The sequence below is a fragment of the Mesitornis unicolor genome, unplaced genomic scaffold (genome assembly GCF_000695765.1).
Source record: "Mesitornis unicolor isolate BGI_N332 unplaced genomic scaffold, ASM69576v1 scaffold17597, whole genome shotgun sequence".
In the NCBI taxonomy this organism is placed as follows: domain Eukaryota; kingdom Metazoa; phylum Chordata; class Aves; order Mesitornithiformes; family Mesitornithidae; genus Mesitornis; species Mesitornis unicolor.
This window is the reverse complement of record NW_010194536.1, coordinates 1-60,235: the sequence shown is the minus strand read 5'-3', so window position 1 is coordinate 60,235 and position 60,235 is coordinate 1. Positions and strand designations below refer to the sequence as shown.

General features: G+C 45.4%; 2 protein-coding genes across 2 annotated transcripts; one reads left to right on the top strand and one right to left on the bottom strand.

The window, feature by feature from the left end:
* Positions 1-7,404: 7,404 nt before the first annotated feature.
* On the top strand, positions 7,405-29,597 carry NUMB (numb homolog (Drosophila); the record flags this gene model as incomplete). Its single annotated transcript, XM_010187852.1, has 9 exons — positions 7,405-7,479; positions 12,803-12,835; positions 17,983-18,057; positions 20,163-20,303; positions 21,787-21,988; positions 23,804-24,106; positions 26,026-26,175; positions 27,031-27,174; positions 28,879-29,597. Coding segments are annotated over 9 exons (1,842 nt in total), but the record flags the coding sequence as incomplete, so codon positions are not given.
* Positions 29,598-34,431: 4,834 nt separating this feature from the next.
* On the bottom strand, positions 34,432-59,266 carry PAPLN (papilin, proteoglycan-like sulfated glycoprotein; the record flags this gene model as incomplete). Its single annotated transcript, XM_010187853.1, has 25 exons — positions 34,432-34,607; positions 35,147-35,322; positions 36,286-36,394; positions 36,983-37,110; positions 37,755-37,892; positions 39,281-39,419; positions 40,330-40,454; positions 41,512-41,649; positions 42,390-43,038; positions 44,300-44,429; positions 45,121-45,238; positions 45,369-45,657; positions 46,174-46,260; positions 46,863-47,019; positions 48,321-48,497; positions 50,193-50,400; positions 52,479-52,544; positions 53,249-53,375; positions 54,438-54,561; positions 55,086-55,258; positions 56,460-56,540; positions 57,318-57,441; positions 57,767-57,897; positions 58,803-58,905; positions 59,206-59,266. Coding segments are annotated over 25 exons (3,934 nt in total), but the record flags the coding sequence as incomplete, so codon positions are not given.
* Between the last annotated feature and the right edge of the window lie 969 nt (positions 59,267-60,235).

The following is a 60,235-nucleotide window of genomic DNA, read 5'->3' as shown; positions in this document are numbered from 1 at the left end:
CTGCTGAATGCTAACCCAGCAGCAAGCAGAGGTACATTTTTTAAAATCCTGCAGCATTTAAGATCACAGGAAAAATGCTTGAAGGCAGCTGATTATAAAAGAATTGTGTTTATAACAGAAGGTGTGAGATTTGCCTCAAATATATCCCTATGCATTTTTGTCACGATTAAAAGGAATGTAATGCAATCCTTACTCTTTAAACTTTTCACACTTGTGTCCAAGCCTTAGTTTTGTTTGAAAACAAGAAGTTTTACATGAAGCTTCTTAGTCAGTTCTAAAACCCTCCTGTCTTTGGTCAAGGTCAAATTCTTAAATTGTGTAGTAAATTGCACGTTATTGTAAAGATACGACTGTTACTGTTTAGAGCCATAAAAACGGCTTGGATGTCCCTGCAGAAATATTTCTTTCAGGTGTCATTTAGGTGTTGGAAATACAAAAGTTTTTATTGGGTTAGAATTTTAATTCTGGGCGTTTTGTTTTTTAAAAGGCGGGGTTTGGCAGCGTCGTAAATGGAAACGGCATTTTTTTTTTGCAGGATTTGAAGGAAAGGCACAATGTGCACCTGTGCAGTGTGTTTATGAAACACTTGATTCTAATTTATTTTCTTCCTTTCAAATAAATATTTTCATTTCTTTAATAATGCTGAATTCCTGGAAAAGTACGAATTGCACATCAGCAGACAATCAAAAACCCAATTCTGACGGTACATACGTGAACCTGTGAAGGGGCTTGGAGAAGTAGTGGGTTTAAGCCTCATCAAGGGAAATTTAGCATAGGCATTAACAACAACAGCTCAGCAAAACAACCTCCCTTTCTAACAGTGAGGCACGTAAGCTGCAGAGGAAAGGCCTGCCCTATTGATCTCCAGTTACAGAAATGTTGTAATACTTCAGGCTGACTTCTCTGATGTAGACGTGGCAGTAGATCCTGCCTTGAGGCAAGTGCTGTCCTACATAACCTCCCCATTTCCTTCTCTGCCTCATTTTAGGGATTGGTGGGAATATGAAGAATATAGTGTTTGTGTATCCTGTGTGGAGCTTTGCTACTTCATCTTCAGTCGTCCTAACTGGAAGTGTTTGTTGTTCCCTCGGCGGTGTTTCTGTTCACGCTGATAAATACAGTCAGTGAAGTGAAATGCACGGTGTGGCTCTCGGGTGGGTGTGATGTGAAGAGACACGGCAAATTCCTGATACAGATACTGCTTTGGTTTCAGAGTTAGATTCTTTTGACCCACTCTATTCAGAGACATTTAGCATTCACAGGCTGTTACAGCTCCTGTTTTGGGAGGTTCAACAGGTCGATGAGACCTTCTGGTGACTTGGGGAAGTGGAAGAAGTTGGACCCTAAGGATATGTGTAGCATCCTAACTAACCTCTAGCTTTGACTAAGCAGAATTAGGCTTTGTTTTCCGATACTTAATCATAGTTTCTGTTGTCTGTGCTTCTACAGCTCTGTCTAAGCAAACACTGTTTCATACTGATAAATTATAAAAGCAGGAACGTGGGTGTGAGAGAGGAGAGAAAGAAAGTATTGAACATTGGGATGTAAATCTCACAAAAGTCAGTGAAAAAGTAGCTCAGCTTTAAGACGTATCCAGGCTTTCTGGATTTAAGCTTATGACTAGTTGCAAGACAACAGTTTGCTGTGAAACTGTGGAGCTCAGGCTTTAATTCGTGAGCAATGCCAATTCCAGAAGCATATCTACACATGCAGATGCCAAGTAGTCAGTCGTACTGTTACCAATAATACCCCAGTTGCAGAGAGAATAGTACTTACACAGAGGAAGAGAGAGGAATGTTGCTGCCTCTAGGAAAAACAGCAGGGAAATGGTGGTGTGCTTCTCTCTGTGGCAGCTCATTCCCTAGCACGGGACACCTTGGCCAAGGCTTACAGTAAGCTCATTTCCTGCGTCCGTCTAGTTTCAAATGTAATCGAACAACCCAATTTGCTCTTGCAAATAAAACAGCACATGTGAACGTCTGCTGATGCGGAGCAGCCTGCAGTGATCTGTGTAGCCGTGTCTGGCTGGAAGAGAGACTGCAACAGCTATTGCCAGGCTTGACCAAACAAAACCGGCTCGAGTGAGGTGTCCAGGTGGAAGGAGTCTGGTGAAGGAGCTCTGTTTTTGCCAGTTTTGTCACTGAACTTTGAAATTCTGAGAACTGAGTTAGCCAAGAATTTGTGAAAGAAGTGCAAACGGAAAAAAGATCAGGGCAGTATTTTTTGTACTAGGACACAGGTAGTAGATATGTTTTGTTTCTGACCTGGTACATCGGCACTTGATGTTTTCTTAGGAGCAATTTCAATGGCATGTATTTGACCACATCTGGAATATTGCATCCAGTTCTGGGCCCTCAGTTCAAGAAGGACAGGAACTGCTGGAGAGAGTCCAGCGTAGGGCTACAAAGATGATGGAGGGAGTGGAGCATCTCCCTTCTGAGGAGCGGCTGAGGGAGCTGGGGCTCTTTAGTTTGCAGAAGAGGAGACTGAGGGGAGACCTCATTCATGTTTATCAATATTTAAAGGGTGAGTGTCACGAGGATGGAGCCAGGCTCTTCTCGGTGACAAACAATGATAGGACAAGGGGTAACGGACACAAACTGGAACACAGGAGGTTCCACTTCAATTGGAGAAGAAACTTCTTCTCAGTGAGGGTGACAGAGCCCTGGCCCAGGCTGCCCAGAGAGGTTGTGGAGTCTCCTTCTCTGCAGACATTCAAAACCCGCCTGGACGCCTTCCTGTGTAACCTCATCTGGGTGTTCCTGCTCCGGCAGGGGGATTGGACTGGATGAGCTTTGGAGGTCCCTTCCGATCCCTAACGGTCTGGGATTCTGTGACAGTAGGACAGCTTGACCAGAACCACTTGATATAGAAACTTAAGTTGTTCATTTCTAGATGAAGTTGGAAAAAGTTTAAAATGCTGAAAAAGAATAAAGCTTCTCAAGCACTTCTCAGTTCTCAGGGTGTTTTGCTACATGGCAGTTGAACTTGTTCCTGTGCTGATTGCTTTCTGTTTGACTTGAGGTTGATACTGAACACCACCATCTGTGAAAGGGAACATAAAGCCTAGAGGGAAAGGATTTTATAGGTGATATAATAATAATAATACTAACAATAGTACTAATAATTTAATATTATTCTTATTATTATTATGAATTTGCTGTATCAAATTTTGCTGTACCTTTTTTTCCTCAAAATGTTAGTTAAAGCAATACTTCTAATAATACTTCCATTTAATAGTGTTCGTATTAAGGGGTTCTCAGACAGCCACTGGAAGTATTTTATGTGGATTAGAGCTTTTGTTTCGTGTTTCTTTGTATGTGGACTCTGCCCACAACGATCTTATCTTTCTGTAAAAGCACTGGTGGTTAATTTATGGTATAATGATTTAATCTCTTACAGAACATCTTATGGCTGAGAAGTGCTGATATCATGACTATCATTCATCGGTTGCTATGGAAATTAAGTAGGAGTGCATTCAATATTAATACAGCATTCCTACTGTGTGCAGTTTCACGATGGAAAAGTACCCTGTTTCTCCAGGAACGCGAGCTGCAGCAGTCCCTGGGACAGGGAGTGCTCTCGGCAAATATGTCCCGAGTTCCCCCTTCCTTTACTGTTCCGCAGAGTCATCAGCCACCGTGGTCCAGCTTCTGCACTTCACATGGACTCTGTGCACCCGGTAACCCTGTGTCCCGGTCCTTGAGTGTGCTTGTGGTAAAGTGCCAGGGTGGTTTTACTGACGCAGGACAAGTTGCTGCCCATGCATTTCACAGTATGTTTCTTCTCCTGAATTCCTTTCAGAGACCCTGAAAGGCTGTGTACAGAAGAGTGGGATTGGTGTATCTGCTTTTTAAAGTGGTTTCCATGCAATCTCTTTCCTGCGATGGGACAACAGAGTTTGGTGATGGTTTATTTTTGTTGATTCTGGTGTTTAACTTCCGTTTCAGGCTGCAAGGAGCAGACTGTGTCTCAGTCGAACTAGCAGCCCCATTAAAAGTCAGATAACTAGTGTAGCACTGGTTAAATACAGGAGCCATGTATATCTACTCTCAGCCTAGTCACAGAATCACAGAATCCTTCTGTTGGAAAAGACCTCTGAGATCATCACGTCCAACCGCTCCTGTCTACCCCCTAAACCATATCCTTAAGTACCTCGTCTACCTGCTCTTTAAACACATCCAGGGATGGTGACTCCACCACCTCCCTGGGCAGCCTGTGCCAGCTTCTGACGACCCTCTCAGTAAAGAACTTCCTCCTTATCTCTAACCTGAACCTCCCTTGGCACAGCTTGGTGCCGTTTCCCCTTGTTCTATCCCCCATCACCTGGGAGAAGAGACCAGCACCCACCTCTCCACAACCTCCCTTGAGGCAGTTGTAGGTGGTGATGAGGTCTCCCCTCAGCCTTCTCTTCTCCAGGCTAAACAAGCCCAGTTCCCTCAGCCGCTCCTCATCAGGCTTGTTCTCCAGAGCCCTCACCATCCTTGTGCCTCTTCTCTGAACACGCTCCAGAATGGGGGGAAGAAAGTTTTTAGAAATAAGCCTGAAGACTTGGAAGGAAACCTGCTGCTTAGGGGAGACTTGGCTTAAAAAAGAAGAGAACCACAGCATTCTGATTATACAGTTGAAAGTTTAGGGTTTTTTTACAAGAAAGAAACTTAAAAATACATTGCTATCTGTAAGGATTAACACATCGCTACCCCACCCCAGAAAAAAACCCAGGAGGAATTTTGAAACTGCCTGTAAAATGTGCAAGGCCACTGGTACTGATGGTGATGAGCTTCTCGCTTCCACAAAAACGATGCAATGGGAAGAACAAGGGGTTTTTTTGGTGAAAGGCTTGAAGTATAAAGTGTAAATGCAAACAAAGCACCTTTTGTCCTCTATGTCATAAAGAAGTATTGTGTGGCAGTGTAATTTCTTTTATAATTCAGAACTGATTGATGCTCAATGAGGTCTGTGGATCGTACCCTTTTGGTGTGGGTAGATGCACTTGATATGTGCGATAATGTCCCCATTCACTGGAGTGGAAATAGTATTGAGAGCTGCAGCTAAACTCGCTGTCTGTAGCAGCAGTGGTGGGGCTGATTGCTGAAATTTGGAGCATGGGATTTGAGTAGAGGTTTGGCAACACAGGGGAAAATGGTTGTCTGTTCTGGAGCGTGACATGAGGCAATATTTACCCTGCTCTGTTTCTCCCTTTTCCAAGCAAAAGGCAGGTTGCCAAGTACAGGGGCTGAATGGTTTGGATCTTCAGTTGGAAACATTTTGCCCGCAGTGGGGTAAATGAGACATGCAGATAGCTCAGAAAATGAAAAAGTTGTCCTCTCTTTGTATGATTCTTTGCTTAATGGACATGCAAACCAGATGACTCATTCCGTGAATATCTCTTTTTCTGTTCTCTATAAACCTCAGCTTTGTTCCTGACCATACCCCTCCCTTTCAAAGAAAAGTCGACAGACTTTTGAAGCTGCTAAACAGAAAACTTCCCCTTGACAAATATGCACAACCACTTAATTTCTGCGTCTCTGGAACTTCCAGAGGAGTCATAGCAGATCCATCTACAATAGCTGCTGGTGTAACTGTGTACTTGCAGACACATAGTAAATACATCTGTAGTTGTTACTATTTGTGTATCTTTAGGATTAAAATTTTTCTAGTTGGTGTGTGTTCTGGGGACGGGGAGATCTTGCGCAAGTGTTCCGCGAGCTCAGCTGAGGGAGTGCAGTTGCTGTTTTGGCAGCTCCAGCAGCACTCAATTGTAAGGCTTCAGCCTCTCAGAGCTCGTTTTGAAAAGGCTCAAAGTGTCAGATCTCTTTTATTTACCTTGTACTTTCTGTGTGGTTTATTTTTCAAGCTGTTCTCTAGCTGTGAGGGCTGGTTTAAATGAAATTCTTGCAGAATTGGTCCATCCAGGTTTATTCTGTTTTAAAAATGCCACGTAGTGGGATTTAATGTTAAAGGCCTCTGTCACTTAAGATCTTTTAGATCTTTCAGCGGTTTAATGATCTGTAGGGTGTTATGTAGAGTCTCCTGTTCTGGAGCATCTTGCCTTGCGTGAGAAAGCCCTCAACTTCCGAATTTCTGTGTCCATTTAGTTGAATCTGTTATGTTATCCTGATGGAGTGCTTCAGCATGGTGCTAAAGAGTGAAATCCCTTTTTTGTCCGTCTAGGTGAGTGTGGTATCCTAACTAGTGAAACAAAGTCCAGGGAATTTTATATACCTCATGGCAGAAGTCCCACTCCAACACAGGATATTGTCAATAGGTGGTCAAACCTAGGTTTGCCACTGCACTAAGTATCGATTCTGCTATTTTAAAACCACTTCTTCACCCTCTAGCCAGTCTAGAATATAAATGCTGAATTGCATACAGTTCTTACAATGCCACATAAATTGGGGGAAGTTTGACCTATACCTCGTTATTACAAAACTTCGGAAGGCTTTCATTTCATAGTTTCTTTGGTTCTCTTCAAGAGTTAAGTGTTTTGAATAAGCACTTGCGAATATATCTGAGAACGTTTCCTTCCCCTATCAAAAAGAGCTACAGCTGGAAAAGGTAGGGAGAAATTGGAAAACTTAAAGGTATGAGTTTGTGCCCCCAGAATGTAAAATGAAACTGTCCACAGCGCCCCGAGCACTGCACTGATGTACTTCATGAATTTGCTTTTTCTACAGGCAAATATTCTTCTGGGTTGTTAATTTAAAAGCTTTGAAACTTGCGGTTTCTGTTCACTGTCGCTTTGGTTTGTTTTTTTCTTTTCAGTAGTGTTTGATAAGATGGATATACAGAAAACTGGTATTTTTTTAAAATCTTTGTGAGAACGATGAATATTTCAGTGTCCATGTAAGAGCCTGATGTTATAATGAAGATAAACTGGTTTGGTTTACGATTTAAAAAGGGATAGGGGAAAAAGAACGAAAAAACCAAACGTATTTTCTGTTTGTAACATTGGAATTTCTTGTATTTGGACATGAACATTCAGATATATTTGGTTATCTTACTATGTAGTTTAATACGGTTTTTGATAGTGAATATATTTATAATCATTGAAAATAAATCATTGGAGTCATGTCTATATTGACTTACGGTTTTCATGCTATGCTAGTGACTAAAGCTCATGCCGAATAAGCAGGAAAATACAGTTCTACTTCTCAATTTCATTGTTTTCATTTTAAGGCAAGTGTGTCTTTCCCTTAAAATTAGTAGATGTATTCTGCTTTTCTACTGCTGCTGGTTCCCCATAGCAATACAAAGTTCCACCTCCAAAAGGCGGCTGGCAGAGTGCTGTTAGCGTCTGTCATCTCAGCGTCACTGAGGTGAATTCAGAGGTTGGATTTTTAAACACAGGGAGTTCAAGGAGCTGCTATTAAGCTGTTCTCCCCCTGCTTTCTTTTCTTGCAGTACTTGGGACACGTCGAAGTGGATGAATCCAGAGGAATGCATATCTGCGAAGATGCTGTGAAGAGACTGAAATCTGTATGTATATTTGTTTCGTGACACAGTTGGCTTTGGGGCTGTGAGTGTTACTGGAAAAGGTCCGTTCAGCAGCAGCGCCCCAGCTCAAGAGTGAACTTTTGACCCACGTTAGAACAGTTGGCCGGTTTGAGAGCCCTGCTGCAGCCAGGGGGACGTGCTAATCTGGAGATGAGAGGGAGAGAGTTACGACTGCTCTTTCTGCTTGCAGAAACTATTTGCAAAACAAATGTGTAAAAATCCTCTGTGACCTTTGAGACTAAGTTGGTACCCATATGGGACTTCAAGCATTGTTTTTTAACAGTTCTTTCTCCCTCTCTCTTTTCCTTTCCCCCTCTCTCTCTCTCTCCCTCTGTTGCCTGCCACTTTAATAGTGACTTAATTCACCCTTATGAGACAAAACATTACTTGATTTAGGCTGCTTTTTTCTAATGCACTGCAACATTGTAGTCATGCATGAAATAATCTGGCTTGCATCTGCTCAAAGTGGCCTGCAGGCTGCCTAATTCTGGTATGTCATGAAGTGGGCTGCTCTCAGTTTGGCTTCTGGGAACGTTTGCTCCCGTCAGTGGCACTCGTTCAAAGCTCTTTGTATTTCTGTGGCTCATTTGAAGAGGTCTTGTCATCTCTTTCCTGCAGTAGTAATACCACAAAATCCGTTGGAAATAGCAGACTCCAGAAAGGCAGTGATCAGTCTGTCAAGGAACTGAGGCTAAAATGGCATTGGAGAGAACAGGAGGAGGAGGGATGGTAAAATCTGAACTCTGAATGGAGATAGGGAACTGCAATCCTTTTCATCACTTTTCATCACTTCTCTTACGTGTCTTAGCTGTATACATTCTTTGGTGATGTCTTTAGGGGAAGAAACTCTTGCATCCTTGCAGCCCAACAAAAAAAATTACTGAAAGTACATCGAACACTTCTACTGCACCTTTGCTGACTGAAGATATCTGCTACTGGACATAACTTTTTTCCTCACCAAATGTGAGACCTCACATGGCTTCAAACTAAACCGGTTCTTCCCTTCTTCCTAGCACACATCAGGGGATTATAGGTTATCTTTTCTTCCTTCTGTTGTGCTGTAAAGTTTCTGAATTGGTTTAGTGCTCTGATTAAAATCAAGTCTTTTCATTCTTTTCTCTCTCAGCTAACGTATAGCAACCTGTTACAGCCGCATCCCATCTGTTCCTATTCAGTCCAACAGCGATCGGCCATTGATTTTATTAAAAAGGGCCACGCAAAATAGAAATGAGGTTTTGTTCTATGGATTTAGCTTACATAGCTAAAAGTCCAAGTACTGAGCACAGAATGAATTGCATCCGTATTTGTTCTATTGGAATACTTTCTGTTAGCACACCAAATAACGCTGCAGTTTCTACTTCATGCAACTTCTTTCATTCTCTTCTCTGGGGAGCTTTGCTGTGAAGGATTTGTTCTCTAGGGGTTTTTTTGTAAACCTTAAGCCAGTTAAGTGTAGCTAAGCTTATAAATAATGAGGCACAGTAAAAGCATAGCACCCGGTTTCTTCTGGAATCTGGATAATTCCAGGATTGTGATTCTTGATCACCTGAATTACTGAGTCAAATGTCAGACTTGGATATCCAACTTTTCCAGTGCTTTCTCGGAAAGTAAATAATTTCATTTCCATTTTCTGTGCTGTGTGTTATTCCAAATTTACCCATTCTCAGAAATTCAGCGTTTTTCTGCAGATAATTTTGGTTTCTTCTGCAGTTTGAAATGTTTGAGGTCTGTTTATAAACTGGACACAAGGATGTGTCTTTTACAATTGCTGTTTGCATTGTCTCCTTTGTCAGTGTTGGAAGTTGAGAAGCAGAGGTGAAATCCTCATTGGGCCCCAAAAGGAAGATTCACATGACTGAAACTACGTTGCGTGCTTTAGTTGCTAGACTCCATGAGAGCCAAGGTTCATTTGGAGCTGCTCTCTGCAATTCCACCCTTTCCCCCATCCCTTGGCTCCCCACCCCTAGCAACTGGGTTTTAAACTGAGGGCATTTCTTCAGGACTCTCCTGTTACTGAAAGCTCTTCTCTGTACACTGTGCTGTCCTAATTAGCAAAAGCCAAACCGCTGATGATGTTTCAACATGCAAGGAATGTGATAAGAAAACAGTTTGTTCTTTTGGTAGTCTCTTGCTTTGACAGTACTTGGTTATTTTGATGGGCTTTCCCTTGGTCTTGAAAGAATTACAAGTTTGAGGTGCAGCGTTCAAACTGAAAGACTGGCTTAAGGGGAATTGAACTTCACTCTTCATATGGTTAAACTACATTGAAATGTATGTGGCCTCTCTTAATCTTTATTGTTTTCCTTGCAGGTAATGTGTAGGTTTTATAAATCCAGTCAATAAATAATAGTTCTGTTCTCTTGGACAGAATTGTTGAAATACTTGTCTCTTGTAGCTTCTACAAATTAAGTTCTGTCTCTCTTCACTTGTCTTAATAGATACTTTTTTTTCCCCCTTTTAATTCTTGTTCTCCGACAGTTGGCAATTCATTCGGGGAGCTGAAATCTGTTCTTTTTTAGGGTCGACACAAGGATTTTTAAAACACTTTGTGGGATTTGTCAAGAAGAATATGAACGATGTTAATCTTGGTTTTAAGCTTAGCTTAATTTCTGCTTTGTTTTTTGAAAGAAAAGATGCAAACGAGTATTTCTGCCCCTTTATTGTGGGAAATAAACTTTCAGGGTTTTTTTTAATTACCGGCTTATTTAATGTGGTGTAATTGGTTTTGAGCCCTGCATCTTACAGAACTGGAAACCAGATGATGGTGAGCATTTTATTCAGGCGTTGTTTAATTGACAACGGAGTGAAAGCCACTTTTAGCTAGAGAATCCCTCATGCATACTGTGTTCTGTTGTTACACTTTTATAGTTCTGAAATGGGACACCAACAGTACCATAATGTGCAGGGCTTAATATTGCTTAGAATGAATGAAGACAAACTTGAGTTATGTCCCAATTTTATCTCTGTTGAAATGGTCCCACAGTCTCACTAAGAGATCAGAAACCCATGTATTCAGCTATTGGGCTATTATTAACATGGGTTTGTATTAGCAATCAAGCTTGCATTTTTCCCTCGGTAGGATATTACCAACATAGCTTGCATTTTTCCCTTAGTAGGGGTATGTTACTGACTGCACATACATTTCGTATCTGGTAGGATTCTTGTATGTGGACTAAGCACTAAATGGTTTCTTCTGAACCACCTCACTGAATTGGAAAATATTTAATGCAAACTAGAAAATCACTTTGTAAGGCCCCTGTAAGTGTATTTGACTGAGGTACAGGAACATCGTGTAAAGGCAAAAGTATACTCTCTCATGTCATGTTTTGATTTTAAATCAGCTTTAGTGTGTAGTTTTGGTTTCTAACTTGCCACTTTTTGTTTTAAATGATGCATTTGTTTTAATATATGTTCTTGTTTTAGCAGGTAAAGAGACATTAATTTAATATTTTAAAACGTGCATTAGTTATCTCTAAACTACATTAACTTAGTGTTGTTTAAAACCCATTTTGCATGATGCCTTTTCCTTTAACCTTTTCTAGTTTATTAAAAAAAACCACCTTGTTTAACAAGCATTTTGCTGAGAGCAAAATTAACCATCACCTAAAAACGAGGTAGCTTCTGGTGAATCTCTTTAACTTTTGCTATCTTTAAAAAGCTGTTATGTAGTGTCATGCAACAGTCACTGCTTAACTTGGCAGCAGCATCCCACCCCTTCTCATTATGTGCACGACACTGGTTAAACCATCGATTCCCCTTCTAGTGTTCAGCATATCCTGTCCAAATATGTAACTGTTCCTGCCTCTGAAAATTGTGAATCTCTTCAGCTGACTGAGCTTAGAGGTGTTCTTCAAACAGCCTCCGAGTTGACAGAAATACGTTATGGGTACTCGGTGAAAAGCTCCATGGAGGGACGCTGGGCAGCGAGGCACACAGCCACCCGAGTCAGGAAATGCAAGGTCGAGATTGACACTCCCTTCTTAGCTTTGTGTTTCCTGGCTTTTGTTGGCCTTGCGTCAGAACCGCAGCTTTGTTTTAAATATAACCTTGTTTGTCAATCACTTTTCTCAAGACACTGCCTCAGGGTATTTGTGGCAATATTTTTAATGTGGCATTGTTTCCGGTGATCGATGTGTTGGAATTGCACGGTGTTAATTCGGGGTCAGAGGCTGTCGCAAAGGCTCTCTCTGTCTCATCTGCAATTCTCCACTTCCTCCTGGTTACTGCTACACCACAGCTTTCTGACAAGCAAAAAGGTTTGCAAAGATAGCAGGAACAGTGATCTGCTCCATGCCAGCTTCCCACAGCAGTGGTGGCTGTGCCGCAGAGCACCAGGCCTGGTGAAGCGTTCACCTGGGAGATAGGTTCAGGCCTTGCAGTTTTCTTTTCCCAGTCTGGTAACAAAATAAAGGCAGTAAACTAAGCTGCATGCAAACATGCTTACAATTGTGCACTGCCTTTTTCTTAACGTGAATTGGGCAGTCAGTGTAATCGCTTCCAGGCTGAAGAAATTTAGGAAGTTTTAGTTCAACTTCGCACTTGCCTGACTCTCTGTCCCTGACTGGGCTGACTTTAAATGGTTCTTGTTCAGCTGATCAATTCAGAGTTGTAGGATGAGTATCTAGTATTTGTATAAATATTGTATAAAGCTTTGGAAAGCTATAGAGAAAATGCAAGATAAATTGATCTCATTTGTGTTGTAGTTGTACCCCAAGGTAAGATGAAATGTTTTGGAGAAGACTGCATAAGATGTGAAGTGTAAGAGTAGCATGTAAACCAAAGAAACACATAAATGGAATAAAGCTAGCAGTGCTTAACCCTGCTTTATACCAGCCATACATACTTCTCCAGCTTACAAAGCATTTGATTTGAGAAAGTGATGAATACAGAGCAAACTTGACTGCAATTCTGAAGTTAGAACTTTACATTTCACAAGAACCCGTACAGTATTTTAACTGTTTAACCACCACGTCTGCTGCCAAGTTTGGTTTATAACCTAACTAAAAGGGACTAAACAAGGGAGAGTGAAAAGAAAGTAACCACTTTGCATGAAATTGGGGCTGAGGTTCTCTTCTTTCCACCAATTTCAGGGCAATAGCTTGTTAGAATTGTGTGCGTGCCCTTCGATCTGCATTTTCATGGGATTATTTTCACATTTGCCTGTCGCACCTTCTCATGGATAACTCTAAAAACCCCTTCCTTTCCCTCCAAACCCTATTCTTGTGTGTGCTTGTTGGTTTGAAACCCTGGGACATTTTAGCTACCTACAGTAATAGCGCTCGACTTGTCCCCCCTGTTCCTCCAGGAAAGGAAGTTCTTCAAAGGCTTCTTTGGAAAAGTAAGTTTAATGCCTCGTTTGTGCTTGCACTATAAGGAGTTACATCCCTGGTATAGCACTGCCATGAAATCAGGGTGTTGAGAGTCCCCTAATCCATTTCAGAGTATTTGCTTCTAAAACAGACTTTGAAATATGTCACTTAAAGAAAGAATATGATTAAAAAACCAACCCGAAACAGAAACTTAAATCCATATGGACCGAATTAGAAATCCAGTGTTCCGAAGTGATTTGGTCTTCCTGATAAAAAAGAAAAGAAGTGAATTTTCTTTTTAAACCATTAAACTTGTCTGGGCCTACATCACCTGGGCTGACATCTATGGAGCAGACGGGGTCTGTTGTGCTTTAGTGTTGGGACAAAGCAGTGTGCCTACACACACCATCTCTTGAACCTTTCTTTTTTGAGCACAGTCCTAATTCAAAGGCATAGGAAGATGAGACCAGGTGTTTCCCTACTATCATTTTCTAATTGCAACACAACTGTATACCTGAAAAATTTACTGTTTCTGTGGTTTTCGTGAGGACATTGTCTTAGATGCAAAGGGAAGCAACTCTGTCCTCATTAAGAATGTGCTGTACCGGTGGCTGGGTGGTTTTGTTTCTGCTCTCTGCATCTCCACAAGGCAGTGTGTGTAGATCTCCAAAAGAGCACTCTCTCTCTCTTTTACCTCCCTTCTGTTCCCTACTTCTGCATTTAAAATCCCTGTAAAACAGTGTAATTTAGTTCTTACATGGAGCTAATCTAAGGTACGGATTCTGAAGTATCTTGCTATAACATGATTCTTGGCTCAAATAGAAACGAACAGGTTGGTAACTTCCATACATACAGAAATCTTTTGGAGCAGATTATTCTCTGGTCACAAATTTGTTTGGGCTTCTCTTGGGGAGTAAATGAAGTTTTTTCAGCCGCTCCTTTTTCACCTTTCACTCAGTGCTGCATGTCTCAGAGGGACAGCTGTTTCCGCAATTCAGGTTCCTTCCTATGATCTGGGGAAGCAAGCACACATCTGAAGTGTAGTGACAGTGAAGGGCCAAAATACGGTAGGTGGGAGATCTGTCAGATTAATCAGGTCGTTCTACACGCGAACAGAATTTAAGAGCTGGAATCTACAAAGATTGGAGTGAAAAGATGCTGTTTGCTTTACAGACAAAATGCTAACTGCTACTTAATTTGTTTCAAAGAGACAAACAGAAATCCTCCCACCTCAACCTGATCAGGTATGGTAGATTTCTTTCTGCTTGCTGGTATTAACTTATGTAAGGATACATAAGAAAGTAAAGACGTAAAAGGGCAGAGCTTTGCGTAGAACCTAAATTCTGCCTTTGACTTTTTTAGTTACCTGTTAAATGTGCCAGCTTCCCCATTACACCTTAGTAGCATTTTAATGTAGTCCAGTACTTTCCCACAGCCTTGTAGATTTGTTCTGCCTTTTACTCTCATATTTTGCCAAAGAGGGACTTGTACTTCAGCCTGTGAAGTTCCATTCGTTAGCACTGAAACCACTTAAACTCATGGTATTGAAAACGTTCTACCAGCTTTCACAAAGTCAGTCTAGACAGCTTTGCTTCTTTCCCTGCCCATGTTTTCTCCCCCTAAAAGGTAAACCAGATGGATTTGTGCCCAGAAACGTTTGGTATTGAAAATACTGTCAGCTTTAAATAAAAATGTGTGCCTGTTGATAGCTCCAGGTGAGGTTCCTGCAGTTTTAGTTTGTGTAGCGTACACAACATAACCAAATCAACTGTCTTTCTAGGCAGCTCTTCATATTTTAAAATGAAAGCTTTTCTGTTGTAATGAATAGTAGGACATATTCGGTGATCTTTCTTGTGTTTTGCCTCTACTGGTTGTGTGTATTGCTCATCAAGCAATGTTTTATCTGAGTCTGAAATGAAAAAATCTGTTTTCTTATACCTTAGGCTCCAAGATATATCCCTCAGCTGTTTGTAAGTCCCAGGACAGAATAAAATAGGCAGAAAGACTGGAAACGATTTAGAATTATTTTAAAAATGCATTATTGGGCAACTTTAATTCTGCTCTTTCTTTTCCAGCTTACAGTGTAGCTGCCACTTATCTCCACGTTCCGATCACTTCCAGCAGTTAAATTGTCACGACCCACCCTGCTTATTAGGAAGTGTGCATTTTGGATTTAGTCCACTTAATTTTGTGGTGTTTTTTTGGTTGTCTGTTAGGGCAAATGCCTTGCCCACTCTCCTGGAGACTCTGAAGTTAGTCCAGATAACAAATCTCCTACTGGAGCAGATCAGTGACCTCCTGAGAAGTGCTGAGCAGTGAGGTTTCTATTGGGGCTGAGCCAGCACTGACAAATCGGGCTCCCGGGAGTCAGTGCCACACATGGCTCTCCTCCAGCAGCCCTGTCACCCAAAAGGTCTTGAATATGAAGACAAGCTACTGATATGGATGTCTGGATGAGTCCCTTGGTAGCAACACTTAAGACCACACTGTTCCAGTGGATATTGGCCATTTGCTTTAAATATCTTTGTTTGGAGTCACCCATACCTTTCGGTGTTTATTGCACAAGCTGCGAGCCTGCGTTGGAGTTCACTTCCATGCAGTGTCTTGAGTCTGCTCTGATCTCTGTCCAGTGTGTGCCAGGAGAGCAAACATTCATATCTGCTTTCTAATCACGATATACTTGGCAGTATCCCACCCGTAACAGAGCAGTACCTTGATTTGCATAGCAAATAGAAACTGATTTGGGGAAGTATGTTCCTTTATACATCACTTGTAGACACAGATAAGCTGAGGATTCAGTAGATGTTCCCCAACCGTAGTAGCTGTGTGTTTAGGATATAGACTGTAGGGACTTTCACCTTCTAAGCACTGCATCTGCCATAAATGCAGAAGGAATTGGGAGATGAGTGTGTTTTGTTTTGCTCTTAGGGTAGCAAGCCCATGTGTGGTTATCTTGCACGAGAAACCCTGTGTTTCCAGTGGGAGAGGAGGACTTAGACAGCCCTTTAGCCTTTTCATTTTGTTCTGAGGAATGTGAAGTTCCACGTCTTAGCTGTTTCCAAATCCTCATTTGGTAAAATAGCAGGTGAGGAGTAGTTCAGCTTTATGAAGTATGCACTCAGTTAAACTTGACTTGTTTAGTACAGACTTCAGGAACTGATCACTTTTTCTGCAGAAAAAAAGGTTTTTACTGTTTGCTGGGGGAAGACATGAATCTCAGTTTCAAACCAGACAGTTACCTGCAGGCATTATCTTCTCTTGATTGTTTGTATGTGCTTGAAAGAAACATTTTGAGACTATTGGTGGCCTATAAGAAACTGGTACTCCTTTTTAAAACGGTTCAAGGAGACACACTTCTACAAGTTATTTGTTTTGGAGATTAATAGGGACTTTTAGGCTATGGACACTAGCTGAGCATTGAAAATATAGACTATATTTTGTGGGTATTAGTATTAACTGCCTTTTGAGACCAAAAATTAGAAGTGACTTTTAAATGCTGCAATATTTTTAACACTTACGATGGTAAATTTAAGTACGTCTTCCTTTGTGAATTCCACTCTTCCCCTTAGGCACTGCAGAACCGGAGACTTTCCCTTTAAACCTCCTCTGGGGTATCCGGCAGGCTGGACGGACATTTAGAAACTTGCTTCTGCAAGCACTTCTCCGTAGCTTGCTTTCCTGCTGTGCTTATTTTCTCTCTTTTCTCTTTTCATCACTTTCCATACAAGTCAGTGCCATTCTCTGTTCTTCCCAAGCTTTTTGAAAATGCTGGGGTTGTCATTGCTGCTTCCGAAATTGGGACAGATAGTTCCTCCCCAAAAACAAACAGAAGTCCTGCCAGGCCTGTTTTCTCCACAGTTGCTGCTTTCTCTGAGAGTGAAACCGATGTGAAATAACAGGAGACTTTCACTCCACGATATTTTATCCTTAAAACTGTTGTTGCAGACTTGGAACATGTGGTAGCTTATGCTAGGATGTGTCCTTGCTGCATTGCTTGCCCTATAAATATGAATTTTATACATCTGCAATGAGCTATTAAAACCAATATATATTGCATTTTTTGCATGAAGCCATTAGCTGATACCCCCTCCTTTTTGTTGCTGTTGCTTTCCACTCCGTGCAGTGGTCTGTGGCGGGTGCCATCAGTGGCCACAAACTGTGTAAACCCAAGCGCTTCAGAAAAAGTTACAGAGAAGAGTTTATTAGCTGGCTTAAAGCATGGGGCTTGTGAATTAAAGTTACATTACAAAAAAAGAAGGAAAAAAATAATTTTTCTAGTAGTAGTTCTCTGTAACAATCATTGAAATGACACTGACATCTTGCACCCATTTTCTGTTCAATGAATTAGCTTCAGAAGAATATTGTGTCAAGTGTTTATACCGTTTTCTGTAACTTTCCCCTCAAAAGCACACAGTCTAGAAAGAGCCTGAGGTTGAAATGGCTCCTGAAGCCTTCCTCTGTTTCCCGCTGTTCCTCACCCTCTGCTTGCGGCAGCTGAAAGTTCCCACAGTCAGAGCATGGCCACAAGCCAGGCTGCTGCTCCGCTGCGCCAGCCGAGACGCTCACTGAATGGTGAAGGAGTCAGGTTTTTTTACCTCTCTTCCAAGATACGACATCTAGCTCTTAATAAATTAGTGAAACACATTTGGGTGATTGATCTCAGCATTAAGCTCATAACACTGATGATTTTTGGGTGCTTTTAACACTGGTTGAAGGTGATGCCATGATTCTGCCAGGCGACTATTGGGGCAGAGGGTAGGGCTGGTGGAAAGACCAGGTAAGAGTTTTCCTGTGTTTAAACTTGTGCTGAAGAAGCTACCTGTGGTGTAACTCCTTATCGATCAGTGTTTTCTGACTCTCTGGTGGATTTCTTCACCCACTTGGTCAGTCTTGAATTCTTTACTGTCAGTGGACGTGCACCCTGTTTTTGCCTCCACACGTCCCGTGCCCTTTCCCCATCCTCACGATGTGCTGTTTCTCAAATACTGACTTTGGCTTGGTTCTCTGAATGTTTTGCAACTCGGATTGAGTATCTGGCTTTGGGCACCCTACTGACTGTGGACTTCGTCTACACTTAATGTTCTGGTTCTTGGAAAGGGGAAGCGGGTGGCAGTCGGATGCTGTTGGCATAAAGTTGTTCTTTTTCTTTCCTTTTTTTTCCCCCTTTTTTTGAAAGTCCGGGAAGAAAGCCGTTAAAGCAGTCCTGTGGGTTTCGGCGGATGGACTCAGAGTTGTAGACGAGAAAACAAAGGTTAGATTTCCCTGGACAAAAGTTTTAAATCTTTCTGTAATAACGTATGTGCTCTACTTTTACCTAACACTGATCTTTATGTTGATGCAAATGTTGGTATTTGAAAGGACGACTGAAGTGTATAATTAGTTTAAGCATTTCTTGCTTTGTAAACATGTGTATGCCTGCTCATTTTTTTCCTCATTTAATTCCACACTGCTCCCAAGACACATTTCATAAAACGTGGCAGGAAGCACAAGCTTGGAATATTTTTTGTTGCAAGTACCAGAAGAACAATTTTTTTTCATGATAAGTTCTGTTGGTATGAACTTGGAGAGTCCCTTGGCTTCGTTCTGCACCACTGCAGAAGGCTGCCATAGTAATACATGAGTAAACTCATGTTAAGCAATATAATTTTCAGTGCATCCAAATCCTAGAATGGGCCTGAATGAGCAAGAGCCAGCTTCCAAAAATGCAATGAAGAGAGTAAACGAAATAGAGGAGTTGTGCCTTCAGGCTCAAGCTAAATAGTAACTGAGGGTCAAATTTGGTAATTTCCAGTTCTAATATCTAAGCTGTTGTTCTGAAGTGGAAGATTAATGATTTCGTGGCATCCTTCTAGATGGCTTCGCAATGTTTTTATTGCGAAATAGCACAGTATGTACCACCAAGAAGCCCATGTGCAAGTAATAGCAAACAGCCCTTGGTTTTCTGGAGACGGAGGCAATTAGAAAGAAGAGCTTTAGGCTGCCTCTCTAAGCGTACCAGCACTGTAAAAGATGGCATGGCTACCGGAACCATTTTTGCTCCCGTTAGCCTGAAATGAATTTGATTTGTGTTCATGTCATTTAACCCGTACACTGTCAACCTAAAATATAATTTCCACAAGCCAGCACTGAGAAGGAGGTAGATTCATAGCCCTCTGCACTACAACTGCCTGTCAAATACTTGCTCTGTGGCTCCGCTTCTCCAGGGCTGCTGCTATGGTGTCATTCATCAGCACTGAAGTTCCTGTCTCTTAAGAATTCAGTTTCTAATACAAACATACTGATGTAGGTGAATTCAGTATACTGATTGCCTCATTTAAAAATAATAATACATGTATTATTTTTAGAAATGTTACTGCATAGATGTAATATCTTAAAATTGAATTTTAATAAGCTGTGCGGACCCTGGAGGAAAGTATAAGCATAGGACTGAAAAAGAGAATATATCATTGCCTCCTGGTGGTTGAATACATTAGCACAGGTGCCAAGTACAGTCCACCAACCAAAAGAAACAACTTTGAAAAGAAATATTGAAAAAATAACTGTTAATGAGGATAGCACAGTTGTTAAACTACACTCTCTCCTCCTTAGAATCATTTCTCCCATCAGTCTGTGAAAACAAATCAGGGGTGTTTGGTTCTACCAGCACTGCTGGTGCTTTTCCATTGCATCCCTGCTTAGCTAATGAGCAGATCAGCTTTTGCTTTTTGTGTAGCAGCTGCTAGACCTTCTCACACCTGCAGACCTCTCCCATAAGTTTCAGCGGTGTGTTTCAACCACAGTAAAGAGCTTTGGACTGCAAGACTACCAGAGCTGCTGTAACAATAAAATAAACCAAAACCCACGAGCTCCATAGTGTAGAGGAGAGATCTTAGGAATTGTTTGTGTCCCTAAATTCTGCAGTGGTGCCTTGGCACACTTCTACCAAAGGAGGCCGGTGGAAAATGTCACCCATCCTTTTTGCTTCATACTGGGAATAGTCTCTGGTAAAGTCACTGACAGATAATTTTAGCCACGTCGGGTTATCCTGAGCTGCTGTAACAATAAAATAAACCAAAACCCACGAGCTCCATAGTGTAGAGGAGAGATCTTAGGAATTGTTTGTGTCCCTAAATTCTGCAGTGGTGCCTTGGCACACTTCTACCAAAGGTGGCCGGTGGAAAATGTCACCCATCCTTTTTGCTTCATACTGGGAATAGTCTCTGGTAAATCATTGACAGATGATTTTAGCCACGTCAGGTTATCCTCTTTTTAGTAGAACTCATCTTCTTGCAGCTAACACTGAAAATTACTTCTTCAAGTGTTTCTTCACATTTCCTCACATTTCTTTTACTGTGGGGGGGGATTTTTTCCCTCTAGGATCTTATAGTTGATCAGACAATAGAGAAGGTTTCTTTCTGCGCACCAGACAGGAACTTTGACCGCGCATTCTCGTACATCTGCCGAGATGGCACGACGAGACGCTGGATATGCCACTGCTTCATGGCCGTAAAGGACACGGTAAGTTTAATATGATGTGTGTCCAATGCTTCACGCTTGAAAAAATTAACTATCTAGAATACCGCAATATGTTTTGACTCCAGCTAAAATATTACTTAGTGCTTGGAAATTATTTTCGTTCTTATTGTTTATATCTGAATTATTTGCCATCCCTCTGTGGTGTCATCGTGTGGAGAGAAATGGTGCCCAGGATGTGTATAAATGGAATGCAGTCAGCCTCAGATATCTCTAGCAGAAGGGAACTACTCCTCTAAAAATAGACAGAAGATATTCTCATCTGAAAATGTATACAGCCAGAAACTGAAACAGCAATGACAGTTTTTTCCAGGATAAGATCATAGTGAGTAAATACAGACTGGTTATGATTGCAGCCTCTTGTATGCGAATGCTATCTTGAATGGAAAGTTAAGGGATGGAGCTAAACTGAATTAAATTAGCATCCCCTTTGCTTCTAAGTGATGAGATTTTTCCAGAAGAAGGTCTGAAACTAAGTTACCTCCATCAGTCTCTTGCTGTGCAGACTGAAGTTAGTTAACTTAGTTAGTTAACTCCCTGATCTGGCCTTTTCCTCTCTGCTTTTCGGTGGATCCCGCCTATATTACACAAAGCGCTTGAAACCTCATTCGGATTCATTGCGTGAGCTCCACGTAGCTGCATGTTCAGAGCAATTGTACTTGACAATTTATCATTTTTCTTTAAAGGGAAACAATGAAGTTAAAAATTCCCCCTTAAACTTGCGTTAGAGCTGGAGCATTTCTGTTTTCCTCTGTGAATAACAGGTCAGTTCACTTACTGATCACAACAGATGAGTTGAGCTGCTGGTAGCAATAGCACCTCTGACTCAACTGTAGCCGCTGGATTGCTGGTCTTCCTCCGACGTGAATTTCCTTTCCTTATTGCAGCTGCGGGGCAGTGGATCCTTTTGACCTCACTGGTTAATAACGGAAGTGCTTTTCAGAAGGCACTCTTAATACTAACATGTGCATTTGGTCAGGGCCATTACGAGGTGTAAGTAATCACCGTTGTACTTTTAATTTTCACACTTGCACACAACAGTAGTGTCCCCCTGAGCCCTCTGTAAACTTTCTCCATCTGGGAATTGCACTTACCTGTCCTTCAGGACTTACACCTGCTTAAGATGGCTTCACAAGCATTTCTTTGTGCACAAATGTATCCGGAGGCAAGGGATCTGTGCAGGCACGTTATCGCACCAGCATCTTAGCACCAGTTGAACTAAACAGATTATCTGACAACCTCTCTCATTTCTGGGTGGCCTTCTTGAACGCTGCTTGTGCATTAGTCGTTGAAGTCTTTATATACCGGGTTTAATTTTAGAGCCATACAAAAGGTGGCCAATTACAGGAGTTCTCCTTAATGCCTTAATTAGCTTCCTCTCGTAAAGGCAGGTTATCCCTTTGCGATGCTTGAAGCACGCGTGTGTTTGTGTCCCAGTTACCGTGTGACACGGTGTTGTCTTGTGCAGGGGGAAAGGTTGAGTCACGCCGTGGGCTGTGCGTTCGCAGCATGCCTGGAGCGAAAGCAGAAGCGGGAGAAGGAGTGTGGAGTGACTGCCACCTTCGATGCCAGCAGAACCACGTTCACTAGAGAGGGGTCGTTCAGGGTCACTACAGCTACTGAACAAGCAGAGAGAGAGGAAATCATGAGACAGATGCCGGATGCTAAAGGTACGGGGGTGCAACACGCACAATCATCCATAGTGAGTAAAACCAGCACTGGGGCGAATTGGAGCCTGTGCAAGGATTGAGGCTTAACGTCCTTGCAACGTTCCCTCTCTTGAACCTCCTGATGTACAAATCGGATTCCCAGACACTTACCGCTTCACAAGGTGAAAAATGCTCCCAGATTCACTCTTAGTGCATTTTCCCACATCTCTAGAAAAAAAGCAAGTGGTTTTGTTTGTGAAAGCTGCTCCAGCTTCGTTTTGTCAGCTTGCTTTATGGCAGAGAGCACCGTAGGTACCACACTGTAGAAGGCTTTATTAGAAAAGTGTTATAAAAATATAACAAGTTTGCCAGATATTATAGTCCTTTTTGCAGCCTAAAGCTTATGGTGAATGAACAGAAAATAATATGTCGATTTCTTAGAAAATAATGTATTTTTATTTTGGTTTTTAAGGCAGGTGACAAAGTGTATGTTTAGAGTTACAGTACGTGAGGGAGGAACAGATCAATCAGTGTGCTTTCTAAAGAAACCAAACCAAAACCACCTCCCCCTCCCTGTAAAACACATAACCGTTGCACTGTCAGTTAGATCCAAAACTAGTAACTAACTGACTTGAGAGGAGTTCGTTTTTACTTCTTAGCCATTTAAGATGCCACTTACCATGTTCTGAAATTCAAGTGAAAGTAGAACTTCTTACCTAAGTTTTATTATTAGTGGAGTTCTACAGCTATCAAAAAAGTAAGTGTTATAAATGTTGTTCGCAGCCCTCTTTACCATGGAGTTGAACTTCTGTTTCAGAGGGTTCCACAGCAAGTTTTGTGCTGCCACTCGATTGCAAAACTCTACTCTTCGTTTTCATCATCCATCTGCTTGTTCCCATACGTTAGATTTAGAATGTGCTAAATGAAGCTTAAACACAAGGCCTTTGTTACTGGAGGGCATGAGTCAAAGTCCTGACTCAATGAAGGTGTGTGAAATCCTTTCCAAGAAAGACTGATTGAAAAAGTTTCACTTGAACGAGCAGCTGCAACTCATGGGTAGTGAAGCTTGCAAGACAACATAATTAGTTCTTCCTACCATTCCAGCTCCTCAAAAATCTCTGGTGTGGCTCCTTTTTTTACCAGACTTCCAGTTATTCCATTATGTGTCAACAAAAAAAGTCACTGTTTTTCCTAAGATGTCCAGAAAGCAATACAGGTAAAATAAGAGTTCACATCAGATAGTGAGGTTGCCTCTTCTGCTGCTGTGCTGATGAGCTGTGTTTATTGCCCCCAGAGCCAATTCAAACTTGTGCGGGGTGTTTGGCTGTTGCTGCTGATTCTGCAGGGGTAGGAGGGTGGCTTTTAAAAGAAGGTCCTCGAGCTGTGTTCTGTTCCCTGCTGCTGCTGAGCTCTGCCAGCCTAAGTCACTTCATACAGTTTGTATTAGTATTTTGGTCATAGTTCTGTGTGAGGCAAAATAAAGGTCTCAAACAGGCAATAGGCTTTTCGGTCTTAATCATAAATGAATTGCAAGTATTTCTAGGCCTGGGGTCTCAGGAACAGCTAGAAATAGTATGTATTTAAGGCTATTATTTCTATGAAGTGGCTAGCTGTAGTAAGCTTTGCTTTGGAGACTTTTGGATGAATGTAGAGTGACACGGTGAAGACAGGGAAGATACACAGAAGGTATTTTTCTGCTGGAGTATTAGAAACTTGTTTGGCAGAGGACTAGTTATGCAAATTCCTGCCATTTCTCTTTCAGAACAAATGGGAGTAGGGGCAGGCAGTTGAACACTACATTGCTTTACTCTTCTAACATCACCCTCTTTCCTCCAGCAGTTGAAACAGAAGTGAAAACAGTAGTGCCAGGTGCTGCACCAAACAATACTGCCCCCTCTTCTGGCTCACCAACCTCTCCTACTGCTGAAGCTGCTGCCTCTCTGGATAAAGAAACGAGCAATCCCCACGCCATCCCCCGGAGGCATGCCCCTATAGAACAGCTTGCCAGGCAAGGGTCTTTCAGGGGCTTCCCTGCCCTTAGCCAAAAGATGTCTCCTTTTAAACGCCAGTTGTCTTTGCGAATCAATGAGCTGCCTTCAACAGTGCAAAGGAAGACCGATTTCCCCATGAAAAACTCAGGTAAAGCCAAATGGTTCCAGTGAAACTTTACCTTTAAATTGCCTCTTCCTTTTTTTCCTTCTCTGTGGCTTCAAATAACTCCTTATTTTCTAGTAAATCCTTCTTCCTGCCTCATGTGGATCATTTCTCACGAACAAACATCACCACATCAGAAAGCTTCTGCTTTGGGAATAGGCAAGAATTTCAAATGCAGTATTCACATGCAGAAGACAAACAGTTCCAATCACTGTCTGAAATACTGGAGCACAGAGCTTGAAGTGCTCCAGGAACGGGTGCTGGTGAGTTAGTAGGTGCTGGCTTTTTCCTCTGAGCCACTGAACCAGTTCCTCCAGGGCATCTTGAGAGGCAAATCCTTTCAAGGCCTTAACTCCTTGTCATAGGATCTTGTGATACTTTTCTGCAATCTTTCCTTCTGCCTGAGTTCTTCTTTTTGAGAGCAATGAAATGGCTTTTTCACCTTGCATTAAAGGAAACTTTACTGTTCAGGTGGTACAGCTGGTTGTATCAGTAATGTGTGGTGCAGTTTTCACATGATGCTAGTGGGGTTTTTCTAGAGTCATCCCAAAGTAAACATCTGGGGTGCTCAGCACCTTGCGTAATGTCCTGGAATCCCCTTAGCTAAGTTACCCTGCAGGCCAGCTGTACTCTCACTTGGCAACAGAGTTAGCTTAGAGTCTTAAGCTTTAAAATAAAAGTCACTGTGGCAAAGGGAAAACCAACAAAAATACGCAGTCTAATAATCCTTATTTCGTGACCTGTGCCTTAAGACCAGCACTGAGCGTTTCATTTTAACAGTAATAGTGTACTGCTTACTAGCGATGCTCACTGAGCAGGCTACAATGGGAGTTTTTCATGATGTAGGACATTTCTGATGCATGTTCCCATGAATGCCACTGCCGGTGCTGTCACACCACACGCGCTGTATTGGAATAGCCCTCAAAGGGTCAATTTTTGAGCATGCTTACCCCTCAATTTCAGATATGGTGCATGTTGTGTCCAGACGTAGTCTTATTTCATGATTCAGAGAATTTCTGGTGCATGTTCCCATGTATGCGACTGCCAGTGCTGTCACACCACATGCACTGTATTGGAGTATCCCCCAAACCTTTCCCTGAATTTTGGACATGGTGCATGTTGTGTCCAGACATCTTTTTCTTATACCATTTATGTTTAATTATGCCTACTTGTGTCAGTTCTGTGCAATGAAGGGCTGATGATCAGTACTCTTGAAAAGCAGTGCAATTAGTAGTAATGAGAACATCTGGTAAGTCGGCAGCTTTAGTCCAGATGTTGCTTTATCCTCATTATGCTGATACTTGGTTTAAAACAGTGTCCGTTTTATTTGGGCACTCGGCTTTTGCTTTTTGTAATTGTATCACAGGAGCTGGGACTTTCAGCTGAACTGGAGCAGTCAACATTCTGACTCTAGGCTTAAACTGCCTCTGCACGTTGCTGTCAGCACGTTTAAACTCCATGTAGTCACTGTGGAAGTGTGTTGTCGGAGCACTTAAATCTATCATAAGCATTTTCATTTCGCAGAGTGCCAAATCTTGGTTCCAAATCCTTGATATGTTTAGCACTTTAATACGGAAAGATTTAGATCTCTACTAAAGCTATAGAAAACCCTTTTATTTTCTGAAATGAACATCCTCTTGCATTAACACAGAAGCAGCAATGACTGACCTTAAATCTGGAGCGCTGATCTCCTTACCCTCTTGACTTCATCACAAAATAACACTAATGTGGCAGTCTACTTCAGGTCACGTCTTCAACACTGGTCTTAAAGCCGTAATGCAAATCAGTAGCAGGAACATCTGGGACATAAGGGAACTAATTATATTCCAATTTCACACTGGTATTTGTAAATTGTTTCTGTATCCTTTAAACTTCCGATATAATGACTTCTGTTTACATTTTAGTCCCTGAGGTAGAAGGGGAAACAGACAGCATTAGTGCCCTGTGCTCTCAGATCACCAGTGCTTTCAGCGCGCCATCAGAAGATCCCTTCTCCTCAGCCCCCATGACCAAACCGGTGACAGTAGTTGCACCACAGTCTCCGGCCTTTCAAGGTTTGTGACTTCTCTGCATGCTGTGGTCATGCTGGATGAGGCTTGAATGCACACGATGTCGCTTTTCAGTACCACATGGTCTTAGTTTCTTGTGAAAGTCCTGTTATCAGTATTTTGGGGGAATGCATCCTGCTTTATTCATCTTGTCCGTTTAGTTTTTCTGTGGTTTCGTTTGTAACAAGAAGTTCATGCACCTACCACACGATAGTTACCTGTAAAGAGGACTGGCTTTGAGATAATGGCTGTTTGAACATTCTGCCTCCTGAACTGCAAAATCCTTACCAACTGTGCATCACAGGAACCAAATCCCTCAAGGGAAGAAGTTTTATGCCACCCTGTGATTACTGGTTTTTCACACAAACTCTTAGATGTGGAGAGATGCCAGCTATGGAAGTCATAGCAGCCTCCAATCTTCTTTTCGCTGATATGCTTTTATATGAGTTGTGTGGAAAAAAAGAACCTCTCCTTCTTAAGTGTGGTTGTTGTTACTTCCTATCTAAAACACGGTCTTCTTTTGGATCTAAAATTAATCATACAGTAACTTCTGGTGAGCCGCATCTCTTCTCTAGAAAAACAACAAATTTAACTTCAGCCGGTGATCAGAACTCGAGGTCTCATCAAGTCCATAAAAATCCACCATCCCACAACTCTGTTAACAAGCGTTGGCTTGGTGAAATGGAATTTACTGGCGTTATCGACTGTCAGTCCAATCTGGCTCACTCACACAAACTGCTGTCGTGTGGAAGTGTCTAAAATTGTTGCGTGTTGATAGGTATGACATGGCCCACTAATATTCCAGTCATGTGCATGCCTTGCATGAATTAATCGCACTGATGTTGTCTGCTCCCATTTTAGTTAATGGCACTGCCTCTGCCTTCTGTGTGCTTGCTGCTAAATCATCCCAGGCTGCTGTAGTGTCCACAGCTATGCCAGTTCGTGAAACCAATCCCTGGGCTCATGCTCCTGCTGCTAACACTGGAGCTGCAGCCATGGTCACTGGTAAGAGTGGAAGTCGAGCCTGTGCATTGCTCTGAGAACTTGGATCAAAAGCCTAATTGAGCCCATGAGGCAGCTGTCAGTGGCACTTAATGGCAAGTGGAAGGAACAGTAACAAAAGCTGGAAGTAGTAGCCTTTCGCAGGAGTGGATGGAGGGAAGCGATGAACTCGCTGGTTCTGAGTCTATAAGCTGGGCTGATTCTTATTTTGGCAACGTTTTAGAAAATCTAGTGCTTAAAAAGGGAAGTAATGAAATAGTGTATGTTTGAGGATGAAGGGGAAAGAATCCGTGTACCTCAAATAATTTTAGTGCGTTCTTTCCACTAACTTCTGTAAGGAAAGATTAAAGTTGTTGCTTAAAGGCTTTAGAGGTTCTGTTTAATAAGTTTAGCCTGTCCCTCCAGTCCTCATCTGTAGTTATGGTTATAGTACTTCAGTGGCTGTCATCCATGTGGATACGTGTGCTAGAAGGATGCAGTCAAACTAACATAATTTCCTGGTGTAAGTTCAACTCCAAAAGAGAAACTTTGCTAGAAGTAGCAGGTTCTGCTTGGCCTTGTAATGGTACCAGACCCATTTTCAGTAAGTCTTGTCCCACTAGAGAGAGAGTCCCTAAGCTCTGCCCCCAGCAGCTTCCACTGTAAAAAGAACAGAAAGCTGCTGTTCAGATGGTGTTTAACTACATCAGCCTGACTGAAGACTACTGAGCAGTAATGGTTTTCCAGTCCTCCAAAACACCAAGTAACACATGAAGTGCAGAGCCATCTCTAGCATCCCTGGTTGCTTTTCCCATCACACTGGAAACCTGGCACGGCCCTATGTAATTAGAAACTGCAGGGAGAAGAAAAATGAGAGTTCAGCTGGTGGGAGAGAGTTTGGAACTGTGGGAGGAGTGGAAATGATGACAGTTTTATTTTATTTTTTTCTTAAATCTTTGAGTTGAAATCAGAGCTGGTTTTATAGAAGAAAAAAGTCTAAAATGCTAAGTGATAAACATTGTAAAAGAGATAGAGAAGTTAACAGCCTGAATATGATTAACATAAAGGAAGAAGGAGTGGAGATGGAGGAAGAATAGATAGGAGCCATAGTAAGTACAGTTTACATACCATGTAGTAATTTGATTAGAGGTATTGCCTTAAATGTTCATGTATAGCATAGCGAGCACTCACCCTTGACTTCAGCGTGTATGGGACAGAAAATTGAACATTGTCTTGAACTCCCAGTGCCATTACATTACTGTCCTTTAGAGGGTAAAGCCTTAATTTAGGAAACAGAGCAAACAGGTCTTAAAAACGGTTTCTTACAGCTTTGTGCTGTAACAAACCACAGGGCCTGAGCTCTGCGTTCAGAAACAGATAGACTCCAGTTAGAGCAGTTGGTGGTTGTGGACTAGATCAGTGGTTATGGACTAGATCATTGCCCCTAAGTTGTGAGTGCAGGCAGCAGCTCTCCTGCTATGAAGAGAAAAATACATCTGCATTTTAGTGAGGAAGCTGCTCTTTACCCCTTCTTGGCCAGTGTCTCCCTGTAAGAACAGTAGAGTGGATGCATGAAGATGCTTCCAGTAGTTGGTAGCAAAGTTGGTAGCAGTCTTTCACCCGTGGAGGGGAAAGGCCTCTGTTCTTGTGTACGTCCTCCAGCCTTTCTAGCTGCTAAAAGGGTGAGGAGTGAAAATGTCAGTGACTTCCCCATGCTTTCCTTCCCAGGCACTGAATGGAGCAGCACCTCCTCGGGTGCGGCCTCACCGAGTCTCTTCCAAGGAAACCACCGCCGTACTCCGTCCGAGGCAGACCGCTGGTTGGAAGAGGTCTCAAAGACTGTCAGAGCCCAACAGCAGCCAGCCCCGGCCCCAGCCCCGGCCCCGCAGCAAATACTGCAGCCCCCTCCAGCAGCTTCCCAGTCAGGACCAGCCTTCCCAGTCAGCACCTTCATCGCGCCTCAGCCGCTGCCGGTGGGAGTGGTCCCCCCCATGCAGCCAGCGTTTATCCCAGCTCAGCCCTACGCTGTGGCGAACGGGATGACCTACGCAGCCCCGAGCGTCCCCGTGGTCGGGATCACCCCCTCCCAGATGGTAGCCAACGTCTTTGGCACCGCGAGCCACGCTCCGGCGGCCCACCCGCACCAGTCGCCCAGCCTTGTCAAACAGCAGACGTTCCCGCAGTACGAGGGCGGCAGCGCCACGACCAGCCCCTTCTTCAATCCGCCCGCGCAGCACAACGGCTCTGCCGCTTTCAACGGCGTCGAGGGGGGCAAATGGGCTGCGGAGGACAAGCAATCGCAGCCCCCTCCTGCAGCTGCTCCGCAGGTAGACCCGTTTGAAGCACAGTGGGCAGCGCTGGAGAGCAAGGCAAAGCAGCGCACTAATCCCTCTCCAACCAACCCCTTCTCAAGTGATTTACAGAAGACATTTGAGATTGAACTTTAAGCAGTCCTGCTGGGGGGTGGGGAGGAAGGGTTTGGAGAAATTGTACATTAGAATAGAGGAATAAAGGGAGCAGAGGGGGACTGTTTTCTGATCAGATAATCCCAAAGGTCCCTTTCAACTGAAAATGAATTAGAAAGAGGGAGCAATTACGGGGAGGATATAAGCATACAGAGAATTAAATGTGCAGTTCTTGAAAGGAGTCCTGGAGCCACCCCAGTCTGCGTTCCCTCCTTACTCGGAAAGCTGGAAGTCAATCGGAGCAAAGCAAGGCACCCAGTCCCAAAGGCTGTTTGGCAGCACCATCGGGAGGCACAGTTCGTACCCTTGGCCTTCTCAAGCCCTGCGAGTCCTGGACGTTTCCCCATCAGGGAAAAAAAATGTTTTTGTGGGGGGGGGGGGGTGGAGGTGGGTTGGGAGGTTGTCACCTGCTGAGCGAGAGCAAGGGTTGTGGAAAAAAGTTGAGCTTCCATTTTGAGTAACAAAGTGAATATTATATGTAAAGATTAAAGTAAAGCCAAAATCTTTATTTTTATGCATTTAGAATATTTTAAATAGTTGGATATTAAAAAAAGCTGTATGAGTTGTAAGTAATCTTGCCAAAGGATTAAAAAAAAAACAAAAAGGGGGTTGGATGTAAGAAATTGTACATAAGATTGATTTATCTCCGATTCTTATTGTAAGTAATATGGGGGGAGGGAGGGTGGGGGTGGAAAAAAAGGGGCTCTAGCTTGTTCTTGTATCTGTTCATTGTAAGTAGCATATTGCAACAACAATCACAACCAATATGTCATTATATCGTAGGTTTAAATAAAGAAAATTAAAGAACAGTATTGTCATGGTTCGAAAACCATGGGGAAAATTTCCTGGGTTTTATTGGAATCGAGCTACATATGATATCCTAGTATGGGTTTTTTCCTTTCATGTATTGCTGCAGTTTCTTTCTCTTAATCTGTTGGTTCTAACACTACTGTGACAACTTACTGTAACCATATCTACAGCCTGGGGCTACCTGGGAGACCATTTTCTGTTCGTCTGTCAATAGATCCTAGAGGTTTTTTAACTTTGGTTTTATTACTTTTTCCACTGATTTGTGAAACTTCGTGGTTAAGGCTGCAGCTGGTCCAGGTTCTGCCTCTGGTGACTTGTGAAAACCATCTCGTTTTAACATTACTTTTAAACTTTGGCCTTACAAGCAAATGTAAGTTATATATATTTGTACTGATGATTTATAATCTGCTTTAACAGAAATAAATGTTGGTGGTAGAAGTGCTGTCTGTGAAAGCTTGATTCCCTGTCCCCTCCCTTCAGTTTTCAGGATTTGCTGTGCTGGGTATCTTCTGTGTTATCTGGTGAATGTAGGTGAGCCCTGCTTGCCACCCTGTAAGCTCAGTAACCTCATTTTGTACACCGTGGTAGGGACTTGCAAATAAAGCTCTGAACTGGAAGGCTTTACTGAAAACATCGGATTCGGGCTTTGCATCACTGTATTTTCTAACACTGAGTGTTTACACAGAGACAAACATGAAGACACTAACATTCTAAAAGGGAAAAAGAGGAAAATTCCTTTGTTTTTCCTCTCCCCTGCTTCTAAAGAAAAAAGAGCGAAGATCCTAAGAGCCATGTGAGACGAGAGTGTATTTTCACTCCTTTTCTGCTCTTCCAGTGAGCTGATATCTGCCCTGTCAGTCTGTCTGGTTCTTGCTGCATTTTTCTGTGCACTACGTCAGTTCAGCCACAAGGAAAAGTCAGAATTCGTAACCTGCAGGGGAAGAAACCTCCCTTTGTTTGGCCTTAGCAGTTGAGCTTGCCAGTGGTTTCCATTTCCAGCCAAGCACAGTGAGTCTGACATGGCCTGGAAAACTGAGACCTTTTCCTTTCTAGACCGATTCTTACCTGGTTTTGGTGCGACAGGAATAGTAATGGCCAACAAGCCCTATGGGATTTCAGTTGGTACAATGCGGTTTTCAGCTTTCAAAAAGCAAGCAAATATTCGGAGACCTTTATAACAGGAAAGAAAGCAGGGATAGCTTCTGCTGTTAGTTCTCTATCTTTCACAGCAGTGCCCCAAGCTCAGCTGCAAATAGCCCAGTACAGCTACACCCTTCCCCTGCCCTGGAGATAACCATAAAGGAAGACGTGACCTTCCCACAGTCCATTGTTTGGGAAGAAAACCATCATCTTGATTTTCAAGTCATGAAAAGTAAACATTCAGTTGGGCAGTTAAGTGGTACCGCAGGGAGGGGGAAATACGGCTTGCCTGAGTGATGGTGAAAGTATAAAAAGAGCCTGTACTTAACTGTTCCAGTGGTGACACGTATTTAAAGCACCTGCCTTCAAATACCATCCCTACTGCATCCCCTTTCTGCAGCCGAAAGGAGGTCAGAGAATAAACCACCAAATTAACCAAAGCACCTTCAGTGCTCCAGTCCTGCCCCTCCGTGTGCAGGTGGCTCCTAAAGCCCTTGTGCATTTGGAGAAGGCTCCCTGGCCGCATCTGCTATAACCATACAGCCTAAATGAAAGCTGACTACACAGACCATTTAAATATTCTCTAAAAATCGAGCCTCTGACACAGTGGAAAGGGATATTGCAGAACTGACTGCTTAGTCTGGGTCGGCTACAACAACAATCCACTTGTAACCCTGCTCCTGTGTAGGTCCATGGATCTTGACTGCCCTCCATGCCTGCCACAGGTGAACTGAGAGGGCTTCATGAAGACTGGAATTACATGGTCTGTGATTAGGCCTGGTCTCAATAGGCAGGAGCAGACGTTAAAGGCAAGATTATGTGCAAACATATTTAAAAGCTCTCTCAGAACCATCGCATTGCTCAAATACCCAATGATGGCAACTTCAAACCTTAAGCTGTAACACTTTCCATGAAGCTTTTCCTTATCAAATTAAAGGGTCTTACCTGCAAAAAATAATAACAGGTATTTTTGTCTCTTCTAGCAAGCAGAATCTACCAAACCACAGGAAGACCCACCCCTAAAGAGCTGTATGACTCTCACTTCTTGCTCTTTTACTGGATTGCTTCTAGACTTCTCAGTTTGTGTGCATCTTAAAGCAGTGTCTCCAATCCTGAAGCCACATCTGTGCTGAAAAGAGCACGCTCATTAGGTGAGGAATTCTTATTTTTAGGTGCAGCTGAACTGATTTACTGGATTTAGAGTCCAAACCAGCTTTAGGCTGCCAAGCCTGGGGATTTACACCTATGTATTACTGCTGCCCTGAGTACTGAGCCTGGACTGAAGGAGAGGAGTGGTGTGAGCACGGTCCTGCATTGGCTGCCTGCCTTAGAAGCCTTAAATAAAGTAACAGAAGTAGGAGAAGGAAAAAAAAACCACCAACAATACAGTCAATCCTCCACCTCCCCAACCCAAAACATCAACACTGCACGCCAGTCTACTAGTTTATAGCTGCATCTATGCAAATAATAAATGGGTAATGGTGCTAATTAATACAACTAACCCATCCAAGCCTCAGCAGGGAGTTTGGAATGAGAGGCTGTTGGGGCTGATGCTCGGGTAAAACAAGACCGTGGAGGCTGTGAAAAATGCTCCTGCTCCGAAGTTGTAATTCCATTTTGAGATGCTGAAGACACCCAAGGGCCTTTCCTGGTTTAACAAATCATTACATAAACTCAGGTCCCCACACTCCCTCCTTAATGCCCGACACTTCCAGAGCATCCTATGCATTCCCACTGCCACTCAGGGTTAGTCTTGAAATGAAGGACATGGTTCAGCTGTAGCTGCTCTGCATCTGGAGGTCTTTGCTTGTCAGCCCATAGCAGCGGGCCTCAGCGCAGGCCACATCCAGAGCCAGACTTTCCTGAGACCAAAACAGATCACCAGGAGGTTTATTCCAGCAAGTCCAATGCCCCTACACATATTTCTCTGTGTATATTATTCGCCTCCCCAAGCTGAAACTTGGCACAACGCTACCACCGGGCCCAGCTTTGCAACAAATTCAGCAGCCCCGTTCTGGCTCAGAAAAAAAATATACCATTATCTGCTGAGATATTTAAACTGCAGCATCTCAGAACAGGTAACAGCATTGGTATATCCAGCGAAATCACCCCTAGCATACAGAAAGGGCTAAAAGTATTCTTCTATTTTGTCTTAAGCTTTCTGTGAAGCGTTGCTGCTGCTTTTCACGCCAAAGCTGATTCCAATCAAGTAGAAACCAAACTGACCCAACTAGAAATTTGTCTAAGATCTACAGGAATAAACCAGTTGCAGTAATGTGACATTGCAGCTGCATCCCTAGAGCTAGTAATCTTGTAGGACCTGAATATTGATTTTTGTATGTATTAAGTTGTTTCTCATGGCCAGAGTCCTTTGGATTTAGATGGAAAGTGCTCCCCAGGATTACAAATGTTCATCTCCCATTAGTGCTTTGGTTAAGCCAGTTCAGGCCCAACTTCAAACACTTCAGAGATGGTTTTTTTAAAAGAGCACTTCTCTCTCATGCTTGTAGGAAGAATTGGTTTCTCCCTCTTCCATGCTGGTTATTTGCCTTCTCTAAAACCACAACACCCTTAGGTTCCCAGTGTCACCTTGTTCTGTGGGTGACAGCAACTACCCTTAAGTGAAGAGATGGATTAGCTACAGCAAGGCATATGGGGAAACATGATGGGGAAAGAAATCTGCAATAAACTCGAGGGTGGTAGGTCTCCCACCTTTGACCAGTTACACCCACCACACCATTCAATTCACCCTCTTGAGCTTTCCAGCAGGGCAGAGCTCCCAGAACAGTTTCACACAGCAAAAGAGTTCAGACTTCCAGTCCTGCGATCGGTCACCTGTGCTTCCATGCAGCCGTGGCGGTGTCCGTCACCCGCGGTGACGAGGGGGGCTGGCGTGTGGCTGGTGGCGAGTGCAGCTGGCACAGCAGAAGCTGGAGTAGTACTCGTTGCTGCAGAGCTGGGCCTGCAGGATCAGGTCGCAGTTGGCGAGGTGAGGCTGGTCCACGCACTCTCTGCTCAGGTCCCCAACGTGATTCACGGCGGCTGTGGCCAAGCAAAAGGTGAGGCAGCTGTAAATACTTTGCCAGAGCTTATCCTCAGGTTTCATTTCCCTCTCAAAAGACACAGCGTGTTCCTGCTTTCTCCAACCCTGCCAGTTCTAAATTTAGTCCCACATCAAGGATGTGAGAGAAACTGGCACCTCTGGTGAGATACAGGAGGAGAATGCAGTTTCTGGGGCTGGTCTCCTGAGGAAAGCCCACTCTACACCCTTTGTAAAGCCAGCTGGATGGTGTGCAGAGTCCAAACACAAATCTCGCAGCCAACTATTTCATCAACCAACTATGGCATTTTGGCCTCAAGAATTTAATGAGGCCCCCAGTACCTTGGGTGGGGTGGTGCTTCCACCATCCTGCTTTTCTGCCCAGGAAAAGCAGGGCTCCTCACGCACAACCCAGAGGCTCCTGCTGGTCCCCAAAGCCAGAGGTTGGTGGTAGATGGGCACATGCAATGGGCAGACCCTTAACAGTGGCCAAGAGGCAGGCGGTGTGTCGGGAGAGGCAGGGCGGACAGGCTGTACTCACTGCTAGGCCTGCTCCTCTGCACCTTCACCTCCGTGCTGGCGCTGACCGAGTTGCTGCTGCTGTAGGCGCTGCACGTGTAGGACCCCTCATCAGCCTCTTGAACGTTGCTTATGGCCAGGCTCCCATCCTGGGATAGGTGGATGCGGTGGCCATCTGCCCGCATGGGGACTCCGTTCCTGCAGCAAGAAACATTCTGTGTCACTGTTCCCACCCACTGGGGCTAGAGGAGGTCTCCGTGCTCTTTGGGAACTGATGCTCTGTGAAAGGGGTGAGTTTTTACAAATTCATCAGGAAGGAAGCAGAAATCTTTGGCCACACAACCTAGCTCTACCATCGGGTAGTAACACGAGCCTGAGTGAGTCTGCATCCGTCAGCCCACTGCCTGCGGGGGAGGTAGCTGTGTGCTAAAGACATTCCCCTTTCCGCTATTACACATTTTTTTGAGGTTTGAGGAACTAAGAGAAAATCCAGGGTGCTTTTCCATCTCTCCAGGTCTGGCAGTGCTTGCTTGGCTGGCATTGATAGCAGCACATATTGCTTGAGGAACATATTGGGTAGTGAGCAATGTGCCCTCTTTTCTCTCCCTTAAAAGTTTGTTTAGAAAGAACATTTAAAATACCAGCAAGATTGTGTCTGTTCTGTTCCCCCTGGAATACTCTGTGCCCAGCAGGAAAGCTGCCTGAATTATGAACTCCGAGTTACCAAGGAAATGAAATCTGTTTCACTGAAAAAGGTCTCATTCAGACTCTGAAACCTGCATTGTTTTGTTAACTCAAGTATCAACCTTACACAGGGAAGAAAAGCGCTCTTTGTGAGATGTCCCACTCTCACTTTGTGAGATACCCCTTGCTGTTACCATGTCATCGGCCTTCCAGCATGGAGCCCCTTCTGAATCCCATGAGATCTTACCTTAAGGAGTGTTTTCCTCCTCATTTGGCCAGAACATGAACTTGGTGACCTCTACACCCCACAGGGACCTTGACCAGAATTTTTAGTGTAACAGGCAAGTTGATTAAGAAAGGGCAAGTGACGCTAGCTGGGGCTGGGGTAAGAAGGTGGCAGGCATCCTGCATTATTATTTGGAGGGTAAGTGATGAGGTTCAGGAAGAGAAGGGAAGTTCTGTCTCATTTTGGCTCACCTTGACCACCTTATGTTCACGTTGTTGCCAGTCGCTGTACAATGAAGCTGAGCGGTCCCTCCCTCGGGTACTGTGATGCTTGGTAGAAGACCAGTGATCCTCAGCTCTCCTAAAGCAGAAGGGAAATCATCGCTAGCAGGGAGACACCACCATGCTGCCCCTGGTAGTAGGAGCATTCCCTCATGGGAGAAGTCCAATGTATGCTATGATGAGCTATGAATCCCTAGGCCTTGAAACAGCATGCTTGGAGCTATGACTCTCTTGCTATGGGAAATGTGGATTTCCTGAGGGCTTTGGCCCAAGCAAGGGCAAGTAGCAGAGGCCTGGAAGAGCTTTTGCCTCCAGGCGGACACAAGGACATCACATGCACAAAACCACCATCTCCTTAGTTCCTCTTGCTCCTATATACCCATTACACACTGATGGCCCAGAAACAAAGCCCTGGGAGTCATTCTCACTGTGCTATCAGTCCCTCTTCCCAGCTGCGTGGAGCACCACGATCTGCGAGACACACACACATTACCTTTGAGTAGAACAACTCACTCTCCCCTTGCCCTCAAGGTGCTGTTAAACATCAGGTGTGAGGCCAAGAGGCACAGCCAGACAAGAAACCCCCGTTGCCCAGCCCTCCCTGCTTCCTGTTTGTGTGCACACATGCGTGTGTACAGACAGGCCACGCATGTCACCCATCCAGTACCTAGAGGTCGGAACAGGACCTGGTGCTGGTCCTGATCTCGTCCATTCGAGGCAATGCAGGTAAAGAAGCCGCGGTCTTCAGCGCTGACCCGGCTGATCACCAGGGCGCCGTCTGATTGCTGCCTGTGCCTGGAGAGAAAACCAGAAAACAAAACCCCTCAGCCTGTGCTTGGGTCAGGATGGACTGCAGCCACCAGGGCTTGAGCCGAGCCTCCTGCACAGCTTTGTAGTGACACAGAACAAAGGTTTAGCAGCAGCTCAGCTCAACCCGTAATGCAACCCCTGGTCCTCAAATCCCAGCACTGGTGCTGCAGGCTCTGGAAAAGCTCACTGCTAGAGCAAGCTTCTGGGAGCAGAGGGTGAGGGGAGCTGCAGGAGAGCAGCACCAGTAGCTGTGGAAGTTCACCGCAGGCAGCCTGGTCTCTCTCTTTGCCATGAGCCTTTGCCCTGGCTCACGGATCTGCTGGTTTTGGCAAATTTGCTTGCCATGTGTCCCTTTCTGTTCATCTTTCAGTTGAACAAATTTCAGTTTTGGCTCACTTGTAGACCTTGTATCACAGCTGTTCACTCGAGGGTTCAATGCTGAGGCTTTGATCTGTGTGTGAGGTAGGGCAGGCAGGCAGGATGGACTGGCCTAAATGGCCAACATAAAGCAGGACAGCCCTAGCTGTATGTCCATCCTCTCAGGGAGGAGATGGGAAAGGCAAGGCAAGGAAGAGGCTCTCCCCCACATGAACCTGCCTGTGGGTATGGTGGAGCTGCCTGGAGCTCACCTAGGAGAGGAGAGGGGCTGTCCGTCTTTCTGCCACGCAACGGTGAGAGCCGGCGATGCCTCCACTGTGCAGGGCAGTCTGACTCTCTCCCCAATGTTGGCCTCCACTACCGATGGCTCGCTCTTATCCATTCTCAACCTGCAAAGTCCACAAGCACAGCAAAAGATGCAGAAACTTCCTCGTTCAGCATCTGACCTTCAGCGCAAGGCTTTCTTAATCACAAGCCTTAATTTTTGTCTCCAATAGAAAAGAGTGGTCTCTGCACTCTCTGTCAGAGCTCTGGTAGTGTGCCACTACCAACGTTCATTCACAACATTCAGAAAAGAGCGGCCTCCATCAAAGCCTGCTCCAGTTCAGCGCAGCTTAACCCATCAGAGACAGCCACCACTTCTTATAGCATCCCTCTGGGTAACAGCATAGGAAGTGTTAGCAGCGTGGGCACATGGCACAAAGTCCTGAACAGGTCACCAAGCAAGCTTCCCTTTAGGTGCTCATCTGGCCCACAAAAATGAGCAGATATTTTTGGGGTGTGAAGAGCCCATTGCAATCACCTGACTGCATGCAAAGCCCAGGAGCTGGCCGTCCACTTTATGCAGCAGAAAGGTTGAGGTTGGGGTTTCACACCACTCATCTCCTCATACCCTTTGCTCTCTTACATCTGCAGCTAAACACCATTTTAGAGGAGAACTAAAGCATGATCTTCCCAGAGTCAAATAAAACATCATCTCCCCCAGCCCCATTCTCTGATCTGAATTCTCGATCTCAAAAAAACAAAACCAAAGAGCCTTAATTCAATGAATCACTTCTTTCTGCTTTTAGGCAGAAGCAGCTAAGGAGGTTTCTGGGGAGTTCAGCAAATTGGCTGGGTTTTATCTTGGAAACTCAAGAAGGGAGGGATCTGATTATGGTCCCATTTAACCTGGAGCCACATTATGCTGCACTTAAGGCAAAAATAATTTGTACCCTTTTATTTCTGTGGGGTCTAGAAGCACCAAAGAAACATGCAAGAAGCTACAAAATATGCCACCCAGTATGTGAGGAGATATTTTATGAACAAACCAGCTTGACTCAAAACTATTTAAAATAAATGGAAGGGGGCTACAGTAACTGGAGCTTTTTAAAATGTACATATCTCCTATTTTGTGCTAGTTAAGCAGTTCCTATTTGTTTTGCTTTTTTTCCAGAACAGGTTTCTCTTTCTGCCTACACTAATTTGAACAGCTAAGGATGCTGCCCCTGATATTTCCACTTCTCTTTGAAGCTAGCTCCTTTGCTTTCGGCCTCCTTGCTCGTCTTTCCTCAGAATATGCTTCTTTCGAGAGGCCCTTGGGGAGGACAGGAGACAGCTTCTGACCGGGATCTTCGCCCGTTCCTGTTGTCAGCAGTTCGGTACTGCCCGCTTCCCAACCGTGCCCCAGAGCAGCTGGCCCAGGACCTTTCCAATCTTCAGCTTTTCTACATGAAGAGATGCCATATGGTTCATCAGCTGGGCACGGTGGGCAAACTGTTGCTGTATCTGAACTTACCTGTATGTGACTTGCTGATGCACAGAGGAACCAGGTGCCTGTACAACCTTCCCGCCTCTGGGTACCTCTCGATGCCGCTGATTTTCCTTGTGAAGGAGCCGACCTCTCTCACCCTCTGCCAGAACAGTGCTCTGGTACTCTATTCAAAATGAAATGCCATATGTGAATGAAAGGACCCTTCTTACTGTGACCTCTTGCATAGGGTTTCTATGAGCTTGGGAGAGCTCGCTGAACTGGAGCCAAAGAGCCCTTCAGCCATCTGTTTTCTGGCTGACGAGTGCAGTAAGCCTGTGCTGTCTGCTAATGAGAGTCACAGACCTGCAGGCAGGCAATTTTAGACTCCTTTCTCTCCTCTATCAGTGAACATGTTGCAGCGTCCCTTAGGCCACCGTGCCTTCTGCCCCATGTGCCATTGCTGCGACAAAGCACACTTCAGAGATCGAAGGCTACAGGGTGCCTTGCTCGCCCATCTTTTGAGATGTCTTTCATATTCTCTTGGGTTTGTTTCTTAAAGAAGGCACATTTTTCAGAACAGGGAAACATTTGTTACCCAGTAGGACCTGTTTGGGCAAAAGACAAAACAAAAATGCACCAGCACAGACAGCTATAGCAGACTGATCCCATTACAGCATGAGACTGAGAGCCCAGGCAACTGCAGAAAACCTCTCTTCTGGAGTCTAGTTTCTGGGGCCAGGAGGCAGCTGATGGCTCCCAGGGAGGAAGACACGATCGCTGTGCTGGAAATGGGGCAGGCAAGCCACAGCTCCAGTTATGGGATGGCGCTGCAGAGGAGAAAGTGCTCTGGGGCTAAGGCTCTATCATGAGGCAACACCAGAAGAAGGCCTGCTATCTCCACGCTCCCTGTTGGGACCCTGAGGAGACTGACTGCCTTGAGCAGCTTTTGGGACACTACTGCCACGGCGTGAAGACAACGCTGCTAGCACAGTGTGGCAGCAGAGGAAGTTTGCTCCTGCAGCCGGCTTCATGGCTGCTGTTGTCAACAAGGAGCCCTGAGCCACCTCTTTGGTCTCAAGCGGAAGATGAGTCACCTATGATCTGTAACTGAATCTCTCGGCTCTCCATCCTCCCGTCAGAAATGAGGCACGTGTAAGTCCCCGCGTCCTCCCGCTTGACGTGACTGATCACTAAGGAGCTGTCGGACTGGTAGGTGTGGCTGCAACGGGAGCAAGAGTTAAATGGCTCTGCCTGGCCACGGACAGCAACTGGCCAAGGCAGAGCGGCCCTTCGTGCTGATGCTGCATAAACCATCATCACGTAGTGCCCTCCCCGGCTTGGAAAGAAACAAAACCCTGTTGACCACAGAGGGGTCATTGGCAGGGGAAATAACTGCAGCAGAAAGGAGGTCAGGAACAGAGAGGAAACTGAGATGGGAAAACAGGGAACTGCTTTCAGCAATCCTCTCCCATGAGGAGGCAAATGGCCCTTCCAGGCCGGAGCTTCAGCCCCGGCAGTCGTCTGCAAACAGAAAAGCAGAACTGGACTTTTCTTAACTGTGATTTTCATAACACAAAGTGACTGTCTGGCTCCAAACAGTTGCTGGAAACAGAATTCCCAGGAAAAACAGGTTTTAAAAGTAGTTTTTTTAAAAAATATCTTAGATGGAAGAGTCAGAAACTTCCAGCCAGAAGAACTCCACGTAATTTGGCTACAGGCTTCACCCTGGACTACTGACTTAGTGCTGCTGCAAGGTGAATCCAACAGAGACAACATTTTTCTGCATTGTTACCCACAGGTCAGCTGCCACCAGTGCCTTGCCAGGGGCCAGTTCTGCCCCATAACACCAGCCAACGCCTCAATAATATTGCAGACTGAATCTGTTTCTGCAGTGCACAGACCAGGTGGGTAGTTCATGCTCTTAGGTCAATACTTGAGCTTCTTTATTTACTCGTGTGGTTTTGGCTTTTTTTAAAGAATGGTAACAGTAAGCCACCATTGCCTTGCCAGGGGCGAGTTCCTGTTCTGCCCCATAACACCAGCCAACGCCTCAATAATATTACAGACTGAATCTGTGTCTCTGTTTCTGCAGTGCACAGACCAGGTAGGTAGTTCACGCTCTTAGGTCAATACATGAGCTTCTTTATTTACTCATGTGGTTTTGGCTTTTTTTAAAGAATGATAACAGTAAGATTAGAAAGAAAGCAGACAAGCGTTTTGAGCGATTTGCCCAGCAAGGAGCCCACCTGCTGTACAACAAAGGGAGCTGAGCTCACCTGTCGGAGGAGACCGGTCGGCCGTCCTTCATCCACTCCACTCTGGAGAAGGGGGACAGGCCTGTCTTGCAGATCAGCTGGACGTTTTGTCCCACGACCGCTGTCACAAGAGAGGGCTTGGCTTCCTCCAGGATGGTTCTGAAAGAGAAGGCGATTGCACTGGCACCTCTTCTGTCCTCCTCTCCTCTAGGTTCTCTAATGTGACTCTGGATGAGTTGCAACCACAGGGCAAAGCAGGACCAGCTGCCCATTCAGCTCTGATCAGAGGCACCAGGCAACATGCGAGGAGCCCTCTCCAACGTGGCAAAGGCTGCTCTGGACAGACTGAATGCTACAGTATCTCCAGAAAAAGAGAGCACCCCGCAACCCCTCTCTCTTCTGAAGGAACTAGGTTCAGCTCAGCAGACAGACACAGATCCAGTGCAGACACATTTAGATGTAACTATCAGGGTGACACTGTCTGGATCCTGACCCAAACTCTACATCTCAGAAGTCTTCCCTAGAACAACCCATTGCTTCTCCATGCAGTGCTGAGATAAAAGCTCTGAAGTCAGTGTGTCAGCTAAATTTGTTGGTCAGAACATGAAAACCACCTATGGATTCTCATTTACAGTATAAGAATGCCCCTCAGACAAAGTCCCCAGGATCCTGCAGTTTCTCTCACACCATACTTCCAGTGCTGTCAGAGAGCAAGGAAAGAGACAGCAGATAACGCCAGGGCCTGATTTAGCAGAGGGTGACATGTACAGCCAATCCATTGCATGGTATTCCCAGTTAGTTGGTCCCAGCTGGGGCAACGCTTTCACTCCAGAGGAAGCTGCACTGATGCTGCACAATGAACTGGCAGAACAGGAAAACATAATAATAAAAATCATCACCTGTGCAGAGCCCGCACTGGGAAGGAGTCTGCAGCCACTTGGTGCCCAAAGCCCTCAGTCATGGAAACGTCTGCTCCAAAAGCCTTATGCCTCTGCTTGCCTTCCTGGGGCAGCACCTGCTGGCCACTGCTACCCTGCTTCTCCAAGGGCCCCTGCACTGCTGCTTCCCACACACGCAGCGGGCTCAGGCTGCCCAATCTGCTCTGCTGTGTGCCCCAGCGCTGGCTCTCCAGCACGCCAGTCCTTGGCAAAGGTGCTGGCAGCACCTCACTTCTCCAGCTGTCCCGTCTGTGGCTGTCTGGCGTGGGGTGTGAAGCCCCATGGGCTCTTCCTTCGTGGCTGTGACTTGCAGACTCCCTCAGGGGTGGCTGCTGCTGACTCCGAGCATCCCCTGTACGAGAGCGAGAGCCGGCGTGCTGGTGTTGCAGGGCTCCTGTGCCAGAAGAGGGCTGGTGCTCCAGAGGACCGACCCCCCCAGAGCTGCACACTCGCATGCACTCCTCCTCTGAGGCAAAGCTGTTTTTATTGCCGTGACAGCCACCATACCAAAACCGGTTGCACTTGCCAACGACGGTCACAAAGTACCAGCGCGTGGTCCAGTTCGTGCAGGGGCCGTGGGCACTGGGCAGCAGGCACATGACAGGATATGCTACCAAAAAAGAGTGGAACAGAAGGAGATGTGAGGGTCATGAAGCATAAAGGTCCAGGTGCTTTAAGCCACCTACCTAGGTGAGCTCATGGGCCTTGTGGGCAGAGGGCAGGTGGGAAAGCAGGAAGAATGAGTTTTGCACCCAACTCTGCTCTGAAATGGGGCAGTTGCCCATGTGGTTCTCTCTGCCCCAGTTTTGCCACTGATGGAAGGAGAATCAACCTCAGAGACACTTCTGAATCTGGATATTGTACAGATGCTTTGCAGCTTTTCTTGGGGAACTGTGCAGCTGCAAGGCTGCCTCTGGGGCTGCCTCTCCTGCAAGGGGCACATGCCTGTCACCTACACATTTCCAGTCCACAAAGCAAGTGGATTAGACCTAGTTGTGATGCCTCATGCATTACAAAATACCCTTCCACACACATAAAGAGGAGCACAGCCCAATGTGTCTGCAAACCAAGCCCTGTGCTCTGAGACACAAGTATCACAGTCACACTGACAAACGCTGAATGCAGGGCTCTGACTGAGGTTTCCTTTGCCAAGCTGCGGTTGAACAGAGAGGATCCAGAGAGCCTTCCTTGTCTCCAAGGCATCCCCACAGGGCAGGCCACCAAGCAATCCCTGTGCTGCAGCAGAAGGGCAAGGCAGTGTAGCTGCAACGTGCTTGCAGAGGATATAGCTGGGAACTAAAGGAGCAGAGATGCTTTTGCCCAGCAGCTCTAGTGCCCCCATAGCGCAGCAGGCACTGGTTTGAACTCTGCTGGCTGAAAGCGGAGTTCATCCACGCAGCCCTGAGCAACATCTCCATCCTTAGCTGTAGCTCTCAATCCACCCCTGTCCGTGGGCTGTCTGAAGGCTGAGCACAGCCCTGACTCCTTAGAGAGGCCATGCTTCCCCCTAAAGCCAGGTAACTGTTTTGTAACACTCCAGGCTGCATCACAGTGTCTTCTCAGGGGCAAACAGCTCTCCAGAAGTCCCACAGACTGACAGAGGTCAGACAAACACACTTACGTCCAACTATCAGCAGAGGACAACAATAATACCTGCTGTAGCTGACAAAGCTGAACCATCTGGCTGCTTTTCTACACTCCCTCCAAGCTTCCCCTGCCCCAGCCACCAGTCAGAATTTCCTTTCAAAGAGATTATTCATTACATTTTATAGAGAGCAGAGCCTCTACACAGGAAGCTTCCATATGCTACTGGATTCTGTAGGGCTCTTCTATGTTTCTAAAACAAGAAGACCACCAAAAGCATCACTTACGGTAGTTGGGCCTATTGAGACATCCTTCCCCTCGAGGACCTGAAGCTGAAGCGACATTGTCAAAACAGCAGCCGTACATGGAACTGCGGCACTCGCCCGAGGGTTGCTGCTGGGACAAGGCTTGGCTCGCCTTAGAGACAGGGATTGAAAGCCAAAAGTTATCATGCATACACGAGGACAGTAGCACATGCAAGGCACCGTGCCTGAGCTGCTGGCTGCAGAAAGCCAGCTGCTAGAGGAACCACTATTTGTTTGCCTACTTCCTAGAGGCTTTCACAGTGGGAAGGGATGGGAAACTTGACCGTCAGCCATGGAGCCAGGGCTGCAGCTCTCTGCCAGGCAGACCTCACCAGCAGGTCAGTCTTTTCAGTTGGCACCACCCAGCAAACATCCCAGCCCATGAAAGGAATTACCTCCTTGAGTATTTTGCCCTCAGTTAATCTGTAGAGCCGACAAACAAAGTCAATGAACAGTGGCCATGTTTTTCCCATTTTTTTCTCCTGGAAACTGGATGGCAAGTTTCCGACCAACAGAAAAGTGATTACTTAGGATTATTCAATCAGTTCTACACAGGATGGTCTTCTACTTCTCAGACATCTCCCAACCACCCACTCTGTCCCCTGCTTACAGAGGATCACAGGTGGATGCCCCAAACTGAACAGGAGTGAAGTGGGCCAAAGGACTTGATGGCCTTTGTGTTGGTCTCCAGCATTACTGGCAGAGACGAAGCACAACAGAAACCCACAGTCTGAGTCACCGGGGCCAAATCTGAATCTTTGTATCTAATGGATGGCTAAAACACAGATTTTTTTTTTACTTACTGATGGTGCAGCCTCAGTGGGCTGATTTCTGCTCACTTGAACAGCACGGTAATACTGTGGGCATCCTATGTTGTTTGGACCCTGGGCAGCTGATACTCCATCAGGACAGCATCCATATCTGCAGGCAGAAAGCAGAAGGGTTGCAGCAACACCTAACCTGCCCAGCTCAGCAGGCACAGGCTGTAAATTGCAGTAAGCCCCCAGGAAAGGCAAAGCTTCCCTGCTCAAGTCTAGCTACTTCCAGCTACCTGCTTCGGTGACAAGTGCTGAAGGGGCAACCTCTCCCCAGAGGGCCTGAAGCTGGAGTGTGCCCATCTGGACAGCAGCCGTGTAGGCTCCGGTGACAGTCCCGAGTGTCAGTCCCTGCAGTGGGGTCCTGAGACAAACTGTGCTGATGGGATCCTGATGAGCGTGACTGGAATTCCCAGCGAACAGGCAACATGTTGATGCCACGGTTATTGGTGGATGCAATGTGCTGATTCCCAGGGGTACTATGGATGGTGGAGCTTCCAGCGAGCATCCTTTCATCACCAGAATCTGGAGAAAGAAGTCCTTAAAGTATGCAGGTGAGCATCAAAATCTGTTCAGTTTTCCTCATCTCTGCTCTCTTTTACCAGCCCAAGGCTACAGGGCAGGCTTTTCTGCACCAGGGTTTCACCTGAATGTGTGTCTTCTGGCCCACCCTTCTGGATTTGGTTCTTTGCTCACTGTCTCAATTATTCTTTCTGCAGTCCCATGAGAATCCACTTGCTGTGATACTGTGGTCCCCTCACATCATCCTTTCTTCTTCCTGTGATCTACTTTGTCCAGCATTTCTCTCAGGCAGCTCTTAAGTCATGCTCTGTATACTGTACAGAGTCTTCTGCATGGACAGATTCAAATACTGCTCACTACTGGTGTAAAAGAATCTACACTTTGTCACTAGCCCCATGAACTTCTAGAAGCACATGAAAAGAACGAGAGAAAGGAAGAAAAGGAGGAACCTTCCCCCTGCCAGCCTCTACTTCAAGTCCACCACAATCAAAACCCCAGACTAACAGATTTCTTCCAAACCTGTGGCAGGGCTGTTTGGGTTGTAACGTGTCAGCAAGGACTGGCGAGTGACATCGTATCCCATAGTGTCCTGCATACTGGGGACCACTGCAAAGAGAGACATTCAGAAAATGAGAGCAGTTAGTCCAGCCTTGTGTTCTAATAATTGCAAATACATACAGGAATCAACGGGAGACTAAAGCTGATGAAAATGTTTCTGTTCTCCTGGAACAGTTGCTGAGCAGCAGCTGGATTTGACTGGATCGTCAGGACAGCGACCTGCGATGGGCAGACAGACAAAAGTCAGCATTTCAGCTCTGGCATGCAGACTAGACACAGACAGCAAGCAAAACCTTCTGAGAAGTTGTGCCTCCTGTATAGCCGGTCCACAGAGGGAGGAGAGTTGGCTTTAGTTTTTAGCTACTGAGCCTGCCCAGGTTGCCATCCTTCTCGACTGGGAGTCCTGGGCTCAGCCTGCAGCACACACTGGGATGCAGCCATCACAGAATACTGAATTCAAAACGGACTCACATCAACGTTGTTACATACATTTCAAACAGTACAGGTACTGGGACTCTGAAGATGCCATGGTTGCGTGCACAGAACTGAAGACGGGCAGGCAAGAAACAGAAGCTGGTGCAGAGCTGGGAATTTCTACTCCTAAACAAAAGCATCTCAGGCAAAGCCAGGTGTGCAGCAACACCACTCACGCTGTGGCAGGTAGCAGGGCTGCGTGTTGCAGCTACCCAGGGTGGCCGGTTTCTGTGGCTGGATGGCTTTGCACGTCTCAGGACTGTAGAATTTGGAGTCGCCGTCAGCGCAGATGACTTGGCGTGTCCGGATGCCTGAACTGCAGCTCTTGGAACACTTGGGCACAGAGACAAGGCAATGAGCAGGCAGCCGAGGCTGAACGCAGAAACCCCACAGACCACAAGCGTGGAACAGCTGCATGTTTAGCTACAAGCTGAGCACAGCTTCCTCCACCGAGGCAAAGCAAACAATATTTCAGCTGGATTCATGTGAACAATTAGAAAGCCATACTTGAAACTGTTCTACCAAGTGTTGCACCCAGCCCTGAAGCCTTAGACTCTGAGCCACGCTCAGCCCGTAACATCCAACTGAGCTGCTGTTACCCGCAGTGGTGTGGCAGGGAGCTGGAGTGAATTGTTGCAGCCTGGCCTGAAGCGCATCTCAAACCCTATGGGGATCCACCAGCTGTGAGAAGGTCAGTTTTGAGCTATGCATTCAAAACCAACAGTTTACAGTGGGAAAGCAAACTGGTGGCTTTCTTGTAAGCAGCTGACTGGAGTTCCTCTCACAGGAAGCTGTGTATGAAGAGGGCACAATGAACAGCAGCTCGGGCAGGGGAGAGGTATCTGTGTAACCCACCTTGCTCGTGGTAAGCTCTACAAACACTGGGAGAGTATTTCTCTCTTGTTCAGATGCAGGCAGGAGCCCTTCTGATATCAGAAAGCCAGTGGCCAGGAAAGATGAGATTAAGGTATGCAACTTCTTTAGCTGTTATTAGAACTTGGCCCACACCTCATGAGGAACCAGATGTAACATGTTTTAACTCAGAACAAGCTGCTCTGGCTAGCACAGAAGGGAAAAAGCCTGTTTGGAAGTCACCTGGATCTACCCCTGACTCCTTCCCCCTGAGGACTTTTCCCAAGTTGAACACAGTCTGACTCCCTCCACAACGACAGGGCTAATCCAGCTGAAGCACAGTTTATGTGAACAATTACAAAAACGTACTTTAAACCCTAGCACCAAATGCAGTGATCAGACCTGAAGCCACCAGCTCTAAGCCATGCTCAGCCAGAGAGCTGTTCTGCTGGTCACAGCGATGGAGTGAAGAATTGGGAATAAGCAGCAAGAGTGGATTGTTTCAGCTTATTGGCTGCATTTTGCCACTGTCACTGGAACTATAATCCTCCCCCCTCCCCAGCAGGATTTATTTTTGTAGCAGCTGCATACAAAGCAGGCAGCAGATTAACTGGAGCGCTACTAGTGCCACTTACAACGCAACTGTGAGCCAAGGGACTGCTAATGAAGCAGTGCATGCTCCCAACCTCAGCCTACGTGCAGACTGCACGGATCAAAGCTTGCTTCCGAGGAGCACAGCAATATCACCAGTTATTTCCGAACCACGAAACTGCGATGCTCACCAGGCCCCAGTCTCCGACGTGCCAGCCAATTTCCTGGATGCAGTTCTCCTTAAGGCAGGGCTGGGTGGCCGATGGCTTTGGCTCCGTTAGGCAAGCGAAGTCCTGCGCCTGAGAGCCCTGCTGTGTTCTGCAGGTGACGGTCCGGGTCTGGACCCCTTCTCCACAGCTGGCTGAGCACTGCAGAAAGGGGCCCAACAATTACAAGGAAGCACCTGGTTTTTACTTGCATTTCCAGACTGTGCTCCCTAACATTAGGGCAGAGCAGCATTTTGAGATTGCCTAAAGCAATCGACCACAATTAAAATCATCTGGGAAGGGAGTTGGCAGAGTAGTTGTTTATGCTGTGGAAGAGGCAATAAGGCATGGTGGACAGGGTCTGGGAGATTTGGAGGTCACTGGATGATTTTGGCCTGGTCATATACTTTCTCTCGAGCTCTATCAAAGAAGACATGGAGAATGATTTTTGGAAATAAATCAATACTGCGTAATACTTTGAGAATAATAAATGGCAGGAAATACCTGGAACCTCATGTTATTTACTCCTGATTAAAATTAGCTCAAGGTAAAGAATTCAAGGAAAGGTAAAAAGCTTAAGTTCTTGTATTTCTCATGTTTTCTGACCGAAGACCCTGTGCTCCATTTTTATGGTGTGGAGCTGTGACACACCTTCTATACTAGTAACTGGTGTGTGACATTATCAATGTCCTCTTAAATTCACAATGGTGTTTCCTGGAATCCAGCCTAATTCTCCATGAATTACCAAGGTCTCTCACAGAGCGCATTAACTTGGGGACAGTCTGACTTACTTTAGATGAGCTTCCCAGCTGAGTTTCAGTGACTCGTCTACCAGAGTGACCTTTTATCTCTGACAGTACATGAAACACAGTCGCTTTTGAGAACCCCAGGGTGAATCACTTGGGAATCAGTCTGTAAGAACACACCTTTGCCTCCCAACAACAACCACCCAACAAAAAACCCCAAACAACCCACAACAACAACAACAAAGACTTTACTGTCTAGGTTATCATGCCTCAAAGTTGCATTTTATGCTGCTGCACCACTCAAAGTACCACCAGAAGATCGTAAGTCAGATGTTGCAAGCATGCATGTACCACTCCTTTTTAAAATAGGAAGATTTACTTGTGCTTTAGGAACTGAGCAGACACTACCTTTATTTCCTAAGCCCCTGGAACATAAGATGCCTTTTAAATGCCTGGCTGGCACAGAGCTAAGCACATACAATTTGAATGGTTTCCTCTCCTGGAGATACAAATGCACACAGGCATAAAAAATGTGCCACGCAGCTGTGTTCAGAGAAGCCCTGCGCTGACACACTGCAAACAGCAGGTCACCAGCATTTCGAGAGTATCTTGCTTACCAACTGTTGTGATTTTAGTACTGCTGCCCAGGGCTAGGAATGCTGAGGCAGCAATATGCATGGAAATAAGCAGCACAGGCAGGAGCCATGAGCTCCTGTTTTACAGAGGAGGGAGCGTTACTGTGCATCATCAGCCGATGAACTGTCTCTGCTGGGTCTGGCTCAGAAACATAGCCAGTGCCAGGTCTGGTGGAGCTGATAAAAACACAGGAGTGGGGAAAGGACTGGGAAGCCAGAGAAGAGAGGACATACAATGAGAGGAATGGGGTGCTGGGGCACACACAGTTTTGAGGAACAGGGACAGAGTTGCTAGCTAGCTGGAGAATTTGTTTGGAGGACTGCAGGGACAAGTCCTGTACCTCTGCATGCTGCCTATCCAGGGACACACACCTTTTACAGACCCAGAAAAGGAGCCTGGCTCTTTATCCCCAAGCTTTGGCAGATCCTCCTTCAACACAGACCAAGCGGCGGTTGCCTCCCAGGCACAGACTCACCTCTGACCAGGGCCCTGTGCTCCAGGTCGCGCACTGCCGCATGTTGCAGGGCTGGCTGCTGCGAGGCTGCTGCGCAAAGGCCATGCACTCGGCGTTATCCACCACCCCTTGCGAGTTCTGGCCGTCAAATGCCACGCAGTAAACGGAGCGAGTCTGGGTGCCCCCACCGCAGGTAGCCGAGCAGGATCCCCACTCCCCCGTTTTCCACCTGCAGGTCACAGAATCAAGTGAACAAATGTAAGCCCAGCTAAACTGTCCAGAGGCACCGGGGAGGTCAGTGTTGTGTCCCTGTTGTAATCAGACGGGGAAAATACCCCTTTGCAGAACAGAGTCACAGGCGAATTCCCATTTGACCAAGTGCTGCCCAGCTTAACTGGCAATGCAGAGCATGAGACCCACCCCAGAGACAAATTCCCAACTGCAAAGCATTTGTTCCCCTGGAATTGCAGAGCTCTCCCAGAGGAGGAAGATTTTTCTCCGTGGCTTTTGGTCTCTTGATCTCTTCAAAAGTGTCATGCCTGAACGGAACAGCAAAGGAAGAAAAAGAAAAATAAAGGAAAATACCCCAGTCCAGATCAGCTGAAAGAAAAGCAACCCACACCAACTTAACAACCCTTTACACTCCAGCCACTACCAGGAACAGTGAAAACAAGCCAAGACTTCACTCTGCCTGCAAACCATGCCAGACACCCTCAGAAGTGCTTGTGAACGTTTTGCTGTCAGCCAGTAAAAAGCTGGTTTATTCCTCCCATTGGTCAAATTCTGTAACAGCAGCACACACCCCAAAAAACCCCCAAAATCTTTAAATATATTTTGGACTGTGTTTGGTTGCTGAAGCTGTCACAGAAACGACATACCCTGCCTAGCGGAAGGGGGAATGTCCACAAAACAACGGATGCTAAAATCTCTGCCCTTGTCCACTCCTGTGCCTCAGAGCTGCCCAGGGAGCCAGGAGCACAGCTTACACAGCCTGGCTTCAGGGATGTGACATTTCACCCCCAACTCCAGCATGGTACACAGCCAAAAGGCACCGCTGATGCAAGGTGGGCATCACGATGATCTGCTTGTCAGCTGCTACCTCCCCTCGCAGTCAGGAAAGCCCCAGCCAGGACGTGAAGGTGGTTCATGTTTTCTCCCCAGCCTTCCAGCTGCTTCTCTGGTCTGCCCTCATCACCCCGAAACCGAGTTTCAGCCAATTCACATTCACACTCTACCAGAAACTCCATGGTTTCCTCTCCTAGAGAGAGTCTCTAGGCAGACTCAGCCTAGAGAACACACATTCATCTCCTTAAGATACTCTTCTTTGCTGCTAAAGGTGCAGATGTCAGCCCAAAACCGAATGGCCTTTGCTATAAAATAAAATGTTCCCTCTGGGAAGGGAACAGCTACAGTAAGTAGAACTCACTTAGAGCAGTGCGGTTGTAGGGCTCAAAAAAAATTCACTGATCAGGATTTTTCAGAACCTCCAGTGGGGCTAAATAAAACAGCATAAAACTGCATTCTGCCTCCTGTACAGCAAATGTACAGTTTCAGAAAGGCTGGGCTCACTTACAGCTTCCTTCAATTGTGAGACAAGACATCTTGCCTGACAGTTGTTTCATTTCCTTCGTAAGACCAGGTCAACCATAAGGCCTGGACCCTCATCAGAGAGCATAACATTGCAGGTCCCCAGCTATTTGCAGTTTGCTGAGGGACAACTATTTTGCTTTTGATATTTTTTACTTCTCGTACCTCAGTGTACATTGTAAGTGTTGTATCTCCCAATTCTTGTACTCATCACAGTATATAGGCACTTTTCTGCCTGCTGTAGGGCCCATGCCAAAGAAAGAAGAGCTTTTAAGAAACTCTGAGGCTTTTGCTATGGCACATGGGCATCCTGGCCAATGATTCAATTGCCCAACCCATCATGCTCTCTTTTCCATTCTGTTTTATTTAACATGTTAAGCCAATTAAAAATCTTCCAGAACATCCCTTCACGTCTCTACTCTCATTCCAGAGAAAAAACAACAATTATCAGGATAAGCAGCCAAAAGCTCTGAAGAAACTTCTCAGTCCCATGAGAATCAAGTTACCAGGAGCACCCACAACACCTAAGCAAAGCTGCCAGCCAGCACCTCCACCATCATTTTCACGGGCAAGAATCAAAAGCAAAGCACCACCCACTGCTACCACCAGTGCCAAGAGGAAAGCCCCCACATCCCCACGCACTTCAGTGGCCATCTAGGTAGAGAGCAGAAGAGAGCAGCTGCCTTCTTGTGCTTTTTGTAACCTCCTTCTCCTTGTTACCTCTTCATCTGAGAGCTCCGTGCTCCACTGTGGCTCCAGGCTTGTGGCAAATAGATGTAAGAAGTCCTTTATACACAGAACAAAGGATTTAAAGATTTTTAAACAAGTAGCTACAGGCTACCCCATGTTCAGAAATACTCCCAGGTTTCCAAGTGCCCTCTCGCCCACAGCAGCAGTCTCACAGGCCTCCACTGCACCCACCAGATACACAGTGAGATAGGCAGTCAAGGCTCTGGTTACAGCTCTGAATGCCCTTTTAAGAGCCAAGTGGAGCCAACTCCAAGGCTATGCCAGTGAGGGATAAGGTGGAAATAGCAGAGAAGAGGGGTTTGAAAACGCCACAGAATGAAAAGACTCCAGGATTCATCCCTTTCTAAGAGCGACGACACTGGGAATGCAGAAATGACATAAAAATGACACCCTCTGCCCTACTCCTCTGTTTTTGCAGGGTCCATCTGGAGAGAGAACAAAAACCAGAGAATTTGTTTCCTAATTCCTATATGGGCTAGAAGACTGTCCTCCACAAACATACTCTGGAAAGCAAAATTAATTGGTCTATGACACATTAATCCCTTTCCTTGTGCACATAGAAATGCTCATCACAGTGTTATCATCACCACCCTTTGTCCTGGGCTTCCTCTCAGAGGTGAAACATTTCCTTGGAGAGGACCATGCTGGAGGGCAGGAGAAGTGAGAGGGTAATTCTTTTTCTTGGTTCTGAAAGCATCTCAGGAAGAAGTCAGAGTCCAGAAGAGGAAAGGAAATCTTACCGTTTTGTCTGGGGACAAGTCTGACGGCCACATGTCCGGTTATTGTCTGGCTGTGGTTTATTCCTGCACATATAGTCTGGGTAAATTTCATTGTCTATGGTACAAAACACCAAGCGGGACTGGAAACCTAAAGGTGAAGCAGGAGAGCATCCTGATCAATGCATGCCACCCAGGACTAGGTTTGCAATGCACTGGCGTTGGCAAAACAATTGTCTGAAGCAGTGCAGCATCACAACCCACCCCAGGTGCAGCTCTTGGGCTGTCACTATACGTATGAATGATGCCTCCTCACAGCACAGGAGTCCACTGGACAGGCAAGAGAGACAGAACAGTTCTGTGTAGCTGAGGGGCATTTTCCTATTATTTTATGGATTGAGACTCACAAGGGAAGCACCATATCCATATATTGATCATTAAGGAACCTAGCATGGTGTGTGCAGCATACAGCAGCAGAGCTGGGGGCCTCCTGTTACACTCAGAAGGTCAGTCTTTTGAAGAGTGGATACAGGAGGAAAACCTGCAACTTTTCATGCTTCCTACAGGATAAGAGTGCCCAGAAAGGACAATATCAGCTCTTACAATATGGCAAAAGCTATTGAAAGGGCCATCAGCACAGAAGACCAGAACAGGCTGATAGGAACTCTATCTACTAATCAGCTGGAGAGGTTTTTTGTTTGATCAGGGTTTTTTGTTTTGATTTTTTAGCTTAAAATCCGTAACTTTGTCCAAGGAAGAACGCGTAAACTGAACATGATGTGGTACCCCAGGAGACCTGACAGTCCCCCTGAAGAGAGGGAATCTTACAGCCTATGGTAGAGGTGAATGATGTGATTCAGTTATGTAGGCCAAGTCAGTTTGGAGAGGACCTCTCAAGTGGTTGAAAAGGCCTGAAAGGGACGTGAAGAACTGAAGCAAAACAAAACAAAGGTTATTTATGAAGATTCTTAACAGATCTTAGTAACAGGTCTGAGGACTAGGACATGCAAAGTAAGACAGAACAAGGCATGGGACACAGTCCTGTTGTGACCCTCCCTTGAGAGCCTTAGCCACCCCCTGCAGATACCTGCACTGCCTTCCAGCAGGAGACTGCTAGGAAGCAGCTGCAGAGGGCAGCACACAGTCACACTGTCCTCAGGGTGTGGACATAAACCCCTCACCAGCCACCAGAGACCAGCTCCTGTCCCCTTACCTCCTCCACACTCAGAGCTGCACTCACTCCAGGAACCGTAGCTCCAGCTGTACCCAGAGGCCTGTCCTCGCACAGGCAGGTAGTACTCGTACTGCACCCCTGGGTTTGGCTCCTGGCTGATGAGCTGTGAAAGCATGGGATAAACTCAGGGGAAAACCAGCAGCAGCACTTTTCCCATTCGCAGCATTTCCCCACCATGTCTGAGGGTTCGAGCTGACTGGCTTCCCTCCCATTCAAGGCACACTATCTACACGGTATTTTCTCCTTGCCTTCCATGATACTCTTGAGGGCATTATTTTTCAGTGAAGGGTGCATCCATCCCTCTCAGAGACAAAAGATCCAGCTGCTCCTGTAACTGTAAGTACCCTTGCCTGGCCTGCAGCACACTGTAACAAGTGGTGCCTGTCTCTGCCCTAACACCCTTTGGTGCTGACACTCCCCTCCCTTAAAGTCAGAGCTGAAGGCAATAGGCAGGAAGCAAACATCCAGCCTTGTCCTGCTCCTTTCTGGGCAACAGAACCACAGCCCCCTGAGGCTCCATCGTTTCTCCCGTCTTCCCCACATGCTCTCCAACAACACGCTCCCACTGTCGCACTGCTCAAAGAGAGAGAGCAAGAGCATCAGCAAGGAGCAGGCACAGCCACTTACCTCAATGATGAGGGGTTCTGTAGTGGGACCTCGAGCATGGAGGAGCTCTGGGGCCAGATCACCCTCGGAGCCACGGTCGTAGTGCATAACCGTGCTAGCTATGTGCAGTGCTCGGCTGAAGTCAATGGTCCAATGCCCATTCAGGTAATACTCCCCTCGCACATTCTTGACAGCTGGACAAACCCACGGGTCAGAGAAGAAAAGGCAGTAAATTAACACACCTATAGCCAGACACCTGGCTCCAGATACCACAAGACAGGGCCTGCTCTAAACTTTCAGGGCATTGGCAACCCACAGAGCTCTCAGCTCTCATTTGAAGCCCCAGCTCCTTTACATCAGTACTGCAACACTTTAAGTCTGATGTCAATCTAATGTGGCAGTATCTACCAACACATAAAAATTCAGACATCGAAAGAGGTTCGTAAGAACTCAACAGCGATGTTCCTGTTTCCACTTAACACTGCGTCACAGGTGTAGCAAAAAAATGCTACCATCATCCCGTAACAATACTGTCCCCCCTGTAATTCTCCCTTACCAGAAGCTGCTCCACATTCAGACAGTGGTTCTTGTCAGCTTTGCTGCAGGCCAAGCACTTTTTTGCTGCACAACCAAAAGCCTCCATTATATTCCAGCCCTGACTCTGCATCCCACACTATCAGTCACTGAGGCACAGCCTATGTCCCACTTAGCATTAAGATGTGGGCTTCACACCCCACTGCCTCTACACCACTTATCCTGTTGGTCAGACATTCTATTCAGGAGACAAAGACTTTGGTGCTGCATTGTTTTCTACAAAGGAAAACATCACCAGACTGATCTGTCCAAATCATTGGGCAATGGAGGAGTCAGAAAGCAGAAGAGTATTTGCTTTCTCCACTGGAATTTCCTCAGCCCTGCCCAGAAATCTAAGTGAGGATTTCCCCCCCTCCTTTTTACTGTCTGCTGCATGACCTGTTTGAGGTTGTACAGACAAATACCCAAAAGATATCTGTGGGGAAAAGAAGCCCATCCCAAACTTTTGAGTGGCAGGAGAAGTTAGGGCTACATTCACCAAGCAAACAGCAGAACTCATAGCAAAATTTTGCTGTATCAACTAGACTCCTTGTAAGTGTCAGGCAGGAAGTCTGAACGTGGTTGGGTCTTTTATTTCCCAGTTAACAGCGAGATCACCACAGGAGAGAAAATGAGGTAAACCTAAAGCCCAGAGCTGAGCATCACTAACACTTCAAGAATACTCAGTATTCAGATCTTGATTTTCAGAGTTTTTCCCTCTGCCATATCAAGCCCTTGAGGCTGCTCTATCTGAGAACCAAATCTCAATGCAATGGCTGGAATCCAAATGGACTGAAACACGGGCTCTGACATCAGCCTTACCCAGAAAATTTCTGCTGGGCATAACTTCCTTAATTTGGATGCTGGTGGCTCCCACGGGGATGATGAAGATTTGATTGTAACCTGAAAAAAAATAAAGGTGGGGGATTATTCAATATATGTTTGTGGATGCCACATAGTCATTCTTCTGTGCCAAAGATGTTCATGGTTTCATTTGTGCTTGAACAACTTGATGAGCTTTTTTCAGTGGCTTGAAGCATTTCAGCTGTCCCTTTATCTGCATTCTGAATAGCTTCAGCCAAAACTATCCACAGGCCAGTCCATCTGTAAAAAGTTCCAACTACACCTCAGAAAAGTAAGCACAAGGGTCAGTGCAAAGTCTATTTTTTAGATATTAAAATCTTTGGGATTTCAGCAAAGCATCATATTGGTTCTCAACACAGAGAGATTTAACCACAGTGCAGTTATCATCTTGAAATGACTCAAACTTGGCCAAATGCAGAAGATGCAGTCCCATTTCTAGCCTTGCACCAGTCCTGGTGGGGCTATCAAGACACTGGACAGGGGGACAGTCTTATGAAGGAGGTATATAGCTATATTCATATGGTATATTTGTACCACTTGCTGGAGACAGAGCAGGAAAAGACACTTGCAGCATGGCAAGTACTTCAGTCTGTACTGAGACTAAGGAAGTGGTTTCCAAGACAAGGACATCAACACATTTCTTGATGCTAACCCAGCTAAAGAGCCACATGCCATTCACAGACGTTTCAAGTGAACATCCAAGCCTGTCTACACAACCATCATGTGAGCAGGTGTCCCCACCAGCCTTTGTGGCAGCTTGACTTTAGGTTTAACTCTCCCCTTCTCACCTGCCCACACTACCTAGATCATCTGTACCTTTGGGAAGGCTTGGCACGTCAAAAGTGCCCTTCACAGCATAGCAAGTGCTACCATCTCCTCCACACTGCAGACACTTGTCCTCCTTCTTGGCAGACTCCAGCATGTTATCACAGCCAATGGCCTGTCAAAGCACAGGGGCACTGTTATGAATAAACCGTAATCACAGAGGAAAGAAAGAAAAAATGGCCAAATGCTGGACTGATTTAATGAGAAAGCCTGAATCTGGGAAGTCAGGAGGAGGCAGAGAAGGAGTTGTCAAAGAAAGGACAGAAATCTTCCGTTTCACATTCAGAGACAGATAGATAAATGCTGTCCATGTGTCCCTCTGCACCTCAGAATGATTCTGCTTTTCTGGTGTTATTATGAGGGGTCAAGTAGAGCAAAGGAAAGCAACAGAAAGACTGATTGCCACACTGGTAAAGGCAGGAAGCAATAAGATGACTCACTTGGCAAACTCCCTCTACACAGATGTCCCGCTTGCCAGGTTCACAGGTAGTCCCATCTACCACTGCTTCCTTGTGTCTGTAGTAGAAGTTTTCCCCCTTGGGAATACAGTTTAACTCACACTTATTGGGTGCTGATAGGAGAGAAAAAGCAAACATTAAATAGTAAGACTAATTGCTTGTTAATGCATCAGGAGCCTGGTTTTAGATCACAGGAGCAGAAACAGATGTGGACTGATATTATATGGCAGATATTGAACAATTTCCTGGGTTGCAAACCACTGGGTACTAGAAAAATACCCTGGAAAGCTTCACTGTATGTAACCATTTTCTCAGGCACCTTGGCTGGGCAGTGGTGGGGAGGAGGGGATGTGGATCCAGGTGGATATTTGGTTATGCCTTAGTAGGACTGTTCTTATGCTCCTTTGGAGTACAAGGCTTTCCAGACTGAGAACAAGTGCCGGTACAGAACACAAGTGTCTTTACAGCCAGCAAACAAAACTTTAAATCCCCTGTAGTTTGTTAAACCACTGTGAATGATAGCATATAAAAGCTCAGAGCAAGGACCTCTGGTTCCTACACCTGCCTTCTGAACTGGTTCCTCAAGAAAGCATGAGCCAATTGCAAGAGATGCCACATTCTCTGAAGCACTCATTAATTATATGCATTTTTCTCATGTGCCCTGCTAATATTATTTCACCAATATTGAAAAATACAGCAAAGCTTCTGCTTCTCTCATACTTTAGGCCTTAGCTGCAACCATTTCCAGCTCTCTTGAGCAACGTCTCTGAAAGAATGGCTGACAAGAGACAACTATATATTTTTGCAAAAAGAGATGTCTCTTGGCCCCTGCGTCTAATGTCTTTGTGAGAGCAATGCTTTGCTGCTGGCAAAATGATTTTTTCCATGCCAACACCCTACCTGCTACTCCAGCTAAGGAAGTACCCTGCTAGGATACTACAGTCAAAAACATTGTAGTCACTTCAAAACATACTGTTGGTAGTCAGGGATGAAGACTAATCTACATGTTTGTCATTACCTCCATAATATGGAATCCACTTGTATTTCTTTCCTTGGAATTCTGTCTCATCAAACTCTGCACATTGCTCTGCCCGGAAATCCCGGGAGCCTTCTGGGCAGCTCTGTTGGGAGGAGAAAATGTTTGCACTGGGCCATTATGAAAAGGAGGACGGTTAAGTGTACAACAAAAAATTGTTTTCTATTTGTTACTGCTCCCGTATAAAATCAGGTGCACCAATTCAATGTGCTTTTGAAGGGGTACTGTTGGTGAACAGCGCTCACCAGTGATGCCAGAGAAAGAGAAACTAATAATGGCATATTACTTCTGCTAATGAATAACAACATACTACTTCTGTCTGGGGAAAAGGAGCAGCAGGCAAGCAAAAACAAAAAAAAAAAAGAGCACAAACAGAGCACTGTACCTGAACATTGCATGATCGATAGCTTCGAGTTGGTCCAACACAACTGGAAGCACCTTCTGTCCTGAAAGACAAAAACACCATCAAGTTCTCTGAAGAAGATACACACCAAGAATCACCTCATGGCAGACATTACAAATCCCCTTCACACTGAGAATACCACCCTCACACGGTTTCCTGAAGCCACAAAATAACTAAAATGCACTTCTTTTCTACTACAGCAAGCTGGCTTCATCTAGTGCTATTTTCTGCTATGTTTTGCATTCTGGCACGAATGAAGCACACCATGAACGATTGCAGTACAGCTCTTCAGGGTTATGTTTTCACTAAATAATGGAAGCAGAGCTTTTTGTCCTTTGTTCACCAACACACAGCTGAGGCGTCCTTACCACAACCAGAAACATGCTATGAGCAGGAGGACAGTGGCCTATTCAGAACAGGTATGCACGTCACCTATCAGGCTCTTTATGTGCACACTAGGCCCATTGGTAGGAAGAGCTAAACAGGCCAATGGAAAGTGTGAAACACCTTAATTCCAGTCCAGTGTCTCCAGTTGAGAATTATGGAGAGGAAAGTGATCCGAAAAGCCAACAAACGTCTAATATCTCAGCATTCCTAAAATGGAGAAAGAGATCTCCAGCAATTCTAACAGGTGTCTACCACAACACACAGGTGTATACCATAACATGCAGCCTTGAAAATAGATTCAAAAGGTAGGAATCACACACAGAAACACACACAGAATCTTGGGAGTTGGAAGGGACCTCGAAAGATCATTGAGTCCAACCCCTGCCAGAGCAGTATCGCCAGAGCAGGGTCACCATACCAGGTCACACATGAACATGGCCAGGCGGGTTTTGAATGTCTGCAGAGAAGGAGACTCCACAACCTCTCTGGGCAGCCTGGTCCAGTGCTCTGTTACCCTTACAGTAAAAAAGTTTTTCCTCATATTCAGATTGAACCTCCTATGCTCCAGCTTGGGACTCTTGCCCCTTGTCCTGTCATTGGGCATCCCAGAGCAGAGCCTGGCTCC